A 72,089-nucleotide genomic window follows, 5' to 3' on the forward strand; every position below is an offset into this window, starting at 1 on the left:
GTTGGTAGCTCTAGAGGACCTGGTTTGGCTACCCTTTGTGTAATTTATGTGTCACTTTTGTGAGTAGCCTAGTGTCCTTGGGGGAGAAATATCAAGCATCGTAAAGAGCGGAGAAGTTGACCATAGCAAGAAATCAGCTTCTAACTACCATTTTATAGACTATACTTGATAAATGTTGGAGAGAAGCAGATTAGTTTCTATGGACCACTTCTCCACTCTACACTGCTCGCTACATCTTTCCCTTTTGTGTTAGTTACTGACACTCTCTTTCTCGTCACTGTATATTGTAGAGTACATATGCACACATGCAATTGTCTCTGCTTGAATATTTATGGTTTTGTGTATTTCTTTATTTCCATTGCTACGTATGTTTTTCTATTCCAGTGTGTATTATTGTTACTTATGCTCACTAGTAATTTGTATTCTTTGAAAATTGTCATGAGGCTGAATTCAGTTAGCGGCAAAATCCCATTTACGCATGTAAATGTGACCTTTTCATAGGCAATGCAGATTTCAAGCTATTCAATTAGCCGCGTAAGTTAACCTGAGTTAATTCACCACTGGATTTAATGTAACTTTTGTTTTGCGACCCCCTGAATAGGTGAAAAGTTAGGGAAAATCCCTATTTTAAGGTATAAGTGGGGACTTGGGACCTCATTTAGACCCACTCGCTAGATGCGTTCGCTCGCTCGATGCGTATGCAAATTCGGGAGGGCAGGCAATTGTACGGCAAGGCATTAGCATGCCCACTATGTCTTGGCGTGCGATCACTTTGCGCACGTCATCTCCAGGAAGTGTATGCAACCATCGGTACATTGAGTACCATCAGAAGCGAACTCAGCGCTTGTGGTTGACCATACCCTACCGCAAGCACTGCGAGCACTTCAGTGTGAAATACAAGCAAGTGACGTGTACTATGATGCTACCTCTTAATTATGCACACCTCTGAAATGGCGTTAAGATGCACAGGCATGCCTGTGTTTGCACCTCCACTCCCCCATTTCTAGTGGCCTGCCCCTGTCACCACCCACAAACGGCCTCTCCTGTCACTCATTTTACAGGGCAGTTTATGCGTGGCGAGCGTACGCTTGGCGATCGCTCACACTGGTTCACGCAAGCGCATTCTGATGCATACGAATGCGCAGAATGCAAACATCGGCTGCCTGCTTATGAACGCTTCCTAGCGAGCGGGTCTGAATCAGGCCTTGGTTCAGAACCACTGGGACACCCTCACTAATCATTAATTAGGCTCTTAGAAGTTTTTAATTGGATTAATTTGGCCAATAATGACATATCATTTTGGGGGTGAAATTCTGCAATATAATGGGTTACAAGATGTAGGATATGTATAAGGGGGTGCTGTATGAATGGGACGTGTTTTTAAGATTGCAGGTGAGAGTTGCAGGTGTTTTTTAACAAATTTTAAAAAGTGGCTTGAAATGACACAGATACAGTACAGTATCTACTTACAGGCATTTTTTATGCCCCCCAAGTTTATCTAGAGGATTTAGGGCTTGATTCAGCAAGGATTGCTATTGCGATTATGCATGCAATCGGCCTATTGTTGTTTTCTGCTCTTGCATATGCATCGTACTGCCTACACAGACCTATCGCAGAGTGATTGCCAGGAAGCACCATTTGGTGGTGGAGACGGAGGGGTGGTCAGCGAAACGCAGGCATGTCAGTGCGTTTCAATAGCATTGCAGGGGCATGCATAAATTAGCCACTGTGATTCCATACGCAGCTTGGAATTCCACTGCGTGCGATGAGGTTAGCCATTTCTGTGTAAGGTCAGAGTATGTGCATGTGTGCATGAGGCTGTGATTAAACTCGATGTTACCGATGGCTTCACAGTCTTGCTAAGTATTACAGATGTGTGTAAGGTAAAGTGGGCATCCTTATGTTAGGCTGCGTATGGCATTGAGAATGCAATTATATTTGCAGTCAGACTGCGAGCTTACTCGCTATTGCAATAGCAATCCTTACTGAATCAGGCCCTTATTTTGCAGAAAAACTCTTGCTTTCTATCATTTTTTCACTGTTTTTGAAAAATACATATAAGCCATTTGACACATTTTAAGAACCCCAAATACTTTGCATTTGGCCAACAACAAACTCCTATGCTGTTATCCAATATTAGTTTGCATTTTTTGGGGGTACAGTCTATTTCCCCAATTTTACCCACACTTAATGCGGGTATTACAGCAAGAATTACAGTGCAAATGCTGGAATAAGCCTTTTCCACTTGAATTGTGCATTAAGCAGGATCACACATACAAGCGTTTAGTGATATTATCAGATGATTTTATGAATAACATGCGGTAGCACATTTTTTATCGGGGCTAATTGAATTTGCCCATTAGTCACACTAGCTACAGTAACTTGGATAGATCCTGTCTATTGGTGGTGCCTCCATCTGAGCCTTTATCTTTTTTCAAAAACCAGGTGTTAGCTCAGGGAAACTTCTATTGTCATGTGATGGACCTTGATCCCACCACTTCTCAAAAAACAAAAATAGATAATGAATGACCACAGAGAATTGAATAGACAAAGAGAATCCAAACAATTTCTCAATAAACTTATTTATTACTAAATGCTGCTGTTGTAACTAGTCTAAGGACATTCCTTAAATTATTCCTTAGCAAATAAATAATTCACAATTATTAGAATAACTTAAATGAACATTACCTTAAATGCAATGTTTCAAGAGTTTAGAACACCCAACTACCTTTTCCTTTACTTAAATTATTTCCCCTAATTTGATGTAAAGCTCTATATCCTTACTCAAAGTGCCCCAGATTTATAACTCCCTTCACCCAACCTCTGATTACAGATGAAACCTTTACAATAAAACCATATAAATGCCCCTAAACCCAAAATACGAAAACCTCTACCCCCTTTCATTCCTGCATTCAACCAACACATTCACACTTTAAAGTAAACAGGCTAATAGTATTATTATTATCAAATAAAACAGTCCACTGCAGTCTCTTTATATAAAGGCAATAACTACACTATGTAGACAAAAGTGAATGGACAACGACGCGCAAGCGAAATCCATATCATGCATACCATTGCACACAAGTTTAAAATGGCCACTAATGTGGCAGTTTTGACAAGAACACTTCATAGGGAGGCCCATGCACTTGCAGTTCTATGAAAACAACGATTGTTTTTATCACAACAACAATGCCACCTATCATGTTTCCAGGGCGACGCTGCACTGGTATACAGAAAATTTGATAACCCGGATGGACTAGCCAGCTTAGAGTCCAGATATTAACCCCACTGAGAACCTCTGGGAAGAATGGGAGCAACTACTGCATTCTAGGCTGACTCAACCTTCTTCACTGTCATAGTTGGTCACTGTACTTAAGGCGAAAAGGCAAAACATACCGCCTGCTGTTGTCCAGGAACTTGTGGACAGTTTGCAAAGAAGGTTGTCTGCAGTAATCACTGCACGTGGTGGACTTACAAAGTACTGATGACAATAAAATCTCATTGATCTATTTGCTGTCAGTGTCAAATCACTTTTGTATACATAGTGCATGTTGATGCATTTTAGATGTGTTGGACACGTGTCTAATTATTCTAGTTAATGATACCTAGAACTCCTTTTGAATTGTCTTTAACTTACATTCTCAACAATAAAGTTCTACAGCTCACATGTTTTGCAGAAACCTTTGGATGCAAATACTGACTAGGATGCTCTTAGCAGTAAGTACTCAATATTTTTTCTTTATCTCTGCAACATGTGTTACTCAGGTGATGCCTCAGAGAACAGTTTTTTTCTTTTTCTTTTCTCTCCCTTTAGGAACCACTCTTTGGGCCTGATTCAGAGCCGGACGCTATTTGCGGTCGTTCGGCCAGAAAATAGGGGTGGCTATTCAAATGAACCATTCGCTCTTTGCGGTCTGTTCATGCCTCTATGTCTGAACGAGCTAACAAAACTTGCGGTCGTTTTTTGAAAAAATACGCCCCATGGCCGCTCGCATCCTATGTCATGTCTGCTATTTATTAGATTAATCGAGTACATCGACCAACGTATGAACTGCTCGCTATTCTTGTGGTTGGTTTTTGCTACCACAATCTTGCGAGCAGTTCTGGCTATAAAATAACCCAGTGACGTGGTCAATGACGCTGCTGTATTAATTATGCACACCCTTAAAACGCCAGTTTTACCTTTAAACACGCCTGCGTTCGGATCTCCACTCCCCGTTTGCAAGCACCTTCCCCTGTTACCACCCACATACACCTCATTCTGTCACTCAAAATAGCAGGCATTCGCTATTTAGCGAACAAACGATTTTCAGCCGCACTGACTGGTTCGCGCATGCATATTACGATCCGTACGCATGCGCAGTTGGGCAAACATCGCTCGGAGCAAACGAGCGTCCGCTTACGAGCGGGTCTGAATCAGGCTCTTTGTCTCTTATTTAGAGAATACAATTAAGCAACTTCTGAACAAAGTAATTTGTACCTCACTAATTTTTCTCTTCCGTACTCCAGTGTAGCAAGCACTATGGGTCTGTACTTTGTTAATGTTAATGTTTGCAAAGTAGGATACATACAGTACAATGAACATAAATCAGATGATTAGATCTGCAGTTAATACAGAAAACCATGAACGTAATACAGGGGCAGCCATTTTGAGTCGTGAATTCCAAGGATAATTCATGGTGCCCAGGTAGGTATCAGATGAGGCAGCCATATTGGGCGAACTAAACAGGATATTGTAGGCAGAATAGGCAATGCCTGGACAGGATGGCACATAATAGGGGAGCTACAGAATACTAAAGCTTGATAAATGATCCTTACAAAATCATCAGATCCATGCATTGTTTATCCTACCAATAAGCGTATCAGGTGAGGCAGCCAATTTGGGTGCACTTCATAGGTTACAATGTGTGGGAAAAGCAATACAGATGTTTCCTTTTTCATCATTGCTGCTGATGCAGCAAAGATGCGCACGCATCACGTCATGTAATTTGCAGCGCACAAACATGGCACAGTGCGCCACACTGCAGGAGCATTTACACCATATAATCCTATGGATCACGGGTGTAATTTGCAGAGCATGTGCCCGCTAGCTGGCACTTTTTTATGGCATGCATTCTGCAATTTGCCACAGTAGCGGCAAGTATACAAGAGGACACATCTGTACATGGAAGTAAGACATAAGTGTAAAATGTAAAATGTCTAACAAGATGCCTACTAAATGTAAGTACCAAGCGAGACGGCCATCTGGAGTGCACTACAAATGCTAAAGTGGGCAGGATAAGCAATTTATAGAAGTGTACAGTACAGTATTTACCTGTGGGGGATCACAGAATAGAAAGAGAGTAAAATCAAGACACAGGAAAGCACCCAGAAGTGGACAGGGAAGAGATGGTAGAAAAGGAGGAAAATGAATATGATAGAGTAATATAGAGAGACATGGAAACCAGTCTGAGTATTGCAGATAGAAGTACATGGTAACAACAGAGTAATAACAAAGTTGACATACTGCAAAATGAGTGAGGACAGATTGAAAAAAATAGTAATACACAATATTATACTGGGTACTGGGTAGAACTACCAGGTAAAGTTGCAGGAGAATAGAGTAGTAGCATGCATGCAGTGCAGTGCTTGAGTGATTATTTAATTTGAGTTTAGAGAGAAGCCAAGCCAAGTCCAATTCAAACTCCAGTTACAATTCCTTGTGGCTTTAGGTGACATACTTAAGATCCATTCTTAAATACAGTATGTCAGGCAAGTTTAAAACTATGGACTTAAGTAGAAGACAACTGAGTCAGATAGTACAGGGGGTGGGAGTTTGGACAATTTTATCAGCAAGATAATTAACAGATGGTATGTTGTAGGAAGATAGGATCACATTTGCAAATTAGCCTTCAAAATAGACTTGCATCAGGGGTGAAAAGTTGAACCAGGGAGAAACTAAACATGTACAGAGGTCTCCTCATACACCTATCCTTTTTGCGCCATGTGATGCAAGATGCCTAGCATGATGTAGATGATCCACCATGAGTAGTAATTCTCAGACTTTCAGACTTTTTCCAGAATTGAGTATCTTATTTGTATCGTAGTCACATACAAAGTCTCTTACAGTGTCATAGGCACTTAGGAATAGTATTTTAGTTGTAATGGTTTTCATATTAAGTCACAGATTAAGCACAATGATGTATGGGATGATGCATTTCACGGCTCACTGGCATCAGTGTTTCATCTTTTGCCTTTTTACCCATGTTATTATCACTTGAGTCACACACAGCAGATACATGCAGTACTGTGCCAGTATCCAGGGTAACCATGCATTGTTGCCTTAGTGATGCAATTAAAATGCATATTTTGTGAAAAAAGTGTGTTGCGAGACGCATGGTGTGGCTTAGCAGCTAAGTCCATGGCATGTCAAATGGGGCTATTTGGTTTTATTTAAGGATAGGTGTATAAGGACACATCTGAAATATGGATTTACTTGTGGAGATTTCAATAAAGCAAACTTTATTGAAAAGTCGGGAATTACCAAAGTATAGGCAGCACATTAAGTGCCCAACGAGGGATTTAAATACTCTGGATCATTGTTATACTATCTTAAAGGATGCTTATCATTCCATTCCTCGTGCTTCCCTTGGTCTTTTGGATCATTGTGTGGTTCAATTGTTACCTACTTACAGGCAGAAATTTAGATCGTCATAGCCTATAGTAAAGACAATGAGGAAATGTACTGATAAAGCGAAGTGGAATCTTCAGGCTTGCTTTAATTGCACTGATTGGAGTGTACTTGAGGCTGCAGCTGCTGATTTGGATAATATTATGCGGGATGGTGGTCTAGCGCACCTTGTGTAAATAACGTGGACTTCAATGGAAAAAGTGTGCTGCTGCCCTGGGGGATGTCTGACCTCATCCAATGAATAGCAATATAGAAAAAGAGCCAGAGGCTGCGCACAACCCTTATACTAAATTGACGTATGCTTAATGATGCTAATCACAAGGTCCTAAATATCAAAATGGTCTAATCAATCATTGATTACATAAATCAACGGTAATTCAGATCATGTATATAAAATGAAAAAATAAATGTCCTGTTGAGGATATCATGCACATAAATGAATGAAAAACGATGGTAGTATTCAATGAACATAAATAAGTATAGGAACAAAAAAAGTCACATATGCCGTTTAACCACCTATATCTTCCCACTGGCAGTCTGTATTCCAATAAGAAGGTAAAAATGATGGGGGAGTAGAGACTTATGAGATCTAGCGGTGTCCCGCTAGTCTCAAAACACAGTGCGCGTTGCCCGGGGGAATTCTTCTTATGGTCCGGGGACATTCAGCTGGAGCCGACAGCGGGGATCTCTCTGTGCTGCGGTGCACTGTGCCACACACTCACGGACACTGTCCCTGCAACCGGGGTCAGGACCGCGAGCGCGCCCAAAGTGCACCAGCAAGCAGGGGGAACGCGGCAGCGGTCTTGGCTCAGACGAGACGGGGGCCATGGACGTTGATCCGCAACAGAGGATACTTACCTGGAGGGGCTCCGCTTCCTGTCCCTTCTTCTAGTCCTGTTGGTAGCAGGCTTGTGACGGTCTCCTTTCTTAGTGGTGGCTTGATGATCGGGTGTCTCAGCAGTGGGTGAATAAAGATGGTCCGGCACTATGATGAATAAAGTCTCAGGATGCTGATTTGGATGACTTAACTGATATTGTAACATCATATATCAGGTTTTGTGAGGATCTGTGTGTACCAATGAAAACTTTCTGTATTTTTAATAATGATAAACCATGGTTTACTGCAAGGCTTAGGCAGCTTCATCATGCCAAGGAGGAGGGCTACAGAGGTGGGGAAAGAATCCTGTATAATCAGGCCAGGAACGCTCTGACTAGAGAGATCAGGGCAGCAAAAAAGTGTTTTGCCAACAAGCTGAAAGTTAAATTTTCAGCTAATGATCCTGTGTCAGTGTGAAGAGGCCTGCAATGTATTATCAACTACAGGAAGACATCTCCCCACTCTGGTATGAGCCAGAAATTGGCAGACAAATTGAATAATTTTTATTGTAGGTCTGAAAAGCCGGATTTAATGTCTCTTACTACCTCTGATCATGGTCAATTATTGGGAACTCCTGGTACTTCCCCTCCATGCGGTACAGGTATTTTACCTGTCCTGAAGGTGGAGGAGATTGAGGTGACCAAACAGTTCAGGAGGCTGAGGTCCAGGAAAGTACCTGGCCCAGATGGTGTGTCACAAACTAGCCTGAAGTTCTCTGCCAAACAGCTGGCCCCCATTTTTACAGTGATTTTTACTTTGGAATTGTGTGAAGTTCCATCTAGTTTTAAGTGTGCTACAATTATCCCAGTGCCTAAGAAATCCTCTATCAAGGGTTTTAATGACTACAGACCAGTCGCTTTGACCTCAGTGGTCATGAAAACATTCAAACGATTAGTATTGACCCATCTGAAGGATACTGCAGGCCCAATTCTGGACCCTATGCAGTTTGCTTATCGAGCAAATAGGTTGGTGGAGGATGCAGTCAACTTGGGGCTGCATTACATCCTGCAACATCTCTACTCATGGGGCACATATGCAAGGGTCCTGTTTGTTGACTCAGTGTTCAACACAATTGTTTCAGGAAAACTTTATCCTAAACTAGTTAGTTTGTGGGTTCCAGTTAATACTTGTTATTGGATTATTCATTTTTTGGAGAATAGGAAGCAGCAGGTGAGGTGGGGGAGGTTTACATCTAGTGGTCGGACAATTAGTATGGGGGACCCTCAAGGATGTGTCCTTTCAACTCTGCTTTTTTTCTCTGTACACAAATGACTGCACCTCTAGTGAGCCATCTGTGAAACTCCTGAAATTTGCGGACGTTACTACAATTATAGGCCTCATTAAGGATGGTGATTAGTCCGCTTATAGAAGGGAGGTTGAATGGCTTGCCCTTTGGTGTGGTCAGAATAATTTGGAGTTAAATCCACAGAAAACAGTGGAAATGATAGTGGATTTTAGGAGGCAACCACCTGTGATGTCTCCTGTTGTTATCAGTGATGCGGTGGTGTCTGTGGTAGATTCCTTTAGGTTTTTGGGTTTTTGATTTCACAAGACCTGAGATGGGGGTCTAATGTAAACGCCATTGTGAAGAAGGCCCAGCAGAGATTGTATTTTTTGCGTCAGCTCAGGAAGTTTAATCTGACACAGGAATTGTTAATTATTTTTTATTCAACAATAAGTCAGTCTGTTCTTTGTACATCAATTATTGTTTAGTTTAGTTCTATTATGGAACAGGAGAAGAACAGACTACAAAAAGTAGTTAGGGCTGTGGAAAAAAATATTGGTATTGACCTTCCTTCTCTTCAAGAATTCATCTGTTCCAATAACTACCCTCTGGTAGCCGTTATAGGTTACAATGGGTAAAAACTTCCACACATTTGAACAGCTTTTTTCCACAGGCTGTTACTGTGTTAAATACTGTAGATGAGGACTGTAGGGGGTGGTATGTGACTGGTATTGTGGTATGGTTGATAGGTATTGTTGTGCTTTTATGTGAATTTTATAGGAGAGTGTTAATCTGGAACTAATTCCTTGTATATTTATGTATGTATATATACTTGGCCAATAAAGCTGAATCTAAGAATCTAAGATAAATAGAGATAGTAATAAAACTTTTGTTAAACTTCTCATGTTTTAGATGACCTGCTTAAGATGTAGGCTTAAAAGTGGCAGGCAATGCTGAGTGCTGATCTTTAAATTTACAGACTTACTGTACATAGAAGACATAGGGAAAATGTAATTATTGTAAAGTGGCGATTTTCTGGAGACTTTTCTGGCCTGATTGAAGTTGCCACATGTAATAGGCCACTAGGAGAGGTAAAATTGACAGAAAACCTACAACAGTCACTCTCTACTAAATTTTAGTCGCCATCCCAAAAATCTCCAGAAAAACTCACAAAACAAAAGTGATGCTCTTGGCTCATGGAATACAGGCCCTGATTCAGAGCCGGATGCTCTGAAAGAGTGCTCGCTCTGAATCAGGGCGTTTTTTTTTTTTTTTTGGAGCTATTGTGAGTGGCCTGGATGATGGTCGTGATGGTCAAGACCATCGGCTTGCGATGAGACCCTTGTGGTAGGGTCTCGTGGCCGCAAGTCCCAGAGAGCTTCTGGCTCTAATAGAGCCGGAAGCTCTGCCACTGACATCACTGGTGATGTCAGTGGGGCCACCCACAAATGGCAGGCATTCACATGGGAACGCCTCCGTTTGTGAAGCCACCCCCCGCCACGTCTACAAAACAGGGCGAGCTGTCGATCAACATCGACAGCCGTGTTAACTATTTACACAGCCTAAAAAAAGTCCAGATAATTGTGAGGAACTAGATTTGTTTGGAATCATGGCAGTGTTTAGCAATGAAATGGAGATTATTTTCTCAGGATGGCTGGCACAGTCTCTTGAAAGGGGCAAGTACCTGGTGGCTCAAATACAACAGAACCGGGGCCTATACAGGCACTATGCTAGGCATATTTTCAGTGCTCAGATGGATCATACCAATGTCATTATTTTCTTTGATCAGGAGAAAGATGATTTAGCACCTATGGCAAGGAGCAAATGCTGGGCTACAGAAATTAATGTGTGCTTTATGACTGCAGGTTCTGTTCATTCTGTGTGCTCATAACTGTTAGGGATTATGCAAGCAACATTTTTTAGGCATTTAATCCAAGTGTTAAATGCCCACAGAAAATTTTACATAAGCATATATCCTTCCCCAGTAAGGAATCAGTGTATTGGAATCTTAAAGTAGCCTTCAATAAGATCACAGGCATGCCAAAAGTTTTGGGCATCATAGACTGATTTTATATTGTGCTGAGAGCACCAAACTTGAGGCCAGGGGTATATGTGAACCATTACCATTACCACTCCCTCAATGTGCAGGTAGCCAGTAATGCAAGCCTAATGCCATCATGCCTATATGCTGCATCAGTGAGCTCTGTATGAGAGGTTCGTGAATGGAGAAATTCCAGAGGGCTGGATACTAGGTACTGTATGTTGATAACACTTTGCTTAGAAAAAGGTCTTTTGTGTGATGATGTTTAGAATGAGTCTAAGGCCATACATATGTATACTAATGGTTTTTTTTTCAGGTGATGCAAGATATGGGTGCCACTCTCACTGTTACTGACAACTGTATTGGATCCACAAACTTGGTACACCATAAATATAATGAGATGCACATTTCCCCTAGGTGTGTGATAGAACACACCTTTGGACTTCTGAAGAGCAGGTTCATTTGTTTGGACAAATCTGGTGAGATGCTCCTCTGCTCACCTGAAAAGGCTGGGGATATTGTTGTGACTTACTGTATGTGGCATAATATAACCCTCATGCAGGATAGACTGGAACAATGGGCTATACCAGCTTACAGTATTGAGCCTGTGGTTAGTTTTCCATATATGGTGAATACAGAGGGGTAAGGGCAGATCAGACAAAACCTAATTCAGAGATACTGTATTTCTCATGTAAGTGTTACTCCCACAGTATTCTTTTTTTCAGCTGAAACTAAAATAATTTTGAATATTAGTCTAACATATCCTTTTGTGGAGCAACCTTTCATCCACTTGGTAAATTGACATAAATTTATCTACTGACTGTGGGCCTGATACAGCACAGATTGCAACTGCTATCGCAGCTGCAAATTCGCACGCAATGAATCTGCGAAAATATGCTAATGTCTGTCACCGCTCAGACATCATAGAAATGCCCACTACTGCCTTCTCACATTCGTAATACCTCGCAGACCTTCATATACATCGATAACATCGGAGAACATTGGCCCCTCACACACAATTACAGCAGGTCTGACCTGTCTCAGAGTTTGCAAGTCGTGTTGCACGCAGTGAGTACTTAAGATGCGAAGGCAATCACAGTGGCTAATTTACGCACGCCCATGCAACAGCGTTCAAACGGACTGGCACAGCTGCATTTCTGCAACTACTTCCCTGTCACCACCCCCAAATGCTCATGGCCTGTCTCTCACTCTGCGATGGATTCCACAGTGTGTCCATAATCTCAGTGTGATGGCTGTGCATGCACAGTGAAGTGCATGCGCATGCGCAGTACGAACAATAGGCCAATCTGCTTACGCGGTTGCAATTGCGATCCATGCTGAATCAGGTCCTGTGTTTGCAACCATTAGGTATCTGTAATTTTCTATACTATATTGAATGTTATTTTCTTAGTTATACGGTATGTTGAGTCAATGTTAAATTTTCTAGAATAAGCTCAAATACGTTTACTGTATATTTTACAACTTTTAAGACAAGAAAATAACTTTTTTGTGGAAACAAAAAACTTTACTTTGCAGTATATTCTAAAAAATAATGACATGATTACAGAGGCATAGGAGCATGACCATGTTATGGCGCCCCACCCCCCACATATCCCTGATGTGTAACTAGGGAGAGAGCTTGGTCAGAATATTGGGGACCATTGAAGGAAAAAATAAAACAAGCAGTGCCACTGTCAGATTTGAACATATGCTTGCACAGTAGTTTACACACAATATATATAATGTTATGTATGGAGTACAGGTTACACAGAGAGACAGCACAGCAGTGTGAGGGTGCTTAGACATGGATTGTCTAAATCTGTGTCAGTACTGATCACTGTACTGTGATTACTCACTTATCCTAGTGCTGCATGTTATCTGGTTTCACCCACAGCCAGTGGCGTAACTTGGGCAGGGTGGGCGGGGTTCGTGCCCTGGGCGCCGTTGGACCGGCGGCGCAGGGGGGCGCCGCCGGCCACGGTACCGGCCCACCCGCCCTAGTTAGCCAGTGTAGCGCCGACCGCAATGAGTGCGGTCAGCGCTACACATTTACACAGGATCGGCGCTAGGCTTCCAGCGCCGGTCCTGTGCTGCACGCCTGAGCCCGTTCCCTCCCCACAGCTCAGGCTGTGCATAACACACGCATCGCCGCTAGCACTGGCGGCGATGCGTGTGTTAAACAGCAGCCAATGAGAGTCAGATAGACTCTCATTGACTGCTGCAGCACCCACTGCAAGAGCCGGACTTCCGTCCGGCTCCTGCAGTGGGTAATGGGACTGACGTCATGACGTCATGACGTCTGTCCCATAATGCTGAGTGCACCCGCCCGGGCGGGAGCGGCGTCGCGATCAGGAGCAGGAGCAGAGATTCAGGTAAGTATATTTTTATATATTTTTTTGTAACCTATCTGCACAACGGGGGAGGGGGGTGGCTACTACCGGGGGGACCTCTACTGGGGGAGGGGTGACTACAACTGGGGGGACCTCTACTGGGGGAGGGGTGGCTACTACTGGGGGGACCTCTACTGGGGGAGGGGTGGCTACTACTGGGGGGACCTCTACTGGGGGAGGGGTGGCTACTACTCGGGGCACCATTGGGAGCACCTACTCTACTGGGGACTACTACTTGGGGGGGAACTACCACTGGGGGCATTATGAAAGGGACCTACTAGAGGCACTGCACTCGGGGGACCACTACTGGGGGCAGTAATAGGAAGGGACCCTACAGGGGGCACTGGATAGGGGGGATCACTACAGGGTGCCTGCATAAGGGGACCACTACTGGGAAAACTGCATGGGGGGGGACTACTGCTGGGGGCACTATATAAAGGGCACTGCATGGGGGGGACTACTACTGGGGGCACCATATAAAGGGCACTGCATAAGGGGATACTGCTACTGGGCGCACTGCATTGTGGGGACTGCTACTGGGGGCACTGCATAAGGGGAACACTACGTGGGGCACTGCATTTGGGGGGGCCACTACTGGGGGTACTGTATAAGGGGCACTACTATGGGCCTGCATAAGAGGGACCACAACTGCATACTGGGGGTACTGTATAAGGGGTACTACTGGGGTTAAGGTGCATATGTATAGGAATGTTCAGCGTGAAAATAAAGGGGTTTGTCATGTTGACACGCCCCATTTTTAAGTGACCACGCCCATTTTTCCCGCGCATATCGGTGTGTTAGGGGGGGGCTCCGATTTCAAATTTGCCCTGGGAACCAAATAATCTAGTTACGCCACTACCCACAACACTTACCACCGCACCAAATATACCACCTACCCACTGAAGTACCACTTGTCCATCCATCAATGCAGTATACAGTACCTCATACCCACTAATACTCACAGAAGACATCCCTCAAACACTACACTACCCCTCACTCATCACTGATCCGTCTTCACTCGTACATCACTCAAATACCTTTCTATCAGCATCAATCCATGGCATCATACCTTACCCACAGATATACCCAGTACAAAATCTGATTTAAAAAAAAGCACCAAAAGAATATGTATAACATGCTTACAATTGTCCTACCCCTATTTGGCATGCGTCGGTATTCATTCTTCCTCCTGCCGGCTGTATTACTCCAAAGCTTTTATTCAGCCTGAGACTGTTTTCTACTACAGGCCTAAAGCTGGGTACACACTGATAGTTATATTGCCCATTCCATTGAATGGGTGACATCTATAGTGCATCACCGGGTGTATACAGCAGAAATGTCTGCGAATGACATCATTCACAGACATATCTGATCTGCTGTGCAGCATAGCAGATGGCCGACTTATCTGCTGGTGTATACAGGTGATCTGCTGATCGCCCGTACACATGCTGTGGGGACCTGGCAGTGAGTGACAGCTCAACTGGGTGGGCAATTTAAATGTCCGCCCAGTTGAGCTGTCAAGATGGGCAGATGGGAGAGACAATTGGTACCCAGCTATGGGCACAGGATGGGCCTTTCTAGAGGGGGAGTTTCATAATGCAAAAAAAAAAAAAACAATATATGAAGTATATATATATTATATATATATATATATATATATATATATATATATATAAAATACACACAAAACAATAGTAACGTTAGTATAAAAACCATCTAAATATATAAACCTTGAACCTCTTATAGAGAAGGTATACGGGGTCTGTAAACAAACTACTGAAAGTCATTGAAAAGTAATAAATGACTATTGTATATTATCTGTTCTAACTACAGACCCAATTTACCTTCTGTATAATATTTTTATGGTTTGTATATTTAGATGGTATTGTTAGTATAGATGAGCTGCTACTGACAGTGTACTCTGTAATGTAAGAGGGATATATTAAATCATAAAATATATTCTGTTTAGATTATTCTTGTCATTATACAATTTGCTCATCTTTGTCTTTTTTCCCTTCCTTCCATGTGTGTATGTTCGGAGTTGTACTCCCCACTCCCCCAATATTTATATGTGCCCCTCCCCAGCTTACCAATACATTTCCCTGTACACACCAGTTTAATAAACATCCCTGTTTACCATTTTACCACAAACATCCCTCTCCTCCATTGTCACCATCTTATCATGCAAATATCCCTGTGCCCACCTGCTTTTCTCAACCATGCCCCCAATATTTCTCACACTTGCCCCTGTGTAAATCAACTTGGACCAGGAGATGGAGCAGCAGAGCCAGCCAGTCTGCCCCCATGCAATCAGCTTGCAGTGCACCATGTGACTACAGCAGAAGGACAAACCAGGAAGTCTCAGCTGAAACAGTGAGACAGTGCTGTGTGGAGCAGGAGTCAGGAGAAAAAAAAAATCTGTTTCTCCCTGCCCAGTGCCCCCTGCAGGCTGCAGCGACTGGAGCATGAGCACTTGTTCCACCCTCGCTATGCCCCTGCATGATTATGGATTAAATGCATTGTTTTTTCCTTTTTCCCCAAGGTCCTGATTCAGTAAGGAGTGGAACTGTGATTGCAATAATGATTATGCAGGCAGTCTCACTGCAATAGTATGCTAATCCATTGCGATCACTATGCTGTCACAGCATTACATAAGGATGCCCACTTTAACTTACACACATCTGAAATGTTTAGCAAGAATGTGAAACCATTGAGTACCATCGCAGCCTCAAGCACATTTGCACAAGCTCTGACCTTACTCAGGAATTGCAAATTTCATTGTACACTGTGAGTCCTCAGGCTGGGTATGGCATCGCAGTGGCTAATTTATGCATGCCCCTGCAATGGCACTCAATGCCCTGACACGCCTGCATTTCACAGACCACCACCCCCCATCACCATCCACAAACGGCACTTCTTGTCAATCACTCTACAATGGGTCTGCGTAGTCACTGCGATAGCAGTCCCAATTGCAGTGGTCAGTTTGCGCACTGCAATGCATACGCATGCGCAGAACGCAACAATCGGCCAATCGCAGTTGCAATCGGTAGTGAATAAGACCCCAAGTGAACTTTCCTGTTCATTTTCTCTGGACACTCCTTTCTGCACACTCCTACACTGCACATGGGTGGTCTGCTGCTGTAGAATGCTGTTGGTGTTCATGAATGGCTTGTGGAAACAGAACTAGTGGCTGTAGGTGAATTTTCTTCTAAAGCATTTTGCTGCTGATTGAGGGCATAAAAGATTTAATTATTCATACAGTATGTCCGATTAAATTCCATCATCCTTAAATCCATTCTAAGCAACACATTACCAATGTGGTGTAAAGTGCTATATGATGCAGTCATATTATAATTGGGATGTATTCAGCAAGCCGACGGTCTAAATACAGACCGTCGGCTTCCCGACTCTCTAATCCCAGCGTGGTACTAATGACAGGCATTGAAAACTTGACACCGGTCTTTATCCATACGCCTGAAGACCGACGCCCGGCATACCGAACAAAGGTAAGCCGGGAGCGGACTGCTGAGGGGGGGTTAGGTTTTAGGGCTCCTGGGGGGACTTAGGATCAGGCACCACCCGGGAGGTTTAGGCTAGGGGAAGGGAAGGTTAATGTTAGGCACCCCGCCCCCCCGGGAGACTTAAGATTAGGCTGCGGTTAAGGGGGGGTTAAATTTAAGCACTTAGGGGTGATTTAGGGTCAGGCACTTGGGGGGGAGGTTAGAGTTAGGCACCCCTAAGGGAGGGTTAGGGGGTAGAATTAGGTTAGAACATACTTACCTTTTGACGATTGGGATTTTCACCCTTGCCGGGCTGCCGCTGTCAGGATTTGAACCCCTCAAAAGTTCTGGTGCAACCAATTACCTTCAGAAGTCACATAATTAGTGAAATGAAGTCCACCTGTGTGAAATCTAAGTGTCACATGATCTGTCAGTATAAACACACCTTTTCTGAAAGGCCCCAGGGGCTGCAACACCACTAAGCAAGAGGTATCACACCATGAAAACCAAGGAGCTTGCCAAACAAGTCAGGGACAAAGTTGTTGAGAAGTACAATTCTGGGTTGGGTTATAAAAAAATATCCAAATCTTTGATGATCCCCCAAAGCACAATCAAATCCATCATCATCAAATGGAAAGAACATGGTACCACAACAAACCTGCCAAGAGAGGGCCACCCACCAAAACACACAGACCTGGCAAGGAGGGTATTAATCAGAGAGGCAGCACAGAGACCAAAGGTAAGGTAGGATTTAAGAAGGAGGGATTGCAGCAAATACCTCTGATCTTTGCCATAGTTCCTCCATTTCCTACGGCAAAGCAGCCCCCATACACACTCACACATATAGATAGATAAGGTCCCCTTACATGGTGCGATATGCATCTTGCAACACGACGGCCATTCCGACATCCAACATATTGGCCGGTCCCCACACGTGGAGTGATCGCGTGGCCAACCGCCCAATATGCCGGCTCCCCCACCCGCATAGTGCTGCATGGGATCGTATATCTATCCCCCAGATCAAGTGAACATGCAGTAAGATCTGGGGGTGCGATGTACAACCCCATGGGAGTGCGGAATGGATGACATCATACCCACACATGGTAAGATATAGCAGCAATATCAATAAAATCCGTCAGATCGGTTACTATATCGCACCATATATGGGGGTCTATAGATAGAGATGAGATAGATAGATACAGTACATATATAAATACAGTGTACATATACACACTGGAAACATGGCCGGCGGTTCAAATCCAAACTGCGGCAGCCCGGCAAGGATGAAAATCCTGATCGTCAATTAAGGTAAGTATCGCTAAACTCTCCCCCCAATAACCCCAACCCTCCCTTAGGGGTGCCTAACCCTATCCTCCCCCCCAAGTACCTAACCCTAACCCCCCTCTAAGTGCCTAAACCTAACCCCCCCTTCCCCTAGCCTAACCCTCCCGGGGGGGCTGCCTAACCCTAAGTCCCCCCGGGAGCCCTTAACCTAACCCTCCCCCCGCGGCCGGCGCCCGGTTACCTTCGATCGGGATGCCGGGCGTCGGGCTCCCGGCGTAGGTAAATGACAGGCGCCGGGATTTCGACACCTGTCATTAGACCCTTGCCAGGATTAGACAGTCGGGATGCTGACAATTGGCATTCAGACCATCGGCATCCCGACTGCATACCATACACACTATATATATTTATATATATATATATAAATCACAGGGGCTCTGCACTCACCGTAATAACTATTAATAATAATAATAAACATAATAAACAGTGGGGTTTTGGTTCATGAATTGATCAATGCATTTAAGCTTGCAGCCCATCGTCACGGGACCACACTTTACTGCAAGTCCCTACTCTATTTTCTCATGCACCCCTTTCACTAGTTATCTAACTTGTGTCAGCTGTTTTCCTAACTTGTGTCAGCTGGGACAGAGTTTCAGACGGCTTGGCATTAATCAACCACAAGGGTAGGCGGGGCTTTAGACTGGTAGGTGGGGCTTCGGGCAGGCAGCCAAAGGGATCAGGGGTTGAATGGGGTGATGTTTGTGGTAGCAGACAGAATGGATGCACTGAATGTTGTGGTGTCAATGCTGTGCACTGAAGTGGGTCCTGTGGGCTTATTTCATGGGAGGCCTGGAGCTGTAGCTCCACCCGCCCCATTGTTAATCCGGCCCTGGTTATGGGCAACATCTCAACTTCTAAAAACCCTCACTTTAGTAAATGTACCCCTCAGATTGAGACTGGACACCACTGTCAGCATGGCTCCAGGGACAAGGACTGCTATGTATTCAATGTAAGCACTTTTTGTACCCTTGGCAACACCCAATTATGAATACAAGCAATAGACTACATACTTTGGTGCTTTACTTCATATACCTGCAATGGGTAGCATTTTCTTAATTATGATTAATTATAAAGAATATTAACTCACTCATCTGCAAAAACTAAAAATGACAAGTTCATAATCTGGTATTTCACATTCAGCACTTTAAGTTCAAATAATAACTTGTCTATGCCTGTCACTATGTGACCAGACAATGACCCTTGTTTATCTAGTATGTTTATACTAAATAATCTGTTCAACAGCATCTCTGAAGGCTTTAAGCTTGGAAAATATAAAAAAATACACAGATGGTACATATGGGTCAAGAGCCACATACTACTGCCATTACTGTTTTAGTAAACTATTATTAAGACCACTGAGAGTAAGCTACAAAAATTAATGTTGTGCTAGATTGTCAAATGAGTCTCAAAGTGGTGCTGATTATCCAGAAAAAACAACATTTGATAATAGGCACCATATTTATAAATTTGGGAAGTAGGCTGCTTACAGTAAACACATTTTTGTAACTTGCGGTATGCCTTATATATCTGCTACTAATGTTAATTGGTGGACATTATGTTGATGCTAATTTTTGTTTGTTTTTACTGTACATACTTTTGTTTCTTCTAAAAATATTCACTAACTATATTTCCAAGTGACTCCTGGGATTGTGCTCTTGGGGGTGCAGATTTACGCCTTCTTGATGCAGCTACTGTAAACTGAATCAAACAAATTAAGAAGCAGACAAAAATTGCCTATCAAGGGTCTTGTTAAACCTCATCAGCAAAATACTATTAGCATAAAGGACTTCTGCAAGCTATTTGGAATACCAACATCATTTTGCTGAAATGTTTTTTGTAGCCAAAAAAATCAATTATTTGTTATTTTAAAAAAATATAAATAAGAAACTTTCTCTGTTTAACACAAAATGTGCTGCTGTTTTCTTTTTTATAGTTTTAACCATATGAAAAAAGATTTGCATACAAATATGGTGTGTGTACTTACCAGACAGAGATGATGCTGTGGTCTATCAATGTTGTTAATTTTGAGTCCTTCCACAACTTCAGAGGCCATAAGTTGTTTGAGCTGCTACTTATAGGAGATATAATACAGCTGTATTGGTGGGTCACATCCCATCCATGCTGCTGCTGTCCTCTTCTCCATCATTTTTATTTTAACCTTCATGGTTTTGCCAAAGTGCTGTGACGGGTTTTGGTTTTGGACTTTTTCCAAAAATTTACAAAAAAAGTCACATAATTTGAGCCTTTTTTTGTTCCTAGAGTATTGTTAACTTCAATAACATTATTTCCACTCATTTTCAGTCAATTTTAACCACTTCACAGCTCACAATATTGTTTTCATCAATTTAAGACCAAAAGGTTGCATCAAGCTAGCTGGTTGACTAAGCTAAGCGACAGCAGTGGATGGCACAAACACTTGGCATTTCAACTTCCAACATGGCACATCAGGAAACAATGTTTTTATTAATCAAGAGAGATGGAGTATGTATATTGTTGAAGGCAGGGAAAGGATCGGTTGAGCTCCCATCCTAACTTGCTGCAACATGCTCTTTCCTCCCTGTTTATGCAATCTGTGTCACACCTGTTTGTCTGCCCCTCCCCTTTAGAATGTAAGCTCTTACGAGCAGGGCCTCTACCCTCTTGTGTTTCTCCTTACTTTACTTTCACCTACTTCTTACCCCCCGCCAGGGCACCTAACACTTGGTTGCTTACGCTCTGTTGCATATCTAGGTGTTATGGTCACTAATGTAGTAATGTATATTATCCATGTCATTGTCCTATTTTGTACTGTAAGTCAGTTTTTAAATTATTTGTTTATGCACTTTGTAAGGTGCTGCGGAATACTTGTGGCGCCATATAAATAAAGGATAATAATAATAATAATTAGTAGTAGTAAATTTAATTTAAGTTATGGATTTTGAGGGAGGAGGGGCAGCATTTACAAAGAAAATGTATTGATTCACATCAGTCCTTGCCCCAGTGTAGCTCTTGGGTAGTTCCAAATTTTTAAAAAATTATCAAAGGGGCATGCAGGAGATGCTGTCTTTGGCCATAAAAATTTCTGGACATTTTTGGCATTCATCAACTGCATGTACTGTGGAAAATTTCAGTGGCTGTGGTAGTTCAACTTCCAGCATGGCACTTCAAGGAAACAGAATAGCAATACAGTGACAGACAGGATAGTAGTTTAGAAAGAACCTAAGAATGTATTCATTATTCAAGAACTAGATCAGAAGCCCAAGGGAGATGGTTTATGTATGTAGTTGAAGGCAGGGAAAGGAAGGGTTGATCCTTAGTAAATTTAATTTAAGTTTTGGATTCTGAAGCAAATTTATGAGGGAGGAGGGGAGGCATTTACAAAGAAAATTGACTCATTCCCATCAGTCCTGTCCCAGATGAGCTCTTGAATAGTTCCGATTTAAAAAAAAAAATCAAAGGGCATGCAGGAGATGCTGTGTGTGGCCATAAAAATTTTTGGACATTTTTGGCATTCATCAACTGCATGTAGAAGATTTCAGTGGCTGTGATAGTTCAATTACAAACATGGCACATCTATCAAAGAGAATGGCACTGCAGTGGCAGACAGATGGTAGTTTAATAAACTACAGTATAGCAATAATGTTTGTCTTCTACATAATGAGATAGTCAAAATGCCCAATCAGCACATAATGCAAAGAAACGAGGTGCAAGATGGAATTGTACTTTGGCCATGCCGCCAATTAGAGTAATGCCGGTGTTGCACCTGCCCATTTCGATTGAACGGGTGGAGGCACACAAAACGGAAGCTCTGAGCAGAAAGGGGGCAGAGAAATTATTAAAGGCTATTACTAAACATCTCCCACCATCGTGCTTCTGGGATTATGTATGTGAAGGTTGAGGGGAGGAGGGGTGAACATCTCCAGATACCATCACAATCTATCCTCTCCATTTGGTGCTTGAGTTGCATCTCACCAAACATGGCTGTTATGATCAAGAAAAGCCAAGACCATCTCTATTGCACATTGGAATGAAAGTTTAATAAAAAATGCAACCTGATTTGTATCTACAAATCAAGGTTGAAATAGGCATAAAAATATTTTGCAAGTATATCTATTTGTGATTTTAGTTGAAGTAAATACAGTATGAAACTAAAAAAAAGGAAGCGTCACATTAGTGGCACAAACACATTGCAGTTTAAAAATATATAGGACATCTATGAAACATTGCCACACAGCAGTGATAGACAGGATGGCAGTTTAATAAACTATAAAAATGTCAGTCAGCAATGCCCCAAACAGTGCATAATGCAAAGAAAAGAGGTGCAAGATGAAATTGTCCTTGGTCCCTTCTACCCAATCTTCTGTTGTATATATTAACCATTTAACTGATGTGGTTGTGTGATACCCCTAAAGTGTATACTGTCCAATTCACCAATTAATCTATGTAGATTGGCATAAAATAAATATATTAAATGTAATGGATGTTGAATAAAAAAAATAGTATATATATATATATATATATATATATATATATATATGTACACTGGGGAAAGGCATGTATGTTTCAATAACGATTTATGTAATTACACCACGTTAAACAGCTGGAGATGCAAGTTGATATATTTACACAGTGTTTAAAGGAAGGGGAGCTGCCAGTTCATTTATTCATATATTTACACAGTTATACGTAGAAATGTCCAGCTCTTTTGTCTATGAGGCACTCCCCTTATGGAAGGAGAATGGAGCCCGTTGCCCACCCTGAACACAGAGAGTAAGTGGGCACGTGGACAGGAGTGGGACAATCCAGCCACTATAGAGGAGAATTCTCCCCCCCCCTAGACTTACATAGGTGCCCAATGTCAAGAGCGGAGTGTGCGGCTGGCGGGAAGGAGCCCGGCATGCAACCGCTGTTACATAAGAGCCGCCTGAGGTAAGCAGGCAGTGGGGATGGAGCTGTGCTTGCCAGAGGGAGAGAGAGAGCTGCCCCTGATGTGAGGAGAGCGGGACTTACCAGATGGTGCTGTAAGGAGAAGCCTCTGTCCTGCAGGAGTAAAAGTGAGGGGAAGCTCTTATCTAGGAGCATGTCAGCTGGAGGGCCTGTCAGAGAGGCTGTGAAAGACATTGCTGGTCCTTGGAGGTGTCAGGTGGGTGGCAGCTTTGATCCACCTATCCGGATACAGTGGTGTGTCCTGGCCGGGAGTGATGTCGGCGGAAGGGGGCTGCAATGGACTTGGTGGACCCTACCTCTCCATCTACAATGGTTGAAGAAGGCGACCCGGAGGTGGGCAGAGAGGCGGAGCAAGGCGGACTTCTCCTCTGGAGGCTGGTGGCAAGGCAGGTCTAGGTCAGTACCTAGCAGGCAGGGAGTGACAGCTAGGATACTGAATGTAAGAGACGGAGAGCAGATCTGTCAGCTGTACAATATCTTGCACCACACAGTGGGCCTCATTCAGAAGCGGTCAAGTGGGGGTAGGGGGGGTAAGGTGCGCTCTTCCTGCTAGTAATGGTGATGACTTGTGTGTGTTTGTGAGTGGTGTTAATTAGAATGTTTCTTCTGGTGGTGGTGATGTTTTGGGAGTGAGCAGGGTGTGATTGGGTATGGAGTGTAGTTTGGAGTAATGTGAAAAGGGGAATGGAATACGATCAAAATGAGGCCAGCGAGACACAGTAATTTTGGGCAAAATCTTTTATTGAGTAGTCACAATGCTGCTCTGTTAAGATCCCGGGCAGGTGGGTGGGGTTCAGTGATGAGTGGTGATGAGACTGGGGAGGTAGATGGACCCTTTTAGGGGGCTCCTTCCCGTGCGGTTCAGTGACCTTGCACGTCACCCCTGCTGGACCTATGGTCAACAGTCTAGGAAGTCTCGGGGGGTGGGGGGATTTGCAGAGTGGGTTGGAACACCTGTGCGGCATCCCGCGTGTTGGTGTGAGTCTTGGCAGTACTTACATACCGGTAGGTTTTTTGTTATGGTGATGTAGGTCGACGTTGTGGCCGTTGCAGATAGGTTGGAAGCTGCAGGTTTGTTGGTGAGCTGGATCAGCGTGTTGCTGGTGTGCTGCAAGTGCACGGCTGTTCTGATTGGTCTGCGGAGGTCAGCGACCGTAGTATGCAGCTGAAATTGGCTCTTGGTCGTGCCGCTGGTGGTGCGGAGCCAGAGGTGTGGATGGGTGAGCTGCTGGGAGGCTGGGTTGCAGCGTGTGTGCTGGGACCACCCCTGGGGGGTGGTCTGCCCAGGATACTGATTCAAAAAAAGCCAGGGAGGAGGGGGGATGTGGAAAGTGTGACCGGGATGGAGCTGGTCACTGGCAATGTTGGCTGGGCGGGCTTGCAGCCGGATGTGCGGGATGCTCTTATCACTGACGGTCCCTCGTGGAAATGGGGATCGACGGTGGAGACACCCCTGGCCAGGAGTGAGTTGCTGAGCACGCCTGGGAGCAGGGGGGGAGAGGGGCTGGTCCGGGGTGGAGCCGGTCACTGGAGATGTGAGCGGTGCGAACCAGCAGGCGGGTGGGCTGAGAGCTTTCTGCGCTGGTGGTCCCTGGCGGGGATGGGGATCTTTAGTGGAGGTCAGCCTGGATTGGTGTCGGGTTTGATGTGAGGGTCTCCAATGTGTTTCGGCACAGGTGCCTTCTGCAAGGAGGTGGGTTAACACCCACAGCTCAAACGACCGACATGGGTGATGGTCGTGATGGTCAAGACCATAGCGACCATTGGGGCTTACGACCAGACCTTAGGGTAGAGTCTGGGAATTTGTAAGCCCCAGGGAGCTTCCTGCTTTGTTCGAGCAGGAAGTTCCCCACTGACATCAGCAATGATGTCAGTGGGGCCGCCACCCAAATGGATCCATAGTGCGCATGCGCTGTGGGGCAACATCGAGTCGGTTGTGAGCACTCAGCACTCACGACCGACTCTGAATGAGCTCCAGTGTTCTGCAGCAGCTGGCAGACAGATCAAATAAAACAATGAAGCTAGGGGTTTCACAGCATAATTGAGGAACTGAAAAAAAAAAAGATTAAAATCTATCTACATAGAAATATAAATAGCTGCAGGATACAACTTCTGGGTACAACTACAGGTCCGGGCTTGCACCGTCTAAGTACAAGGTTAATAAGTAGCATAGGATGCCAGTATAAACTTAGATGGAGGCAGTGAGTTCCTCACTGTGTCAAAATAAGAGAGGAGAATCAACCTTACTTATAATGTGCACCAACGAAAAAGGGTTACTGGCCAGAGTTTAAGTGACAAGTGTGATACAAAGACATGCGTATTAGTTTAGTTTAATACAAAGACAATAAAGTTGCTGTATTCATTTGCATATACATGTACTAAGAAAAAGTGCTAACCAGCTTCCTTTTCAGCACAAAGAAAGAAGCGTTCCAGTTTAATAAACATCTTGCAGGAACAGAGTGTAGTCTCTATAATCCCATGTAGATAAATTGTTCATGTGTTGACTTTTTGTGCAAAATTGCTCTTTTGTGAAATTGTAATGGATGAATAAATTCTCACTATTATTCAACTGTGAGTTGGTAACCTAAGTGTCTGAATCTTACTGCATTTAATCCGTAGCAGTTGAAGGGGTAAGAAAGCGGATTAACTGGGTAAGAGCACATCACCCTATGAAACACTGGGACTGATAACTAGTGGTGTGTTACAGTTGCATGAGATGCGAACACAGCCAACTGTGCTTCAGCTGAAAAGGGACGTCTGCACCGCCCCACTGTGTGTTTGATGATGAATTACATTCTACACATGTACTAAAAGGATCTACGCTGACTCCCCGGACTCTCCTGCAATTTCTGACCTGTTTTGCCAGAAAAAAATCATCAGTTAAGTGATTAAACAGGACATGCACACTTTAACAAACCTATCACTTCAGCAACAGGAACTGCCACTTGTGGCTGAAGTGATTGGTTTTTTTGGGCCCCCATAAAACAAGCTACCAATGAGCATAAGGCAGCTAACAGTATAGTTCATCCTCTCTACAGTAGGAATAGGTAATTCTCCTCATCTGATTCCTCACCATCACACCCTCATAGGGTGTGTACATCATCCTCAAACAATATTGATTCATCCCTGCTGGAATCCACCATTTAAGGTACCTCTGTATTTTTTATACATAATTGGAGGTAAAGTCTGCAGTTGATTTTAATGAACATCATCTTTTCCACATTTTGAGGAAGTAGCCTCCTACGCCAATTGCTGAAAACACTGGAGGGTGGGCAGCTTTGGTAATGTGGATGGCTTTTTGCTGTTCATCCATCCTCTGAAGCATATAAAGGGTGGAATTCCATCTGATTACCGCAGGGTAAATTCAACTGTTCTTTCAGCTGCTGCAATCTCCTGCATGCTGTGGCTGAATGGCGAAAATGTCCCGACCCTGTCATTTTTTAAATAAAACACCGGTACCATCAAGTTGATTGTGTGAGCAAAACATGGGACATGTTGGAATTCACCCAACGTTAATGTTCTCACAATATTGGTGGTGTTGTCAGAAGTCACAAATCCTGAGGAGAGTTAAAGTTGGGTAAGTCATTTTGCTCTGACATACCTCTGTTTTAGGGGGAATGATGGGGGGGTGAGAGTCGCACTGGATTAGTACTGAGTACTACTCTTGGGTTCCACTGGACCAAGACGAGTAGATATTGTGTTTGCTAATGTTTGGACCAACTTCAATAAATGCATAGCCACACTGTGGATCAGGGTTAGTGTGTTGGTGGTGCTCCACAGAGTCAGAGAAAAACTCACAATGGCAAAAGAACAAAGAAGACTCTTTGCTGGGGGCACTAATTGTTTGCAGGGCCGGCTCCAGGGGTCTGAGCACCCTGTGCTGGCCTGGTTCGCTGCGCCCTGCTATCGCACGCAGCGAAGAAATTGGGGGCATGGCCTCATTACCATAGGCCACGCCCCCTATGTGGCATTATTTGGAGGCATACCTGCATGGCATGCCTCCAAATAATGTCAGGCTGGGGGTAAAGCCCAACCCTCCATCACTGGCTGGGCTTCCCCCAGCCCTCTCCCGTCTGTGAATGGTTGCCGCGCGAATGTGCGCTGCATCCATTCACACTCCGGGGGTCCGGCACCGCTGCACATCTGTGGCCGTGGGGGTCCCCCAACCTCCCAATTTCACCACCCGCGGGCCACTTCGGCCCATGGGTGGAACAGCGGGACAGTACTGTCCCGCTGAAATTGGGATGTTGGGGAGGGGTGCACCCTCTATGGGTGGCACCCCTGTTCGACTGCACTGGTCAAACACCCCTAGAGCCGGCCCTGCTTGTTTGTGATTAATGAATGCTTTAAAAATTTACTTTTAATCTTTTTCTATTAAGATATGACCTGAACGAACAGACACACAGTATACATAACAGATAATTTTATCACTCTCCAATTATGGAATAATGTTTAATAGAAAAAACATCTATATGAGATCAATGCCCTTGCAAAATATCACAGTTATTCAGAATCATTCTATAAAATGCAAGTTTTATAATCATATGAGAGTCACAATTGTAAGCCTAATTGGCCTGATGTTCTTCAAACACACTATAAAGCAAAAAGGCAGCAGCAAGATATAGAAACTAATTAATCAGCTTAATCTGTAAGTAATCACAGCTACATTTCAATAAAGCATCCAGATCAAGGCATAATAGCTGAAACAAAAAGGTATATACATATACCATAAGATTGTGGGTAATGGCATGCTCAATTAAGTACTGGATGCCAATGAGGAAAGGCTAGCAATAATGGATGGAGAGGCATCTCCTATCTAGGTCTGGATATAACAATTATTATGCCAAATCAATATATATAATGTATATAGCAAAAAGTGACTACTGAGTTCGTTTTACATACACATACAAGAGAGGTGTGTGTTATTGCTGATATAACTAGCATGAATACTGGAGAGAGACAGCTTGTATTACCTCACAACAGCTGTCTTCTCAAAAAAACACATACTCCTGTTGGTGATAATTGATACAAAGTGTAAATGGAGTTTGCAACATTGTAAGGCTCAAACTGCCATGTTAAACTTAGCTTGCATCATGTAGCTGTTGTTCCTCGGCAGACGAAAAGGAATCAGGGCTGCTGTCCAGTGCTAGGATCTGTGTGTGTGAACAGGAGGTGCAGATTTAGATGGCTATGGCAATAGCAGCTGGGAATCTCCCTTCACGCTGCTCTCAGGAAGGTGCCCGGCTATTCCGTCTGCTGGCCTCGTTACAGGATCAAATCACGTATTTTTCGCCAGTGGCAAGGCTTGATCACATTAAATAAGAGGTTGTCAGTGGTCTGCCGCTTAGTAAAGCTGGTATTACACAAAGAAGCCTCTGAATGAGCTGACATTGTTAGTTACATACTGCTACTGTTGCTGCTAAAGACAAATCACCCATCCAGTGGGCTTGTAATCTTTAGTTTGCTCACTACCGCTTGACCATATATCTGTAGTTAGGTTGCCAGTGGGTACATTGGCATTTTGTAGGCTAATAATTATTTTTTTTGTTTAATGTCCTGATACAGCCGAGGAATGGTTTTTGGGTAATATGGAACTGAGATAAAATTTGGTACCAGGAACACAGGCTCCTCAATTAACTGTGTGAAACCCATTGCATTATTGGCGGATATTGGATGCAGATCTAAAACTAGCATAGCCGTGATGGCATCAGTGACCCACTGTGCGACTGGTGAAAGCTGTCATATTTGCTTGCCTTGCAAAGGATTGTTTCACAGTCAGTTGTTTTTTTAAATAATAGTCTTATTGCTGGCCTTCTGGGATGACGATCCATCCCCAGCAGCAGCAGGCCTAACCTTAACAAATTAGATGCAGGACTACCTTCGATCGTTACTGTGGATATTGATGATGAAGGTGTTGGCGGTAGAGATTACAGGTGCTGGGATCTAGTTGAACTTGAGAGAAGGGAGCTAGCTGATACTGGACTGCTTGTTATTTTTGTAGCACCAGTATCTGATGTCGTAAAAAAAATTTCATGAGTTTGCAGCAAATGATGTAACAGGGAGGAAGTTCCTGGATGGTTAACATCCCTTACAATAGTTTTATAAATACTACAGATAGTTTGACAATTGTTGTCAGGATTTATGTAAAAATAATTCCACACATAAGAGGTGCATTTGTTGGTCCTATGCCCAAGCATGGCAATGGCCTTCCTCTTAAAATGGTCAAGAGCTGCTTCCACTGGTGCCTGACTTACACAAACAACAACATCATCATTAGCGCCAGCATCAGCTAAACAATTATCCCCCTCACCCTCTTGCAGTTCCTTGATGGCATCCTCAATTTATATATCATTAGCTATATTTGTGCTGCTCATCCCCACATTTGCTGAGGGAGCAGAAATGTTGAAAGGCAGCTTCTCAGTAAGTACAACAGTATTAGAAAGGTCAAGCTCACACATAGCACTAGTGGACACACTTAGACTCTCCTCAGGGATTTGTGACATTTCTATTTTATTTATTTTTTTTTAGAAAAGTTTTTATTACATTTTTTCCGAGTACAGGTTATAAAGTACATCCTTAAACACATACAAATCTACACAAATTGGTATAAAACCAAACATACAGACAGTATAAACATTAAAGGAATATACCTCTGCTTAGAAGGGCATATAATGCCCGGTAATTTTAAGAAGGGTTGAGAAAGAACAGCACAAGTAGAGAAGGGAGAGGAACCACAATAGGCAGGATATTGGGGAATGTTAGTAAGGGAAGACTGGTAAGGGGAAGGCAAAGAGGGGGAAGGAGGCAAACAGAGCATCCACTGAGAAGCCAATCAAATTCAAGAATGTGTCTCATGGTAAGCTAGCCAAAGGGACCAAATTTCAGTAAATTTATTAGGGCTTTCATGTATTTGGCTAGTGATATATTCCAAACTGTGCACACACCAAATGGTATTAATCAAAGCAGTGTGGGAGGGAGGGTCTGTTTTCTTCCAAGAGGCCGCAATCGTACAGTTAGCTGCATTAGTAATGTGTCTTATGAGTGCTTGGGTATATTTGTCACAATTATGGATAGGTCTCAGGAGTAAATAATAAGACATGCAAGAGGGGAGTGTAATATTGGTGACCGAAAGAATTAGGCGATGAACTTTTGCCCAAGACATTTCTATTTTTGACTGCACAGTTTGTTCTACTGCCTTAGTGGTTTTCAATTTTTTTACACCTCTTGTACACTCTGAGTCAAAAGGTTTGCATCATCATGAGAGGCCGAGGAAGATGCCTCACTGAAACCTGAAGAACCACCACTCATAAATAAAGGCCTTAGGCCCTCATTCAGAGGCGGTCGCAAGAAGCGAATGCTCGCTCTGAATGAGGGCGGCCACTTTACTTTTCTAGTGCGGCCTCCTGTTCGCTAGTTAAGATGTGGGTTACCACCCACAGCTTTAGCGACCGATCAGGTTGATGGGCGCGATGGTCAAGACCATTGTGACCATCGGGGCTTGCGACGAGACCCTAAGGTTGGGTCTCGGCAACCACAAGCCCCAGGGAGCTTCCTGCTCTGATCGAGCAGGAAGCTCCCCACTGACATCACTGCTGATGTCAGTGCGACCACCCACAAAATGGCAGGCATTCCTTAAGGAATGCCTTCATTTATGAAACCACCCCCCCGCCATGCATACAAAACGGGGCGAGCTGTTGATCAACATCGACAGCCGCCCCTTTTGTAGAGAGCTCCGGAGTGAGAGAATTTTTCTCTCACTCCGGGGCTTGCGCACGCGCAGTGCGGCCGCTGAGCGTGCACAGGGCCTAAACATCAACCCGGTTGTGAGCGCTCTGCGCTTGCGACCCGGTCTGAGTTTAGGTCCTTAGTCTTTCCTTGCCACTTCATGTGGTGAATAACATGTTGGCAATTTAATGTATTAGATGTGTTTTTTCTTTAGCACTGTATATTATTTTTTTGATTTGAGATGCCCTGACTTAGGACCTCATTCAGAGCCGCTCGTAAGTGGCAGTACGCTCGTAGCGTTCCGATGTTGTGAAACCACGATTGCGATCTTTTTTTTAGTCGTTCTTCGAATAGCGAACAGGAAGTGACATGTCAAATGTGATTGACAGAACAGGCCGTTTTTGGGTGTTGAAGGGGGTGGAGATGGGAAAACGCAGGCGTGTCGAGGCGTTTTTTGGGCATACATAAATTATCTCATGCGAACGGCCAATGTGAACGGAACAAGTGATACGTCACTGTCTGATCCACTTTCCGTTCAAACTGCTCGCACAGCTTGTGGTCTGGTATACTCTACCACAATGACGATGGTCTCATCCTCCTTCCCGTGCCTCTTCGATGTTTAATCGATTTATCATTTCTTGCCAGAAAAACAATCAACTTATAATTGAAAACCAGCTTGTAATGTGTTTCGCAAATAGTTTTTTTTAGTAGCACAAAACCGTACGCAGGTGAAATACTCAGCTGCTAATTTCGGGATTAGACAATCAATTAGCGTACCAATTTTTGTGTTTTGTTTTTTTTTGCATTTTATTTTTGGTTTTGTGTTATTGCAACAATATTGTCATCATGTTTGTGTCTTTGCAACATTTTTAATGGGCCAGGAAAAATCGCATCCATTTTGTTTTTGCAAAGTGTTCCTTAAAACTCCTAAATGTCATTTTTTTTTTTTTGGCCGGGATTACCTATAAACCATTTTAAGAATAATGTCACAATACAATGGAGCAGATTTTCAAATGTTTTTAATTTTTAGACACATTTTTTTTTTCTAATGTGCATTTGCCAGATTTCAGCTCTGGCTAACGTAACAAAATTGAAAATAAAAATTAAAAACACAATAGTGGCATTTGCCAAAAAGAAAATAACACACATTAAAAACAATTCACAAGAAAGGAGAGGGAAGTTTTGGCCCTTAAGGAATATGGGGCAAGCACAGAAGGATTGTGGGAAAATTAGCCAGTGCTGTCATCGCTTTTTGGCCCGTTTGGCCGGGGTAGGGTGGGAGCCTGACCGGGTCCGGGATGTCCTTTGACTGGCCTGTCCAGAGGCAGATGTTGTGGCCTCTGGACTAGGCAGAGGGCTAGGCACATTTGGAGGGATGGCTGTTGTTGTGCCAGAGGTGGAGGATCCTGATGTTCCAGCTGGAAGGGAGGCCGGCTCCACCATGTGCTGGCGAACGAGCTGCTCCAGGGCATTGGCAATTCTGATGTTGGCCCCGGTACTTTCGCAGATCCGACCACCTGCGCTCTAGCTGCCCGATATTTCGGCGTGAGCAGAAGGAGCGCAGGCGGTGGTGAACCTCCGCATAGGCGGATCGCTTCTGGCGGTTGCTGATGGGGGGAGGCTGGCTGGTGATCCACCGGTCCATCACCTCCGTTAGCAGCAAAAGCTCCCGCCTGGTAAACGGCTCTCATGATGGCAATGATTTTTTTTACACCAAACTGTTTTAATAAAGGCCAGAGAAAAAATTTGATTGGCTAATGTACTTGGTAAATTAACAGGAACCATTCTATTGGTTATTGTATGAGTCATGTGTCCTCCAGCCTAAAAAATTTAATGTAAGTTATGATAGGCTTGATACAGTGACATTCGTAAGCTAATTTAAATAAAGAAATGAAGAAGCTAAAATATGCCTAACACAAACACATGAAAACAATAGGATCATTGGTTACAACATGTATTTTTTATAAAGTAAAACATTGGTGAAACCATACGTATTCTGCGGGAAAAATGACACACACGGACAAGAATAAAGTTTATTGAAAATGGAAAAAAAAAAGGATTGCAAACATGTGAAGAGCAATTAAGCTAATTAATATATTGATTGGCATGAAACGATTAAAGTATGTATGTAGAATGAACGAGCAGGTAATCGAAATCTGACAGGCCCACGTTTGGACTTGTGCGAGCGTTCCCTGCAACCAAATTTGGAGATGGACAGTTGCAATTTTGCTCCTTCGTTAGCTAGAGGAGGGGTTTGGGAGACTTTGGGGCGGAAGATTAGCTACGAGCGAACTTACGAGCGAGCGCTTGAATTTACATTTTCTCGCTCGTTCATCGAACGAGCGATCATCCACTTGCATCCGCCTCTGAATCAAGCCCCTAGACCCTTTATTTCCTTGAGGATCAGCTTTAGTAGATGACAATGCAGGACTAGAGTTGTCAACATGACTGATGGCAGCAGCTTGCGTGACAGTATTTGGTTGCTCTTCTCTAAACTGAATAGATAACTTTTCAATTCGCAAATCACTGATTGGCTAATATATGCAAGTGAGCAAATCGCACTAGGCTAAAGCACATCAAACAGTACAAATAAAAGAATTGAATTATTTTTTATGTTGCAGCTCTATTAAAACTGTGTGAAACCACAGGGCTTATATATGCACGTCAACAAGGCACACTAGGGTAAAGCACACCAAAAAGTATAAACAATAGAATTAAATTTTTTTATGTTGTAGCTCTATTTAAACTGTGTGGCGCCACAGGGCTTATATACGCATGTGAGACAAAGTGCACTAGGGTAAAAATTGTTTATATATTACTAGTGGCACATAAGAGGGCAAAACTATGCTACAAAGGAAAACTAATTAGTTGCTTGTCTTATTTTACTTGTAGTCCTCACTGGTTTCTGAATTGGGTTGTGTCATCTTTATTAAACTCAGGAGAGAAATAGCTACGTAGTCATAGATGTGCACACATATTTCCTCCAAACACACCCTAATGCCATCTCCATGATTGTCAGCATAATTAATGCTGCCACCAGAATTTGTATGAGATAACAGTGTTATTGTATTGCTCAATGACTCCCAAGATGTAGCAGCACAGTGGTGTCCTCTCTTTCACTTTGTGCCTAATTATCTCCTACACCAGGGCTGATGATGGAGAAGTGTAATGGGCTACACATGTACAATATATATAATTCACAATCCTAGGGGCACTTCTATTTGCAATGTAAGAATTGAGACACTACTGAGTGGCATAATATTGTCATAACTGAGATGATGGAGTTGAGGAGATTGATAAGGGATATGATGATATCAAAGGATATTAAGTAATACATGATATGGGAGGATTGGGGTACTGTACATGAAGATGAGGTGGGATTGATTACATGAAATGAATGCTAGGCATGCCTCTGTGTGGTGTTATGGAATTGGTACGGTTCAAATCCCGGCAGCGGCAGCCCGATGGAGGAGGAAATCCCGATCATCCCCAGGAAAGTATAAACTAACCAAATATTACCCCCTAACCCTCCCTTAGGGGTGCCTAACCCTAAGCTCCCCCTTTGCCTAACCATAATCCCCCTCTAAGTGCCTAAACCTAACCCCCCCTTCCCCGCTGCCTAAACCTAAGTCCCCGGGGGGAGTGCCTAACCCTAACCTCCCTCTGGGGGTGCCTAACCCTAACCCTTCCTCCCCATAGCCTCACCCTAACCTCCCATGGGGGTTCCTAACCCTAAGTCCCTCCCAGGAGCCCTAAGCCTATCCCTCCCCCCGCGCGGCTGTCCGCCCGACAACGGGCATACCTTCGATTGGGATGCCAGGCGCCGGTCTCCCGGCATCGGTAATATGACAGGCATCTAAATTTCTTTTAACCCTCACCGGGATTAAGTAGTCTAGAAGCCGGCAGTCTGCATTCCGTCCGCCGGCTTCATAAACGTATACCATGCCATATATACCTCCATATGTAGAGTATTACTTTCAAGATTGCTAATGAAAATTTCTATGCATGCCAGTGTACATAGTTGTTGATGTATGTGATGTATCAAGCAGTGAAAAGAGTGGAAAAGTGGACCAATGGAGGAGTTGCCCATAGCAACCAATCAGCATCTGCCTATCATTTTATAGATTGTACTTGATAAATGCTTCCTCAAAGCTGATTGGTTGCTATGGTCCACTTCTCCATTCCTCTCACTGCTCCATACATCAGCTCTATAGTGTAGTATTCTAATACAGAGAAATGTAATTCAAAAAAACACAAAGTATGTTCAAAGCAAATGTAATCTAAAAGCTTAACTGGATTTTGTTGGATTCCCTCAGAGTGCTGCAATCCTGTATCTGGATACACGTTCTTTGTTATATTCTGGTAATGAATTAAATTAAAAATAAGTCCAAAGGAGTCTAGAACGAAAAACTCCAGTGATAAGTCCATGGTGCTAGCTAGAATAGAGAAGGAGCCTATGGAAAATAGTTCTAAAAGATATTATATATGGTAGGACTAGTGAAACAACAGAATCTCTCTTACAAAAAAAAGAGTGTGGTTAGAGAATAGAATGGGCCTTTCATGCACCAACTTGTGGCTATTGGCACCAAAAATAAAAATTAAGGTTTGCTCATCAGAAAAAAAAATCAATAGTCATATCTCATATGCTAAACAGGGGATGTAGTCGATGTGCCGAACCAACAGTTTGGGATCCCAGCACCAGTATCCCGACCGTCGGCATCCCGAAGGTAAGTATTGGGGTGTTAGGGGGAGGTTGGAGTTAGGGTGTGGGGTTAGGGTTAGGCACTAAGGGGAGGGTTAGGGTTATGCACCGGGGAGGGAGTGTTAGGATTAGGGTGCAGGGAGGGGGAGGTTAGGTTTAGGCACTAGGGGGAGGATAGATTTAGGCACCGGGGAGTGGGTGTTAGGTTTAGAGTGCAGGGAGGGGGAGGTTAGGGTTAGGCACCAGGAAGAGGAGGTTAGGGTTAGGCACCAGGACGGAGGGCTAGGGTTAGGGTAGGGGTTAGGAAAACACTTACCGTTAGTTCCTATGGGTGTCAGGATTCTGGCTGTTGGGCGTGGCACTGTCGGTATCTTGCCAGCGGCATCCCGACAGCCGGGATTTCATACCCAACCTTCTAAACAGTTGTATCCTTGAAAACACTCATAATGGTATTCAGAGACAAACTCCTTCACTGACATATCAATCCTGTTCAACGTGGTCTAACATGCTCTATTTTAGAGTGAAGCAATATGTAATATTTAGTAACTAACATGGCCATAACTAGAGGTGTGCGACCAGTGCCGCTGCACAGAGGGCAGGACTCTGTGGGTGGTAACATCATTGCACTATAGCCCTTGCTTCTGGATAGCAGGGTGCCTGGAATGGCACCCTTCAGCCAGGATTGCTGCAGCAGTGCCACCCACAGCGTCCTTTTGATTCTACAGACAGACACCCTGTGTAAAGCTGCCTGGAGCGTCTTGAAGATGCTTTGTGCACTGCTGTATGGGTGCTGGTGGCACTGCCCCATATACACAATGTCATAATGTCATATGCAAAGGAGATGGGGCTGGCACTGGGCGCTGTTAAGCCCTGTTATGGCCCTGATAACTACATACTGTATAGGGCAACTCTGCTCAAAAACAGAGAAAACATCAATTCTACCACGTACAAAACAACAGAACATTTAAATTAGAGCAGAGCAGTAATCATTCGCACCTTCAGACAGCTCCAAGCCTTTTTCCCGTCACTTTCCCTGAATTAGGGACACACTGCTTTTAACCATATTTGACTTATTACACAGACCCCAAATTACTTCTTGTGTGAACAATATGCTCCTAGAGATTGTAAGCACTTAAGTTTCAAATATCAAGACTTACCCTATACAATATTTTAAAGCTCAATGAGGAACCAATACAGAGAGCTCCATATTTAATTTTATAATCCAATTAATTATTTTAGAAAATAATTGTAACAAATACACAGAATACACAATAAATGTTTTTTGTTTATGGTATTTGGAAACTTTTTTTGGAAGAGAAAGAGTAAAAACAAAGTTAAGAGAGAAAAGGAAACAGCTAGAAAGAAAAAGCAGGATACACTTCACTGCTACCTATGACTAAGCTTTGAAAAATAATGAGCTTTAAACGTTAGGAAGAATTATTTGTAGTTGCTATTACTGACAAAAGCTGATTGTTATGCAAGCTTTAATGATATCTGCCGTGTCACCTACTGCTCCTGTTTACAGTGGTTTGGTGGGTAATTCCCAAAAGTCGAGAATGAAAATACATAATTTAACCATATTAGAATCTCAGCAGATCAACACATGGGCATCTCAAAAGATTATAAAAAAAATTTATATAAAGGAATTTATTTTGTTATATTTGTAAAGATTTTAAAAAATACTATTTTCAGGGAGAGAAAAACAGAACTAGAGTGACATCTAATGGCCCTGTAAATCAAATGATATCTGTTATTTTTTAGAAATGTTTGTTTTTTTAAATAAATTGAAGCCACTCACAGAGACAGCTGATTTTAAGATCAGCTGTCTCAGTGCCGAAGCAATGATGAATTGCTCCAGCACTCGTGGTGGTCCGTTTGGACCTTGATAATTAACATAATGAATAGACCCTATAAAATCTACATGTAAAAGCACATACTACCACTATAAAAGATGATCTCGACACAATTTAACTATAATTGCTCTTCTTGAGACATAATTGTTAAAATGTATTGCCTCAAGCACAGTGTAGAGGACAAAGTCTTTGAAACCAGGTATCCCTTTGAATGTTAATAGAGGACTTGAATGAATTGTTTTTATCCTGTTTACATTGTACCAAGGCATTCACTTAGCATACAATTAGATAGGTTACGTGTAGTCATCCACAGAATAGTATGTAGTTAGCGTGTATATTCGGATAAATTAACCCAGAATACCTTTTCAGTTATTATATATGCCCACCAGTAGCTTGATTATGTAGGCTTAAAAAATAGTCTAGACAATATTGTTGTAACAGATACAGGTCAGCGCAACCTATACTTTAGGTCACAACAACAGTATTCCCTGATGGCACTGGCCACTTTCAGCAGGAAACCAAAAGTAAGCTTGAAAACAAATATATATGCAGATATATAAACCACCATTTACATTTATGCATTTATATAACTAAGAAATCATTAGAAATAATAACAATAATTGTAATTTTAATATAACTATCATTGGTTTGACAGCTTACACACTAGATAAAAATATGGTCAAATGGGCGTAATATTAAGCTAAGGTAACACGATGATCAATTTGCGTGTATTTACAAACTAGTACTGAGAGTAATTGGTAACTGTAGCCTGTCTTCTTTAACCTTGCCATCTTTACCATTATTCTTTTAGCTTGCATCATACAACCTATAAAATATTGCCGTACCTGTTTTCCTTAATAGTAATGATAATAGACTATTTCACTCTACCAATCCTGACTGTATTGCTCTAAGGCTACGTTTTTTCAATATGCATTGATTTATCTTAACAAATTCACCCATGTACCATATGATTCCTACTCTATCTATACCCACTTGCCAATCTCTTGTGATTGTATGTAAATGCAATTATCCTTTATATTATATCAAATATTTTTAAATAAAGGTAAGGCAATTACTTCAGTGGGCAATCTCTTTAACTGCTTCTCTTCAGCAAAATCATTTTGTCCATATAAAGTGAGTTTCTTACCAGATTTAGCCACATAAAGCAACTAAACCCATCTAAAGACCTGCTTAGCACACCCAAACAACAGTTTGGGTGTTCAAAGAAGGGACATTTCGCTACTACCCACAGAAGGGTACGAGCGGAAATCATACATTCACGTCCATCAGCAGAAACAATTGAATAGCTACTTTGGGCACACAAAAACAAATGAATCCCCCTATAGGCGGAATTCAATTCTTTTCATCCCCATTCGCGCCCGACGGAGCTATTCTATTCTTGCTCCTGTCGGGCGCGATCAGCTGCCAAGCGCTACATTTCAGCTCGCAGCCCCTGGGGGATCAGAGCTGAAATGTGCGAAAAGTGACATGTTTGGGCACCCAAATATCACTTTTCGCGATCGCGCCCAGCACTTTGGTCGGGGTTAGCCGTTTTACGCGGCTAAACCCAACCACTTTGGGTGCGATCAGCGTGAAACGCTGGCACAATTGAATAGCGGCCCGTGATCTCCTGTCACTTTAGACGGGAGATGTGGGCCGTGAAATCAATTGAATTCCGCCCTTTATGTTATTCGGTTATTTTTCTTTCCATTTGGTATAAAATAATTTGACCTTGATTTTAAAGAATAAATAACAATAATCTGTAAAAACCCAATAATTGAGATATTTGTAAATGAACACCATCCAGTTACCTTATCCAAGGTTATCCATGTAGTTTTTCACCACATGGTATACAATTCTAACCCTTTTAAAGGCTTCAAAGTAGACACTTGTCTTGATTAGATTAGAAAATTAATGTTTATTTTAATACTTTCAATTTGAAACTGTTCATTCACTGGCTGACACCCTACTTAGGATTAGTGTTTTGGCGCAGGTAAGTATCAATGTTCGTGGCACGATAAATAAGGCTATTTGGGGGACACATCCGTATAGTGACAAACACATCCATTTATGTATATTATATGTATAGAAATATATATATATGGGTGTGTGTATGTTGTGTGACAACAATGTTTGCATTCAGCTTAATATACCAATGAGTGTGTCACACATGATTTCTTAAATATAAATTGCATTAGAATTGCATTAGAGAGTGGCTTTGTCAATAAGTAATATAGTAAAAAAAATGTAGTAAAGAAACAGTAAAAAAACAAGTTATATAGCAAACACATCATTGATTAGCGCCAGAGGCTCTTTACTACTGTTTTTTTACTGAAGGAATATTTACTTTACAGATGAATAAAAAAGATACTATGTTGAGATGATTGATATATGAGGAAAATGCTGTCCTAAATTGGGGATGCAATCGGGAAACCGGCTGACGTGATCCCGACAGCCGGCTTCCCGACTGCTTTATCCCGGCATGGGTTACATGACAGGCATCTATATCTAGACCCCTGTAATTTTCCCGATGCCGGGAGACAGGTGCCCGGCATCCCAATCGAGGGGACGCCGGGCGCCACGAGCGGACAGCCATGGGGGGGAGGGTTAGGTTTAGCTTAGCACACCTTGGGTGGACTTAGGGTTAGGCACCCCCCTGGGAGAGTTAGGGCTAGGCTAGGGAGAGGGAGGGTTAGGGTTAGGCACCCCCAGGGGGGACTTAGGGTTAGGCACCCCCCCGGGTACTTAGGTTTAGGCAGCGAGGAAGGGGGAGTTAGGGTTAGGCACTTACAGGAGGGATTATGGTTAGGCACTTGGGGGGGAGGTTAGGGTTAGGCACCCCTAAGGAGGGTTAGGGTTAGGGGGTTAGGTTAGGTTAGTTATTACTTACCTCAGGACGATCAGGATTTCCAGCGCTGTCGGGCTGCCGCTGCCGGGATCTCTGCATCTGTTGGCCTGCCGCTGCCGGGAATCGAACATACCGATTCCCTAAATTGTGATCTGAATATTCATTTGTTTGCTTTTTTTCCTCCTCAGAAGATTATATCTTATTAACTGTTAATCATCTGCTATTAATTCAAATGTGGTTGGATTGTGCTTGTCTTACAGAAGTTGGGATATTTTTCCCTTGTATAAAATACATATACAAACTTAAAATTACACCTTGGCTACAGCAGCATCAGAACCAATTAGGGGTGTCTTCCTTTACATTTTGAATTGTGGTATTGGTACCTGGATTATTAAATCTATTTGCATAAATCTTGACCACTCTCTGATGTGCTGTTTGATATGAAACAAACTTATTATTATTGTATGTTTATAATTTAAGTTTTTCGTTGCCTATGATTCTTTTATGACAACACATTAAAAGTTTAAGTTTTCCTATCCAAGGTAGATTTTTGTGCCCCCAAAAATGACAGTACTTTCTTTCCCTTTTTCTATATGCTGTTCTTACTCTAATGGGTGCACCTCCATAAGGATAATATATCCCTGATACCACTATCTGCATTTGCATTTTTATTATTTTGGAGTGATTTTACCTTTATCTTAATTTATTTGGCACCAGTGCTCAGAGTCTCCCCTTTTCCCTTCCCTAATATTACATACATTATGTTGATGCTAGAATTCACCTTGTATGGTAAATATCCATGCAGCTGCATGTGGAAAACTATCCTGCCCACTGTACATACATTCGCTGCCACAGCCTGGGGCAAAAGATACAGCTGCCACAGACATCTAATCTCCACCTGCACAATGTGAATATGCACAGAAGCCTGCCAACACATCCATGACACTCCCATGGCACTGTCACTAAACAGAAGAGTCCCATATAATCATATGGCTACCACCAAATTACTTCAAACAAATGCTCATTACATGGATAGTGTTATCCATCGACGGATAGATCAATCCATACATACTAGCGGATACCTGATCCGGTGCATGCTAAGGAGCCATTTTGGGGGGGGGGTTGTACAGTATGAAATCCTCAAAATCCATGCACATTGCGAGTGAGCCACTCAATAAGCTACAGGACAGTATTAAGGATGGCTTGTAAGCAGACATGTCACATGGTATATATCTGTATATATTACACAATGATGTTACGTACTATACAGTATATTATGTAAATAACTTATTTGTAAATTCTCTAGTTATAATCTAGATCAAAATACTGTAATAACTGTTGCTATGTGCCAAATTGATAGTCATAATATTTTTTTTAAATTTAAATGTCTGTCAAAGGTTTATGACTTGTTAAACCCATCACATAGAGAATACCAGAAGTGTTGCATTAAATAAAAAATAAGTGGCTCACCTTACGAGAGTGTAATAGGTGGGAAATTATATCACTGGAGAAATCTATTTCACAGTATAAATATAAAGAAGTATTTTTGTGGCTCATTTTCCTCATTAATGCCAGATACTGTAGGGGCATTTGTTACAGTAACCATGTAGGTGGATTTTGATTAAAGTGAAGGAATGGTTCTGTGGGTATTTTGCTAATATAGTGTACCATCAGGTACTATCAGGTGTTTATTATAGGCTCTAGTTGATTTCAATTGCAAGGTTATGGCATGTTTTTTTTACATATGATGTTTTTTCCCTTGACTCATAATGAAATTGTAATCTGTAAACTGACCAAGTTGTGATATTAGTGAGTGGTACAGGCACTGAAGTTGCCTCATCATCACTTTTAGTTTATTCTGGTATGTTATGATTTGTATCCAACAATCCTTCAGCTACCTTTTCTTGTCAACTACTAAATAGTAAAACCTTTGCCATCAGTCAGCACAGGACCAGTAGCGATCTAAAATATTCTGCTTTGACTACCTATGGGATTCTGTAGTTTTGCACCCTTTGTAAATATTACAAGGATTGATCTCTGAGGAAGTGTTAGTGAAGTTTCCCATCTGGAAGAGGTCATCTTGCCTTGGTAGATGTGTATCCACAAGTTGATCAAAATGTGAGCTAAGAACCCAATTATTGTCAAATTTAGTTTATAAAATCTATATTCTTGGAGATTTCAACAGCTATTTTATTGTAGTGTTGGAGTATATTTACTAAAGTGCGGGTTTTTAGAATTGGAGATGTTGCCCATAGCAACCAATCAGATTCTAGCTATTATCTTCTATAAGGTGCTAGATAAATGTTAAGTAAAATCTGATTGGTTGCTATGGGCAATATCTAAACTTCTAAAAACCTGCACTTTAGTAAATAGACCCCTTAGGGGTCTATTTACTAAGCTGTCTTAGGAGAAAAAGTGAATGGTGATAAGGTACCAGCCAATCAGCTCCTAACTGCCATTTCTCAAACACAGCCTGTGACATGGCAGTTAGGAGCTGACTGGCTGGTACCTCATCACTGTTCACTTTATCTCCTACACAGCTTAGTAAATAGACCCTTAGGGTGGAATTCAATTGTTTCCTGCCCCCATCGCGCCCGACGGAGCTATTCTATTCTTGCTCCTGTCGGGCACGATAAGCTGCCAGCGCTACATTTCAGTTCGCAGCCCCTGGGAGATGAGAGCTGAAATGTGTGAAAAGTGACATGTTTGGGCGCCCAAACATCACTTTTCGCGATCGCGCCCAGCACTTTGGTCTGGTTTAGCTGCTTTACGCGGTTAAACCCGACCACTTTGGGCGCGATCAGCATGAAAATCTAGAACAATTGCACTGCGGCCTGTGATCTCCTGTCACTTTAGACAGGAGATGCAGGCCGCAAAAACAATTGAATTCACCAAAGTAGTATTTAGGGAAGGAAGGGAGCTATTCAAATTCTTGGATACACTAAATTCTTGGATACACTAAAATGGAAATCCATTCATGTGCACTGTTAGTAGCTTATTTGACTTGCAGTATTACTGTATTTAAAACCTAGAAACCAAAAATGCTAAATATATATTTACACCATCAATTTTTGTGCTGCACCTACACTATTTTATAAAGTATTGCACTTAACAGGGACTTAGAATGAGTCGTTACAAAATGGATTTAAAGTAGTATATACCATATATATATATATATATATATATATATACATATATATATATCAGTGTATGAGTGTACTTCAATAAATCATATACAATCTGTGTGTCCATGGAAACAATTTACTGAGCACCACTTTTCAAAGCCATGGCATCTTCGGCAGTTTTGGCCCCTAAATTTAAAGGGGCAGCATTATTAAATACCAAACTTGGAGTGTTTTGTATTTAATATTTAATATTATAGCCCATTTAAATCCATCAGCTGAAACTGAAAAAAGACAGGATGGCTTTGAAAAGCAACACTTGCTAAATTTATCCTACATGTCTTAAAATCACAATGCAACATTTGGAAAATATGTAAAAATATAGACTACAATATTTAAAAACTTTTCCAAATTTCAAAACATGTAACATAGTCCAACCCCTATGCTATCCACTTATTTTATTTATATAATAATAAATGGCTGTGTACTAATCAGCCAGCAGGTTGGAGAATCGTGGCCTTCCAGTGTCACTATAACGCGGCAATAGTCTGGTCAGTTTGGATTTATGCACATTTAAATGCAGCTCCCTCTATTAATCAGAAGCATCGTGGTGCCTAGAAATGCTGACACTCTTCATAGCTGCCCTGTTCGTGGTAGTAACAAGTCAGATCTCTAAGGTTGGCAGCTACAGTATGTCATTACATTGCTCCTATCCGTTACAAATCAAAAGAAAAGAAAAATAAATAAATAATTGCATTCAGATAATTGCCTTCTTACAATATATATATAAAAAAAAACATTATTTAATTCTACAGCTACTAGTTTAAAATGTTCTTCAAATCCTGTGCAATTCTTTTGTCAATATCTTTATTTTCTTTCTTCTGTGCCACAGAGCTTATTTTATATTAGGAGACCAGCCTTTACTATTTTTTTAATGTGTCTGTCTCTGCATTGTCACTTACTGTATGTGAAATTACTTTACAATAGCTACAGTACTTAAAGTGCCAGAGCTCCTGGCTTACATGACAGCCCAACAGTAATGCACACTAATGGATGAAACAGGTGTATGTTACAAGAAAATCAGCAGAGACAACATGTACACAATCTCCTAACTGTCAGGTGTCTGCAACATAGACCTTAACAAACAGTTCTGGTATGTCTTCTATTCAACTCTCTTTGGAGTATGAATGATTGATAGCATTTACGTGATGCATATCATAAAAATATTAGTTACATGGTTTTGTCTAGCTTTATATATTCTCCAAATAAGTATATTTTGTTCTTAGATTTAGATGTTTATTGGAATGGAAATATTTAACAGATGATCTGGTGGATCTTTAAATAATTCTAGCTGATAATCAATTTTCACAGTGAGCACAGTACAGTACTGTATTGATATTACATGCCAATTGCTTTATTATACTTTGCAATTTTATCATTCCATTGCTATTAATTCCTTAATTAATTTAGATTTATAATGAATTGAGCACAATGGTTTATTACATTTGTTTGAATCAATTTGCACATTTTACTTTCTTTGTATGTGTTAATATACTTGGTATAGAGTGATATAATTATTCAGTCGGCTATTTAAGTTGTATTTGAGATCTATTTGCATCTCTTCGCTATACACTGGTGTTTATTTACACAGTATATTATATTTGTTTTGGAATTATGTTTTATTTTTAGTTATTATAGTGATGTTGTTTATTCGTGCATAATATATTAGATTGTGCTTTAGACTCTATGCATTCTACTGTTTGCATTCCAGGCTTTCATTCAAATCTCATCCTTTTTTCCCTTTATAGTTTGGACAGGCATTCATAAAATATTACTGGGTAGTGAGTCATTATTTCATTAGTACTGTACATGGACACTGAATGCTGAACAGCTTCAATTCTTGTGTAGGCGTTCATTATGATTTGCTCCCACCAGACCTTCTAATAATTGACATAATCAAACATTTATATGCATAATACTTTCTGATAATAAGCAATACGTTTTTTTAATGTATAAATAGAAAACATTTCCCTACATACACATATTTCCAAAGGAAGCAAAACAAAGTGTTGGAGGGTGGATGGGATATCTCTACAAATATGCTGCACCACTATTATTGTAAGTTTTAAACATAGTAATGCCGGCCAAAGTATATTGCATCAGTTACTAATGTGGGCCATCAGTGTCGGTTCTGAAGCTGGGGCTGCAACGCTGGCCAACATTAAAAGAGGGGGAGCCACACCCACACCCCAAACGCTGCCTGGCCATTCCATTATTGTCAGCCAGAAGTCAGCGAGAAGCCACTAAGGACTAGACAGGTACAGCACACATAGGAGCTGGAACGGATCACCCACCTCCCAGACTCCATTGCCAGCCTGCATTCATTGGCTAGCTAACTATCCACCCCCAGTGACACAAACTCTGCATTACTAGGGGGGCAGATATTTTGCAGCGTCCGATCTGCCACAGTGGGTCATACATCTATGGCCCTATTCCCGATTCTGCCAATGCTGATTTGATTCGCTGTTCAGCGATCAAAAATGCAAATTGGCAAACAGAGATCAGTCAGGGAATCAGGGAAATTTAACATATTGAAAACCCAGAAAAGTAACCTGTTTAAAATTAATTTCATAGTATCACACTCAAACAGTATTTTATCCTACTTAAAATTGTAATTCTACATGTCCTCATTTTGCAGCTCATGCTCAGGTGTCAAAGTTACTTATCTGCCAATATTTCTCTAATTTGACCTTTGTACAATATAGAGAACCCACAAAAAGACAATGGTGATGCGCTAATAAACAAATAAATAATATACTATGTAGTTCCCGAAATGGCAGAAAAACTTCTCGACACCACCTATATAATATTAATAATCTTTATAAAAATGGAATATGTCAGTACATATAATCACATTTACACTTATAAATAATCACATTTATCCAATTAGAAAGACTCAAATGCACTACTGAGAATTGAAATATATAATATATACTGCCTCTAATAAAAATTAATCACTGGATCTTTGATGCCTGGAGAAGTCTCTTGTCAATATAAGGACATGTGGCAAATCCAATAATAAATATATAAAGCTTTTCTGTATGATATAAGTGCGCACATTGTTATACAAGTCTCTCACCACATCGATACCTAGTTGCAGAGTCCCATGAACAATCTGTTGAGTTTGGTAGGACACACCTCCTATGAAGCACGCTCATTGTGGGCACTCCTGGTATGTTGTTGGGGTCTGGTCGGTGTTTCATGTTTGCAGCTGATAACCAAGGGAGTTTCCAATGCACAATCCCAAGCAAAGTGAGCTGTGACTCAGACCAGAAGTGAAGATCCCGACGGGGTAAGTAAATTAGCTAACCCTAACCCTCTCCCTCCCCCTAACCCTAACCCTCCTTTAGGGGTGCCTAACCCTAACCTCCCACTAGTGCCTAACCCTAACCCCCCCTGTAAGTGCCTAGACCTAACCCTCCCCTCCCTGCAGCCTAAACCAATCCCTCTTGGGAGGGGGTGTGCCTAACCATCCCCTGGAGGTGCCTAACCCTAATTCCCCCTTCCCCTATACTAACCCTAACCCTACCGGGGGGTGCATAACCCTAAGTCCCCCCCGGGAGCCCCTAACCTAAACCACTACCGCAGCTGTCCGCGCCTGCAGCCCGGCTTGCCTTCGTTCGGTATGCCGGTCGTCGGGCTCCCTGCATAGGGATAATGATAGGCATCGGGATTTTGATGCCTATCATTAGACCGCTGCCGGGATTTGACAGCCGGGAAGCTGGCGGGTGGAATTTCGACCGCTGGCTTCCTGACTACATACTGGCATAACAGTGTGCGCACTTATATCATATAGAAAGAACTTTATATATTTATTATTGGATTATCTTCATATCATTAATTTGATGAGACTGCTCCAAGTATCAAAGATCCATTGATTCATTTTTATTAGAGGCAGTATATTTTATATTTTTCAATTCTCAGGAGTGCATTTGAGTCTTTCTAAATTGGATAAATGTTATTTATGTACTGACATATTCCATTTATATAAATATTATTAATATTATATAGGTGGTGTCTTGAGAATTTTTTCTGGCATTTCAGAACTACATAGTATATTATTTATTTGTTTATTAGCGCATCACTATTGTCTTGTTGTGGTATCTCTATATTAGTAGTGGACAGACACAAACCCATTGGGTGAATTTGCTGCTATTATTTATAATATTCTTTTCATTGATTAGTGCCCAGTCTTTTTGTTTCTCTGTTTATGCTTTGTACATTATAGACTGCTTCTGTACACTAGTTAACATTCTGATAACAAATTCTAACAACAATGCAATAACATTATTTATTTTATTATTATTTATTACCAGTTATTTATATAGCGCACATATATTCCGCAGCGCTTTACAGAGAATAGTTGGCCTTTGCACATCAGTCCCTGCCCCAGTGGAGCTTACAATCTATGTTCCCTATCACATGCTCACACACATACACACTAGGGTTAATTTTTTTTTTTTTTTTTTAGGTTTTGGAGCCAATTAACCTACCAGTATATTTTTGGAGTGTGGGAGGAAACCGGAGTACCCGGAGGAAACCCACGCAAGCACAGGGAGAATATACAAACTCCACACAGTTAGGGCCGTGGTGGGAATCGAACCCACGACCTCTGTGCTGTGAGGCAGTAATGCTAACCATTACACCGTCTGTGCTGCCCTACATTACATTATAGTATGTTTGTTGAGCATGTCTTAATGGGGTTTGTAATGTCTTTAGGCAGCAAATTGTCCTGAAAATGACATTTAAATATAACACTTTAGTAAAATATAAATAATTTGATTGTTTTATTGAAAAACAGTTTGTACAGATTGAATATCAATATATGTATATATTGTGTACAAGCAATTCACATAACAATAAACTCAATGCAATGAATATTCCATAGGCAAACAGAGATATAGGTATGGTAAAAAAATATAAATACGGCTTGGTTGAAATAATCAATAAAAATAGTTTAATAGCATCAATAAAAAAACATTAATGGTCTAAAAAATCAAGAAAATGATATAAAAGTCTTATTGGGACGCATATTATTGTCCACTGATGGTAAGTCACTAAAAAAAAAAAAAAAAAGAGTATTCCTTCAAAAGTCACGGAAATAGAGTCCGGTCCAGAATAGAGTCAGATGAATTCCCACTGGGATGAACGGTAAAGGAAACAGCTAAACGCGTTTTGATGTGGAATAACCCACACCTTCCTCAGTAGCAGTGTTCCCTTAGACTGAAATTATGGCTTTTTATACCCCTAATGGGATGTAAATGGTATCAGTTTAGTCTAGCTGCGGCTCTTCCAGTTCTTACTTCCACCTGGGAACACTGCTACTGAGGAAGGTGTGGGTTATTCCACATCGAAACGCATTTAGCTGTTTCCTTTACTCTATTCCGGACCGGCGACTTTGCTTATCCAGCCAAATCCATACCTTGGAACCACGCTGAATATCACCTGGTGGAATTACAATAAGGACGTGATGCTCCATTGGAGGCTGGTAAATACAATTACAGCTGGACATTAATCCAGAGAACTGATATATGTCTATTTCAACATTTTACTTTATTTCCGTGACTTTTGAAGGAATACTTTTTTTTTTTTTTTTAGTGACTTACCATCAGTGGACAATAATATGCGTCCCAATAAGACTTATATATCATTTTCTTGATTTTTTAGACCATTAATGTTTTTTTATTGATGCTATTAAACTATTTTTATTGATTATTTCAACCAAGCCGTATTTATATTTTTTACCATACCTATATCTCTGTTTGCCTATGGAATATTCATTGCATTGAGTATATTGTTATGTGAATTACTTGTACACAATATATACATATATTGATATTCACTCTAATAATTCTTAGCGCGGTTCTACCATTTTGTGTTTTCTCTTTTATAGGGGCTGACTACCCCCTTTTGAACCTGCAGCTTAGACAGCGCCATCTGATATCCCATTGCTTCCTAGTTTGTACAGATTACTGTATGTTCAAGTAACCTTGTCAATAAAGTTATTTATCATAGTTTTGATCTTATTATGATTCTTTACTAGGGAAACAAAATGTGTGTGTTATATTATTGTCCGATATTCACGACTGTCTACTAAACAAGTAAGCATTTTCTGACAGACATTATAACTCTGTAAATGTTGTTGGGTACGAGAAACCAGCGCTGGGGATCCCGGCGGTCAACATCCTGAAGCCAGGATCCCGACAGGATTAGGATTCCTTTTGGTAAAATATCCTAACCCTTCTCCTAACCCTCCTTTCTTGGTGCCTAAACCTAACTTCCCCCAGTGCTTAAACCTAAACTCCCCCTCCCTGCACCCTAAACATCACTGCCCCCCTTTGTGCCTAACCCTAAACCTCCCCCTAGTGCCTAAGCTTAACCCACCCCCTAACCCTGTTACTTACCTTTGGGATTCTGACAGGTGTCAGGATTGCGAAATTGGTATTCTTAGCACCAACATCCCTTTGCTGGGATATTGACCGTATCCCCTGGTCTATCACTGTTCCTAATAATACAGAGATGACATAACACTCAATTAACAGTTAAATATAATTTTATTTCTGTTCTAAACTTCTATATAATTTAATCGGAGACTACAATTTTCAAGTTTGATAATTTCTTGTGAAGTTTCTGTAACCTTAGAAGAAACAGATACATTTCCCTCATCCAATTCATCATCATCATTTATAACTTTAATAGTCAGAATGTGACAACTGTTCTCATTGCAATGGGAGGTACTGAAGTTGTCAGACACAAGAAAAAATATGGTTAGAGTAAGTCAGACATCAATCAGGAGATACTCTCTCTGTACTTCAGCTCCCCTGGCTTAGTACTAAGAAATGGATTAAGAAGTAACAGGTGAGAGTGTCTGATTATGCTTCAGTACTTTTTACTGTCAAACTGGTGCCACAAAAAAAAACACTTTATCTATTACACAGCCTCTCACAGAACAATGTTTTAATTAATTGCTCCAATTTTAAAACAGTCTTAAGGGATGAGTCAGGGGCGTATCTAAAATGGGTGCATGGGGGCCCACACTGCACACTTAGCACCCATTTACTGTATTCAACTCTTACCTCTCCGGAGTCACCCAGGGGTGAGAATACCCTCAGCAGATTTAAATGAACCATTAGGAGAACTTGAATAATGTTGATTAAACCTGATAGAAAACTACAAGAGTGCCTGTGATGCATTGAAGCAAAAGGCTCTTCTAGATAAACAGAGGAATAATGCTCAGTAATGAAAAAGTCAGGGGCAGCAGTGACTGGTTCATGTTTTTTGTCTCTGCCATCTGGTCAGTTCCAACCATACTACACCTTGGTAGCTGCATAGAAATGCCGGGTAATTCTCACACTCTTATCACCAGCAAATACAATTGTCATTTTGCTTCCTAATGTATCATATGTTCCCATAATATGTGTAAGCTCAAGATCCACTCAATGTGCAGCACTGTGTAATTCGTCAGATCTTAAGCAATAAATAGTCATATAATAAAATATAAAATAGCTAATTGTAATGATCCTGATGTGGAATAGTGTATGAACGGTTGGGTATGGGATCCCGGTGTTTAAAATCCCGGCGCTTGCATTCCGACAGTCTTAGGATACCGACACCTGCCGTTAAGTACCCTACCCCTGACTGTACCCCTCAACCTAACCCTCCTTCCCTGCAGCCCAAGTCTAACCCTACCTCCCAGCAGACTAAATGTAAGCTTTCCCCCCGCAGCCTAACCCTAACCCTCCCCCCCGCAGCCTAACCGTAACCCTCCCATTAATGCATAATCCTAACCCCTAACACTAACCCTCCCCACTACCCCAATACTTACTGTCAGGCTGGCAGCGGTCAGGATGCTGGCGCTGGGATTCTGACTGGTGTCGAGATTCCAGTGACGGTATTTTGAGTGCCAGCATCCCGACCACCGAGATCTCAACTACATCCCATGTATGAATACTGCATTTTCTCTTTGTTTCCCAAATTAGTTAAAAGGAAATTGAGTTTCCAGGAATTGTTTCCTATATAAGTTGCAGTGGATCTTTGGGGTTTATAAAATATGCAGAACAATTAGGGTGGCCTAGAGAAACATACTACGCCATTGCTTCCCATTCCTTCTATTTCTTGTTTTCCTTCCAGTTTTAATTCACCTATTTCTGCAGATTCTTTTCCTGCTGCTGTTAGAAGTGGTTTTACTACAATACTGAAAGTATAGGTGTTTTACTGTAAATAATGCTGAGCCAATATTTATAATATATAAATTAAAATAAATATTTATGAAGTCGCATTTATCTATTTGCATTACATAATTGACATTTCTATTTGGTCTACTGCATGAAAGAAGATTTCCATTTACATATTTTATAGTGAAAAAATAGATGATTGTAGTTAATTCAACTTCATTTCATTGAATTTAATTTGCATTTGTTTTTGTATATAATTGCATTTTATATGGAAATGTGACCTTTTTTGATAACTATCAAGACACAGTTCGCTTTTGTATATATATGGCACTTGTGTATAAATATGGTAATAAAACTTTTGCATTTATTGCTAACACTGTCAAACCACATTATGCATTTTGTATGCAATTAAGGGCGGTATTCAATAAGTTTCGCACCTGCAATAAAGTTCTACCTGCTGGACTTTTCGCCTACTCTTTTGGCCTTGGAAACTTATCTTGTGCGTCTCCGCTATTTACCATATTCAATTCTAAAAGACGCAAAAACGGCGACACACGAAGTCAGAACAGGCGGAAAGTGGTGTCAGAATTGCCGGAAATCAGCCTGGACCCCCAAAAAGATGCAGCAACATTGGGGATCAATGTAGTAGTGGCCGATTAGTCCTAATTAAACTGTTTGGGGTACATAAGTTCGTACAATTGCCTCTAATTAGTGTCTTTGCACAAGTGGTGAAGAATGGCATAAATCAGTTTTTTGGGGGGAGAAAATAAGTAGTCCTGGTAAATTTGGGGTAAATGAGTGCTAGCATATTTTAATGTCTCTAAAGTGAAGTATATATGACCATATTTAGTCATCTTTGCAACAACACTCCTTTCTAGGTTACACAAAATAGACCTCTGAAATCATATAGAAATATTACCCCCTGTTTTTTCAAATGATAAGAATAATAAACTATCTTTGGGAGAGGTGAATTATATTATTTTGTCTTATTCCAGATTAAGCCATAATGACAAACATTTTTCTACATATTGCATCACACACAATTTTGTGAGGAGCATCATGTAATAATAACATACTTGAAATTAACTAATTTAATTTTAAGGATACAATGTATCCTTGTAAATTAGGGGAATTAGGATAGACCCCTTTATACCAGCAGCTTCCTATACAGCAAGTGTGCCCAGGTTCCCATGACTACCTATTGATTTAATTTTAAGTTCTACAACAATGAGTTGCAGACTTTAAGCACAAATAGAACCTAACATATGCAGCATGCAACAAAAAAAGATTTAAGCTAGAACTGATAGCAAATCAAGTGTAAAGTAAATGTCACATTTCTGTCATGGATGTTCCAGATGAACGAAAATAGTGAACATAAAATGATTGGCTTCAGCAACTGCACATAGTTAATTCTTTTAAAAAAGTACATTGTTCAAGAAAGAAAAAAAATCTTTCATCTTAAACATATTTCTTCAGCGGGCTAAGACATCCTGAAGCTATTCAGCTGTCATTAACTAATGGCAGCTATGCAGTGAGTTTTAATTCTACATCAGAAGTAGAAGAGATAAACTAATAAATATAATAGGGTGTGTACCCTAGAGAATAACAAATAATGGAGATTAATTTATCTATGATTTTTTTTTTCTTACCCTGGTTTCAATATTTTCTTTTCTAAGACTGACATTGATAATAAACTTCATTTTAGAAATTGGATAAAAATGTCTATATTTCATTATAGAACAACTTGTCTTGTTCTGTGCACTAGATGCCTTTCTGCAGCATTCCTTATTCTGAAAAAAGCTAAAATATAATACAGATAAATGTTTCAAAAAATTTTTTTTTTTTTTTTGCATGATTATGAGCACTGATCAGGTCATGATCTAGAATGAATGACTTAAATCCATTTAACTACATCACACTTAACATGAATAAATGCATATGTTATGTTATGCGTCTAACTGCTGGCTCATAGGGGTCTATTCATTATGTTAATTTTCAAGGTCTGAACAGACCCCGATAATTAACATTCTAAGGGGCCTATTTATCATCACTTAATTTTTACAAAAAAAAATAATTTTCACCTACAATTGTAAAAATTAAGTTATGGGGCCATTCATCAAGAAGGTAAAACAGGAGATATTATGGATAACTCATGCTTACCAAAAAGGATCCCTCTTCACAACCCAGGACTCCTTCCCATAGGGATGGAGTGGGTAGCGGGAGAACTCGCTATCTGAAGATGGCCAATGCTCCCACAATCAAGCTCCGAAAATATTGTGTTTTTGGAGCTTTATGAATTCTGTCCACATACTAGATGGGTATGGGTAACACTTAATTTTTACAATTGTAGGTGAACATTTTCATTTTCACCTGCTTTTGTAAAAATTAAGTGATGATAAATAGGCCATATAGTGTTATTTCTTTTTTCCTCCCAGCCTGACTTCATATCACATATTTTTATTAAGCCCTGCACCATATCCACAAGCTCTGGTTAACAATTGGACAAAACTTCTTTTTCCACCCACTTCACTTCACAAACCCCACTTCACATGCTCATTAATTACTGTCACATAGAAATGCTCTATTTTCTATCAGAATTATGTTGCCATACCCATAATAACACTGTATTTAAATTTCTGTAAAGAACAAAACATCATATCTTTCAGAACACACATAAAACATGTTCTCTAAAAGTATATTATGTTCTAAATAAGCTTTTATTGTAGGAAGGAGTGCGCTCCTGCTCTAGTACCCTGCAAGGTAAGCTGACTTGGCGGTCACTAGGACCTGTCAGAGCTCAGCCAAACAGGCCCAACCTCTGACATATGCTACTGCTACTCCACACATCTTTCCTTCCTGGCATTCCATGAGAATGGACGGACCCAGGAGACCCATCAGCTACAGATCCATACAGAGCCCATACTGGACACTGCAAATATACTGTATCACCACAGCTACAGTGAGGGACAATAGTGCTACCATCCACTGGTATATTTACTGTTATCACACCCAGCACACTATAATGCCCACCAACACCCTAAGTTCCAGGCTGCTCTTGTATATATATCTACATACTGTTGTTACCACTGTGATATCCCTGTGTGCTATGCTACTTGCTGCTCTCCCTGATTTAATACATTTAAGAACTGGATCATGTGTGGACTAATCACCACCATCACCAACAACTGCTTTACATATTCAACACCACATGTACATTTTCCAAGTATATTGTACACTGGCATAGCAATCTGTTCAGAAGACTACTGTACCCAGCACATATGCTCGCACTTCACACTCCACTGGCAGGTAACAGGCTCAGTGCCCAGATATCCAGCATCATGTTAATTTCATATGCTACTAATAAGTTATGGGTATACCCTTGGCTTCTAGCAATAACAGTTATAACATAACCTTAGCAGTGTCTTAGCCTCCTCAAAGACTGAAAGAGAGTTACAAAATACATACAGTATACAGTGCATCCGGAAAGTATTCACAATGCTTCACTTTTTCCACATTTTGTTATGTTACAGCCTTATTCCAAAATGGAATAAATTCATTTTTGTCCTCAAAATGTTACACACAATACCCCATAATGACAACGTGTAAAAAAATTTTTTTGAGATTTTTGCAAATGTAATAAAAAAAAAAACACTAAGAAATCATATGTACTGTACATAAGTATTCATGGCCTTTGCCATGAAGCTCAAAATTGAGCTCAGGTGCATCCTGTTTCCACTGATCATCCTTGAGATGTTCCTGCAGCTTAATTAGAGTCCACCTGTGGTAAATTCAGTTGATTGGACTTGATTTTGAAAGGCATACACCTGTCTATATAAGGTCCCACACTTGACAGTGCATGTCAGAGCACAAACCAAGCATGAAGTCCAAGGAATTGTCTGTAGACCTCCGAGACAGGATTGTCTCGAGGCACAAATCTGTGGAAGGGTACAGAAAAATATCTGCTGCATTGAAGGTCCCAATGAGCACAGTGGCCTCCATCATTGTAAATGGAAGCAGTTCAAAACCACCAGGACTCTTCCTAGAGTTGGTCGGCCATCTAAATTGAGCGATCGGGGGAGAAGGGCCCTAGTCAGGGAGGTGACCAAGAACCCGATGGTCATTCAGTCAGAGCTACAGCATTCCTCTGTGGAGAGAGGAGAACCTTCCAGAAAGACAAACATCTCTGCCTTAATCCACCAATCAGGCCTGTATGGTTGAGTGGCCAGACGAAAGCCACTCCTTAGTAACAAGCACATGGCGGCCCACATGAAGTTTGCCAAAATACACCTGAAGGACTCTCAGATCATGAGAGACAAAGATTGAACTCTTTGGCATGAATTCCAGGTGTTATGTTTGGAGGAAACCAGGAACCGCTCATCACCAGGCCAATACCATCCCTACAGTGAAGCATGGTAGCGGCAGCATCATGCTGTGGGGATGTTTTTCAGCGGCAAGAACTGGGAGACTAGTCAGGATAGAGGGAAAGATGAATGCAGCAATGTACAGGGACACCCTGGATGAAAACCTTGACCTCAGACTGGGGTGACGGTTCATCTTTCAGCAGGACAATGACCCTAAGCACACAGCCAAGATATCAAAGGAGTGGCTTTAGGACAACTCTGTGAATGTCCTTGATTGGCCCAGCCAGAGCCCAGACTTGAATCCAATTGAACAACTCTGGAGAGATCTGAAAATGGCTATGCACCAATGCTTCCCATCCAACATGATTAAGCTTGAGAGGTGCTTCAAAGAGGAATGGGCGAAACTGCCTAAAGATAGGTGTGCCAAGCTTGTGGCATCATATTCAAAAAGACTTGAGGCTGTAATTGCTGCCAAAGGTACATCAACAAAGTATTGAGCAAAGGTTGTCTATACTTATGTACGTGTGATTTTTTTAGGTTTTTTTTATTAAATTAGCAAAAATCTCAAAAAAACTTTTTTACTTGTTGGCATTATAGGGTATTGTGTGTAGAATTTTGAGGACAAAAACGAATTTAATCCATTTTGGAATAAGGCTGTAACAAAACAAAATGTGGAAAATGTGAAGGCTTGTGAATACTTTTTCGATGCACTGTATGTGTTGCAATTTCAAATCAAGAAAATTAACTTACAGAATTAACAGGCAGCTAATCTGTGCTGGTAGCAAAGTGGAAGTCATTAAACCTTATTTTAATCAGATTGATCCCCAAAGTCTAAACCCATCCCTTTTATCCTACCCTTGGGATGTTACAACCAAGACTCTACTGACTGGCTGACCAGGTAATTAAATCTGGCACAATTCCTGAACTGTCCATGTCACTTTTAACTTAAAATCAAATAATTGTACATAACTTTTTTAGGTTAAGTACTACCTAAAATCTGATATGCTCACATTAATCTCTGTTGTTTTAGCTGCAATATGAGTGTAAATATTAAGTTTTAGTAATGTGTGAGAGGATAGATACCTAATTTCATTGAAACTATACCTCTATACCTCTAAATCTCACCTAACGCACCAGCATATCCACTTCAGCTATTTTTATGGGATTTTGCATTCTCAATTATCATAGAAATATACATTTCACATCATAAATCAGATGAAAGATGTTGAGGCTTTTGATCTCTGCTGTACGTACAGTATGTGCAATCACACTTGGTTGACCAGGTTGAATACACTTGTGGTTAATTACCTCACAATGTTTGGTGTCAGCTTCCCCAGTCTAAGAAATCAATATACGGTTTACAGACAATAGGTCTGTTTATGAATCCTAGTTCAGTTACTAGCATCTTCATGCTGACAAAGTTACCATAATTGAGTGCAACTTTAAAGTAGGTTTCCTGGTTCCAGGATATCCTCAGAGATATATACGTTCTAATGACCTGGCATAGGATCCTTTCAGGGTGTCCTGGGTGATAGAAGCTTCTTATTTAGCAGTGTGGAGGAAATTATAACACAGCCTTAATGAACAGAAGAAAGGGCAAGTAGATTACCTCACTTACTCAGAGCTACAGGAAACAATTCAACTATATACAGGCATCCTGTGAGTCAAGAGGAATAGACATTCTATCAATATGTGTGTGGCAAATGTACCTAACATCGAAATAAAACATAACTTGCAATATCTTAATATCTACAATATATTCTCTACAAGCACCATAATGTACTCTGGGCCTGATTCAGAGCCGGACGCTCTGAACGAGCGCCCGCTCTGAATCAGGGCATTTTTTTTTTTTTTTTTGGTTTGTCCTCATGGACGCTTGCATAGCTGTGGGTTACCATCGCGACCATCGGGCTTGCGACGAGACCCTGCGGTAGGGTCTCGCTGCTGCAAGCCCTGGAGTGATTTTGGCTCTATCGGAGCCAAAATCACTCCCACTGACATCACTAGTGATGTCAGTGGGGCCAGACCTAGATGGTAGGCATTCCCATGGGAATGCCTCCATCTAGGCAATCACGCCCCGGCACGTCCACCAAAGGGGACATGCTGTCACTCACCATCGACAGCACACCCCCTTTGGTGTGAGAACCCGAGCGACGGCTTCCCTGTCGCTCGTCGGGTCTCGCGCATGCACACGATGGAGCAGCCTCCATCGTGCGCATGCGCATTTGGGTACCATCAACCCGCTTGCGAGCATCCTGCGCTCGCGAGCGGGTCTGAATGAGACCCTCTGTGTCATAAATGGTAAGCTATCTCAGTCAATGGGTTATATTGTATATACATCAAAGTTCAATTTTGCATTCAATTTCATGTTCGATTTAGCTCACCTGAAATTAAATCTAATCAAATGTAGAAATCCCTGTCAAAATCCCACATTTAATAAAATTGGATTTTTGAAGCCTTTTCTAAATTGAATTCTATTTAGTTCGATTTTGCATGGTGATTTCTTGTTTGATTTTGCATGCCAATGTCCAAATTGAACACAAAATCGAACTTCAAATCGAACTTCAAATCTCCAAAATAATAGACCTGCTTCATTCTGGAATTTTTAGCATGATCAGATGTGAATTACAAAGATGCATGTACAGATCAATGAGATCCATGAATGCTTCTGTGTGTGAAAACTTTGAAAAGTGTTAAAATACAAAATAACTTTGGGTCCCCCCTTAAAAGCACAACCAACACCATGCTTTCCTGGTTGTGAAGATACGGGGGACAAAAGATGTATGGGTCCCCATATTTTGTACAACCAGCACCGGACTCTTTCTAGCGGAGGTGTAATACCACAGCCGGGGGACCTTTTCACCAGGTCCCCCAGCAAAAGAATTATACCTGACCACTAGTCAGCCCAGGCCAGGGATCCCTGGGGAGGAGGGGACCGCCCAATAAAGAAGTTCCCCCTCTCCATGGCACCCCAGGCCTGGGCTGATAGACCGGGGCTATCCCCGGCACCCCTGGCTGGTGGGTTCTTGGGTTGTTTGTGTGTAAAAATAGATTAAATAACATTGTATTTTACAGGAGAACTAGAGGTCCCAGCAAGCATCCCCTGCAATCTGATAGTTGGAGAACCATGAGTACCAGCATGCAGGGTATTAAAGGCCTGCTGGGACCTCAAGTTCACCTGCAAAATAAATATTAAAATAAACATTAGACACAAACACCATGAAAGTAGAACTTTATTTCACTCCCACTCACACATACTCACCTACAATCCCTGTACATGTCCTCTTCTCCGTGTAGGCATCCACATCTTCCTAAAATATAAAAATGCAAAGTCCTGACCCACAGACATAAGTACTGTCCTCTAAGGATGGTACTTCCCGAACACATCAGACGCAGAATTTCACTTAGAAATGCATGGACTGAGGGCCTGATTCCAAGCAGAATGCTCTGACCAGAGCACTTGCTCTGAATCAGGGCCCACCTCAATGAAAATGGAGCGTCCTCCTGGACGCTCGCATGGCTGTGGGTGACCACCCACAGCTTATGTGAGCATCCATGATGATGGTCGCAATGGTCAAGACCATCACGACCATCGGGCTTGCGACGGAGACCCTGCGGCAGGGTCACACTGCCGCATGCCCTGGAGTGATTTTGGCTCTATCAGAGCCAAAATCACTCCCACTGACATCACTAGTGATGTCAGTGGGCCGGCTTCAGATGGTAGGCGTTCCCATGGGAACACCTCCGTCTGGCAGCCACGCCCCCGGCACACCCACCAAAGGGGGCATGCTGTCAATCAACATTGACAGCACGCCCCCTTTGGTGCGAGACCCAGAGTGACGGAGAGCCCGTCGCTATCCGGGTCTCGCGCATGCGCACGACCGAGCTCCCTCCATCGTGCGCATGCGCAGTGGGGCAACATCGACCCGCTTGCGAGCGTCCAGCACTCGCGAGCGGGTCTGAATGACCCCCTGAGTGTTCATTGGCTGAGAGAGTCGAGCCTCCACCTCTCTCAGCCAATGAATGGTTCTCACCATTGATTTCAATGGTGAGAACCACTAGGTAACCTATAGTAGTTTTTTTTCCAGCTACAATGGGAGTATGAGTCCCACTCAAGTTGACTATTCCATTTGTCATGAGAGCGAATGTCTGGAACCTGAGTGGGTTTCACATTCAAGTTCAATCCATTTGAGATAACTGTGACCTTGTTTGTAGTCAAGGAGAAAGAGGACAATGACCTAACGCACTATGGTTGAGAAGTTGCTAGAGACAATCTAGAGAGAGAGAGGCCTTTTATCTCAGTGAGCATAATGAGGAGCTGAAAATAGAGTGATGGTGGTCATGTTCCCACCTTGCACCTAGTAGAGACAGGTTTCCAAAGTCAAGCAACAGTGAACCAGGTACCCGTGGCCTATGTTGCTGACTTGAATGTAGAGAGAGCATGTGACTGATATTGAGAAACAGAGTGATTATCCTGAAGCCAGGCAGAGTGGCAGTTTTGATTATAAATCTATGAACTGTTGTTAACACTATTTATTTATTTATTGCAACTAAGTAAAGTACTTGAGGAGTAAATAAAGGAATACAGTTGTGATGCAAAACTATCCTTCAGAATGTGCTAATACTAATAAAGCAATAGTGTTGGGGTTTTTTTTAGCATAAGCGAAAAGCATCCTATTATTTCATCAGTGCTGTGTTCTGTGACATGATTCCCTAGGGACATGTTCCTGTTCAGGATATGAAATCCTTTTCCAAACTTTCTATGAAATCCAAGTATTCATTCATGACTGCTGTCCAGAATAAACTCTTGGATTAGTTTATTTTATTGCATGTAGCCTGTAATAGCAAGGAATCCCTACATGGACCCTTTTCATCCCATCAACAGTTGTAACATACTGTATGCTTATTCTTCAATATCAACCATTGTGTTGGGGAAGTTCATGGTAGGCAAAAGCTGACTAGGCTTGAGAATAGGTAAGAATCCTGTTTTTTTTGCTGATTGGCTGCCATGACAGCCCTGTTGCTAGGCAGATTAGTTTAGGTTTATTAGTAAGCAGGTATGCTTTGCAGCCATTAGTATTCTTAAGGGTGTGACAATATATAAGGGGTTGTTTGCCAGAGTTCAGCCACTTTTTTATAGTCTGGAACCCCACCATCCCACCCAAAACTTTTGCTGTTGTTTGTTTTGTCACATTAACTTTTTTTCCCATTTTAGGGAAGGCACAGCATGGCGGGAGTATGCTGCATCTCAGTGGCTTTATGTGGCACATGAAAGTGTTGTGAGGGCACTGGCCCTCTATTTGAATGGTGAGTTTGTCCTACTCAGTGTGTGAGGACCCGGGTGCTTCTCATGCAGAAGTGCTCAGTCTGGCCCATGAGGGAAGCGAGTCCTTTGCAACGTAACTGCATCTAGATGGGGGACATATTAGTCATCCCCGAGTTTCTCAGATCTTGAAAGCTAGAACTGAGCTTGCAGGGTTTCCTGGTCACCTCAGTTAGGTTAATTAAGTAATTATAAATAAAAACGGTGACCTTTTAGCCTTTTGATAAAGCTGTGGCTGTGCACAGCAAAATTTTAAGGGACTGGCTGATCTACTCTCCACCACTCAGAACCCAATGGGAGCCGATACTTGTTTACTGGTGTTCCTACGATACTTATTAGCAGCAGATTGGACATGTGCTACAGGAAATTGTACTAATCTTAAAGTATACATTGGTGTCTCTGTATTATCCATGTCACCAGCCGATTGGGCCTGTGCTACTTGGAATTGTGCTACAGGAGACGACCTATATACCAACAAAACCGGACCAGTGCTTATGGGATTATTGTATTTGCAAAAGCTTTGTCAGCATTACTAAAGGGATACCATTATCTTGGACACAGGACCTGGTAACTATTACTCCATGTTGGTTTCAGTTTTTTAAACACCAAGAGACTGCTCTTTGTATGGACCAATACATAAATTAAGGCTTCAATTAATTATAACACCTGGGACTGAGCATATATATTATGTGGATTGAGTGATCTTTTCACTATTAGTGTGCTATTTCATTATTTTTAATCCTTTTTTACACTTTTATACATAATATGTATTTTAGTACTGTGATCTTATGCATATGAATTTATGAGATTAAAACTTGTATTTATATGTAATTTATGTTATTATTACCATCATTATAGAGCACTGGGCCGGATTCAGACCCGGTCGCAAGCGCTGAGCGCTCGCAACTGGGACGATGGTGGCCCAGATTGCATGCGCACGATGGAGCCGGCTCCGTCGTGTACATTTGCGAAACCCGGACAGTGAGGGGCAATCCATCACTCCGGGTCTTGCACCAAAGGGGGTGAGCTGTTGATGTTGAGTGACAGCTCGCCCCCTTTGGTGGGCGGGCCAGGGGGTGGCTGCCCAAACGGAGGCGTTCCCATGAGAACGCCTCCCATTTGGGGGTGGCCCCACTGACATCACGAGTGATGTCAGTGGAGAGATTCCGGCTCTGTTAGAGCCGAAATCTCTCTGGGGCTGCGGACACGAGACCCTACCACAAGGGTCTCGCCGCAAGCCCGATGGTCATGATGGTCTTTACCATCGCGACTATCATCATGGCCGCTCGCTATAGCTGTGGGTGGTCATCCACAGCTATGCCGGTTAGCTCTTAGAGGGTGATCCGCTTCTAATAAGGGCCATCATAATTAATTATTTTAATGAACCCAAGAACGGACTTTTGATTATCCACTTCCGGCTAAGTGGAACGCACTTCCGGTTCACTTCCGGTTCTTGGAACGCAATCCTAATTGCGGAATGGCAGTACACACACCCATTGATTAAATGATTATTTAGGGTATTTGCTATGATCTTCCTTTATCCTCCTGATGAAGTCCTATGAATTATGAATGGACGAAACGCGTTGAGGTTTTAGCTGTGATTTACTGTCCGGGGCACCTGTGATGTGATCATCTACAGATAAGCTTGCTTTATCTTTCATATTGTATGGGCATTTTACTTTACTTTGTTTATGTGTCATTAAATTGTTTGTGTAAATATACTACACTATGGTCCTTTTTCTCTACCTTAATTGCATGTTTTGCTGAGATTGGCTTATATAAGACTGGGTCTCCTTGCTTGGATGAGGAAGGAAAAATGCTGAACGACCAGTGATTCTCTTATGCTGATTTAATTGTGGATTATTCCACTGTTAAAGGTACACCTCCACCACATAGGTGATTGAAATTGGTGAAGGGTCTCAAAAAAGGTCTATACGGTATTGCACTAGGAGGCGCTCCTTCTCCACTTCTTGTTTTATAGGTTACAACTGCTTGAACTACAGTTTTTGGGAGACGGAGCAGCCACCCTGAAGATCTGGGGAGTGCTGCATCACTTGTTTCTATATAAGACTCTAAAGTGACATTATCAAGGACTAGCGCCATATACCACTATTTTCTGCTGAATATATATATATATATATATATATATATATATCACTGTGGAAAGCAGAACTCAGTTGAAAAGCATACACAGAGAAGTTACAGCCAGCACGATCTAGAGCAGATCTCCCAGGCGAATTGTGCACACAGATCCACGGAGCAGCTGGCAGAGGCAAGTCTCAAGGCAAAAGTGCACAAGATGTAAATATCTACAGATACAGATGTAAAATGCCCACACTGATTGTTGAAAGTTTTCATTTGGGGATTTTTGACATACGGTATAGGACTCTCTCTGATCTCATGTGGACTGCTGAGCACAAAATCATCTTACTGGATCACAGCACTATGCCAAAGGGATAAGGATCTGATGATTTGCTATTGGAGTCATTACATGTGAACTATCAAGTGGTGTAGTCCACCATTTAAGGTACACCTCCAGCACATAGAGGGTGATAAGTCCTGTTGAAGGATCTTTATTTGTACATAAAAAATACTGCACTAGGAGGTGATTTTTTCCACCTTTTTTCAGATTACTATTGGAGCTGTTTGAACTACAGCCATTTGGGAAGAAGAGCAGCCACCCTTTATACCGGGGATTGCATTTAAAGTGGACTGAAATATTGAACGGACTGTTGTTTAAACAACTGAGCTAGGACAACACTAGCGCCGTATACCACCATTCTGTATATATATATTTATATATATATATATAGATATAGATATATACATATATATAATATATATAAAATAGAGATGAGAGCGGTTTGGACTCCTCGGGAATCTGAGTAGATCCGAGCAGTGACTCGGATCTCTCCACCTGCCGTCAACCTTGTGGTGTCGGATTCTCGTGGGTTTTGGATTCTATATAAGGTGCTGCAGACTAGACTCGGCACCATTTCCTTGTTAAGTACGCTGCTTTATGCTGTGCTGTTTAGTTAATGTGTATAACTACAGTATATATGGGGGTGCACACTGCTTTGCTGTATTCTGCTATATAGGCTGTGCTGCTTAGTTAATGTGTATATAGTTGGGTACACACTGATGTGCAGTACTCTGCTGTATAGACTGTGTCAAGACTCCAGACTCACAAGTTACAAGTGGCTGTGCTTCTTAGTAAATGTGCAGTGTATAGGGGGTGCACACTGCTGTATGCTGTGCTGTACTCTGCTGTATAGGCTGTATCCACATTCGCAATTCACAAGTGGCTGTGCTGCTTAGTCAATGTGTATAGGGGTGCATGTGGCTGTATGATGTGCTGTACTCTGCTGTATAGGCTGTGTCCACACTCACAAGTCACAAGTGGCTGAGCTGCTTAATCAATGTGTATAGGAGGTGCACGCTGCTGTATGACTTGCTGTACTCTGCTTTATTGGCTGTGGTTTGTCCAGATTACATCATGAAGACATTCACATGCAAATATAAGCCCTGTGACTCCACGTAGTTTGAATAGAGCTGTGCCGGTGACATAAAAAAATCAAAAAAGTAATTAAATAATTGTATTGTTTGTACTATTTGGTGTGCTCTAATTTGCTCATGTGCATATATAAGCCCTGTTGCTCCAGTCCACACAGGAATAGAGCTGCACCATAAAAAAAATAATTGTATATTGTTTGTACTGTTTTTTGCACTTTGTTCTGCTCACATGTATATATAAGCCTTGTGACTCTACATGGTTTGAATAGCGCTAAGATCAATAAATGTAATTAAAATAAATGTATTGTTTGTACTGTTTCGTGCACTTTGTTTTGGTCACATGCATATACTGTATAAGCTCTGTGGCTCCAGTCCATGCAGAAATAAAGCTATGCCATAAAAAAAAAAAATAATTGTGTTGTTTGTACTGTTTTGTGTGCTTTGTTTTGCTCATGTGCATACTGTATACAAGCCCTGTGGCTCCAATCCAAGTAGGAAATCAGCTGTGACATAAAAAAATAATTGTATTGTCTGTACTGTTTTGTGCACTTCATTTTGCTCACAAACATATATAAGTCTTGTGGCTCCAATCCACAAAGGAATAGTGCTGCAACATCAAAAAACTAAAAAGAATTGTATTGTTTGTACTGTTTTAACCTAGTGTGCTTTGTTCACATGGATACATATATATATATATATATATATATATATACAGTCAGGTCCATAAATATTGGGACATTGACAGAATTTTCAGATATTGGCCTCTATTCACCACCACAATGGCTTTGAAATGAAACAAACAAGATGTGATTTAACTGCAGACTTTCAGATTTAATTTGAGGGTAATTACATCCAAATCAGGTGAACGGTGTAGGAATTACAACGGTTTCTATATGTGCCTCCCACTTTTTAAGGGGCCAAAAGTAATGGGACAAACTAAACAATCCTAAATCTAAATTTCACTTTTTAATACTTTGTTGCAAATCCTTTGCAGGCAATTACAGCCTGAAGTCTGGAACGCATAGACATCACCAGACGCTGGGTTTCATCCCTGGTGATGCTCTGCCAGGCCTCTACTGCAAATGTCTTCAGTTCCTGCTTGTTCTTGGGGCATTTTCCCTTCAGTTTTGTCTTCATCAAGTGAAATGCATGCTCAATCGGATTCAGGTCAGGGGATTGACTTGGCCATTGCATAACATTCCACTTTTTAGCCTTAAAAAACTCTTTGGTTGCTTTTGCAGTATGCTTCAGGTCATTGTCCATCTGCACTGTGAAGCACCGTCCAATGAGTTCTGAAGCATTTGACTGAATATGAGCATATAATATTGCCCGAAACACTTCAGAATTCATTGTGCTGCTTTTGTCAGCAGTCACATCATCAATAAATACAAGGGAACCAGTTCCTTTGGCAGCCATACATGCCCACGCCATGACACTACCACCACCATGCTTCACTGATGAGGTGGTATGTTTTGGATCATGAGCAGTTCCTTTCCTTCTCTTCTCTTCCCATCACTCTGGTACAAGTTGATTTTTGTCTCATCTGTTCATAGGATGTTGTTCCAGAACTGTAATGACTTTTTTAGATGTTGTTTGGCAAACTCTAATCTGGTCTTCCTGTTTTTGTGGCTCACCAATGGTTTACATCTTGTGGTGAACCCTCTATATTCACTCTTGTGAAGTCTTCTCTTGATTGTTGACTTTGACACATATACACCTACCTCCTGGAGAGTGTTCTTGATTTGGCCAACTGTTGTGAAGGGGTTTTTCTTCACCATGGAAATAATTCTTTTGTCATCCACCACAGTTGTTCTCCGTGGTCTTCCGGGTCTTTTGGTGTTGCTGAGCTCTCCGGTGCATTCTTTCTTTTTAAGAATGTTCCAAACAGTTGATTTGGCCACACCTAATGTTTTTGCTATCTCTCTGATGGGTTTGTTTTGATTTTTCAGCCTAATGATGGCTTGCTTCACTGATAGTGACAGCTCTTTGGATCTCATATTGAGAGTTGACAGCAACTGATTCCAAATGCAAATGTCACACCTAGAATCAACTCCAGACCTTTTACCTGCTTAATTGATAATGAAATAACAAGGGAATAGCCCACACCTGTCCATGAAATAGCTTTTGAGTTGATAGTCCCATTACTTTTGGCCCCTTAAAAAGTGGGAGGCACATATTGAAACTGTTGTAATTCCTTCACCGTTCACCCAATTTGGTAGTAATTACCCTCAAATTAAATATGAAAGTCTGTAGTTAAAGAACATCTTGTTTGTTTAATTTCAAAACCATTGTGGTGGTGAATAGAGGCCAAAATCTGAAAATTCTGTCAATGTCCCAATATTTATGGACCTGACTGTATATATATATATATATACATATGACAATACTAGTCCTCTTTCACCTCCTTCCAGCATATCTGCACCACCTGCACATGTGAGGAGCAGTACAAGTAAAGATGGTGATGAGGGCATAATAGAAATCGAGGATGCTTGTGTTGAAGTAGAACTGGATGATGGAGCTACTACTAATGTGTGTACTACAAATATCTGACAGTGAGGATGAGGATGTTGATTATGTTGTTTGTGTAAGTCAGTCACCAGTTCTTGCCCATAACAAAAAGAAAGTGATTGTGATGCCTGGGCAAAAGATCAAAAAAGCCACCTCTTGGTGTGGGATTATTTTTAACCAAATCCTAACAATGTTTATGAAGGCAACTACTCAATTTGTGAGGTCAAGTTAGTAGTGGTAGGGATGTTAACCATCTAAGCACCACCTCCATGTTACGTCATTTGCTGCAAGTTTATGAAATTTATTTTACAAGATTTTAATTTAATTAACACCCTCATCATCAACCTCCTTAATAGTGATCAGAGATAGTCCTTCCAAAAGATTGGTTTGTTGGGGCCCAAATAAACAGAGCACTACAGTCCCTGTTGCTGAAGTGCTTGGTTATTTAAACTGCACATATCCTAATTTTTAATATCCATCATAAAAGTAAGTGGGAGGGCCCAAGTACAATTCCATCTTGCACCACTTTTCTTTTCAGATTTGGCTTTATTTTTGGGGTGCATTGGGGATGGTCTATTTTACATAGACAAACATCACCTCTAATAAAGGGAAAGTTTACTGCTAAAAAATATGAAAATTGCCAACACTGGAATCCACCATTACAGAAGTCTCTGTACTTTGCTGAATTGGGCAGGCAAAGGTCTTTCTCATAGAATTTGTAGTTTAATTTTATAACCATGAGTCTTTTTTTCACATTTCATTAGTTGCTACTTTACAAAAAATTTCAGTAGCTTCCATAAAATAGAGAGTACTGTACTCTCCAGTGTGCTGGAGTAAGGCACATTCACTCTCCTCTCCCTATGTTATAGCTTCTTCTTGTGTAGGTTTTGGATGGCTTGTTGCTGTTCCTCCATTCGCTGAAGCATATAAAGGGTGCAATTCCATCTGGTCACTACCTCTTGCTTCAGTTGGTGGTATGGGAAATGGAACTGTTCTTGCAGCTGCTGCAACCTTCTACATGCAGTTGCTGAATGAATGCCGAAAAATGTCCAGAAATTTTTCAGGTCACAGACATGCTGTCTGATGCTCTCCTGCATGCACCTGTTATTTTTAAAAATAATTCTGAACCACCAAGTTTATCATGTGGGCAAAACATGGGACTTGTTGAAATTCACCCAGTTGTAATGTTCTCACTATGTAAAATGCATTGAGAAGAGTCGGGGTAAGCCATCTTGCTTAGTTTTTCTAACAGATATACACTGTTATGCTTCTTAGTGAAGCTGGTGATACAGAGCGTAGCCTGCCTATGAATGAGCTGGCATTTGATGTTACATACTGCTTCTGCTTTTGAAGGCAATACACCCACCCATTGGTCTGTCACAGTCATTTGGTAAAATGTAATAGAGATGGAATTTAGTAGCAGGGACACAATTAAAGTAAGTTACCCCCTTCCTCCTTCATAAATTTCTAAGTCAATCAAACAGTTTAATTATCGAACTAATCAATCAATTTTTTTTCTTTCTTTTACAGGAACAAGGGCAGTATGGATGGTGAAATGGTTAACATTACTGTCTCACAGCTCTGAGGTCATGGGTTCGATTCCCACCATGGCCCTAACTGTGTGGAGTTTTATATTCTCTCCATGCTTCCGTGGGTTTCCTCCAGGTGCTCTGGATTCATCCCACAATCCAAAAACATACTGGTATCTTGGATGTTAACAACAAAAAGATTAAACCAAGTGTGCATTAGATGGGACAAGTGATTCTTATCTTCAATCATATTGTAAGCTAATCACTTTGTTTCCTAGATGTGTCATGTTTAAAGTTGAACTGCCACATGTTTGTGCTGCCCACTGCTTTCACTAAGCTTAGCCAGGCAGCTAGCTTGGTGCAACCTTTTGGCCTAAACTGGATGAAGACAATATTGTGAGCTGTGAGGTGGTCAAAATAGACTGGAAATGAGTGGTAACTAATGTTATTGAAGTTAATAATACTCTAGGAACAAAAAAGGCTAAAATTATGTGATTTTAGTTTTTTGTAAATTGTAGGAAAAAATACAAAACCAAGAGCTGTAACGGCATTTTGGAAAAACCAAAACCAAGACTAGTAGATGAATTAGAACCAAAACCAGTTAAAATGGTCCAGACTGTTTTATCAATAGGGTTGCAATGAATGATCACAAGAAAACCTACAATCAACATAATTGCCCCTCCCTTTTAGAATGTAAGCTCTTTTGAGCAGGGCTCTCTACCCTCTTTTGCTTCTCCCTACTGTATTTTCATTTATCTCTTACTCCCCACTAGGGCAACTAACACTTGGCTTATCCATGTCCGTGTCCTGCATTGTATTGTATTGTATGTTGCTGGTTACTTATTTGTTTATGTACTTTGTAAGGCACTGTGGAACAATTGTGGCACCATATAAATATATGATAATAATAATAATAATAATAATAATAATAATAATAATAATAATAATAATTTTATATTTGTGCTATTCAATAAGTCATTAAGTATTTCTTTAACAAGTGATCTAAATGTTTCTTGAAAGAGGATCATGTCCAAGATTTTATCTGCATTGCTTAAATGTCACATTTGTTAATGATGTTTGCATATATTTATCATTTGAACAAAGTTTTCCAGTTTATCTTTCTCCTGTAGCTAAACTTCATGGAAAGTTGTCAATTTAATTGCTATCGTCTGTGGTTTAACAATCATAAAGTAGTAATTTGCTCAAGACTTGCTATACGGTTCTATGACAGCTGCTTAGCATAGATGTTAACATCCCATTAAATCATTCTACCAAATCATCTACCTTCAGATGGCATACCATTCATGACTGATTTATTTGCAGATGTGTATGTAGATTTCTTGCAAACACTGATATATAGAGGTTGGAAAAGTATTTTATATCTATCAACTATTACTATTAATTTAATGAGAAATAAGATACAGTATGTTTCTTATTTTCACAAGAGAAAAAAAATTGTACCCTATTTTTAAATGATTTAATTTTCATGAAAAAACAATGTATAAAGTAATAATACTTAAAAGATAGAATTAAAACAGACAATTACACAAGTAAAACAAGTTAAATAAAAGTTGCTTACAAACCTAGAAAAAAACAGGCCTACATTACAAATGCCAGTATGACATCAGATGCCCTTTTTCACAAATGTATCTCAATACAGCATATAGATAAATATGTGTTTTAGTAGATTAAGATGGTGTGAGTTGTAGAAACCAAAATTTTGTCCATCTAAGGCAGTGTTGGGTGGATTGGGGTTTACATCGTTGAATGAGGACTAGGCATAGGATACACTTTGTATTATACATATACAGGTTGAAATACGGAGTTTTTTTGGCTTGACAGAGATAATTAAACTTTTGATTTTTGATGGTTCAATGTACACAAACTTTGTCTAAGGCACGAATTATTAAAAATGTTGTATAAAATTACCTTCAGGCTGTGTTTATAATGTGTATATGAAACAGAACTGAATTTTATGTATGCACACAAACTTTGTTTAAAGCACAAAATTATTGAAAATATTGTATAAAATTACCTGCGGGCTACGTGTATAAGGTGTATATAACACATAAATGCATTTTGTGTGTATATTTGGGTCCCATTCCCAAGATATTTCATTATGGTATGCAAATATTCCCAAATATGGAATATTCCGTTATGCAAAATACCCTTGGTCCCAAGCATTTTGGATATCGGAGACTCAACCTGTACTGTAGTATACTGTATGCAAACATAAAATGTTGTTTTGTTAGATAACATGTGCGGTTTCCTGGAATAACAAAAGTTTACCTAGCCTCTTACTCGGTGAAAAACAATTTGATTTTCATATATTTCTCAGGTGGCAGAGATCTTGCATCAGGTAATTCTTTTAGTGAGGGGGTTTATGCCCCATCTACATGCATTTTACATGAATGTGTACACTTACTAATTTAATTAGAATGGACACTACAAAAACGGCCCTGATGTCTGCTTTCTTTCATAACTTAATTAGATATACATCTAATAAGTAAACATTTTTAACAAAAAATGGAATAACATACCTACATTTATCATTATGCTCCGGGGTCAGTTCAAATGGGAGGTGGCAATGCAAGGAGACAGCCTCTCTATTGTGTTTGGTCGAACAGAAGAGTGGAATATGGTAGGATATTATCCAGTGGTCAAAGACAGATATAAATTGTTTTGAAAATAAGTTTCTTGCAAAATGATTATACTGATTTTTTTAAACTGTTTATTTATAAAGTTTTGAAGTTTGAACCCACATAACTACAATAAGCAATATAATTAGAAGACATGACCAATGTTCAGAAATATAAGGATTAATACGAGATGAAGCCAGGATCCCAACGTTAACTATCCCAACAGTCACAATAATGACAGCAGAATCCCGATGGTCAAAATACAGATGAAGTCTGATGGTGAGTAATAAGGTTAGGGATGGTTAGGGTTAGGCTGCCCAAGGGGACGTTTAGGGTTAGGCTACCACAGGGGATGCTTAGGGTTAGGTTACAAAGAGGGAATGCTTAGGGTTAGGCTGCCAAAGGGGATGGTTATGATTAGGCTGCAGGAGGGGTGGGTTAGGGTTAAGGAAAGGGTTAGGGTTAGAATTAGGGATGTGCAGGCTCGGATAGGTTCGAGTTTGCACGTGGAGTTCGGATTTTTCCCTCCAAAAAAACGGAACTCAGAACGAGGCAAAACGTCATCTTACATGGACGAACATCATCATTCCTGGTCTTTTGTCCAGGAATGATGATGTTCGTCCATGTAAGATGACGTTTTGCCTCGTTCTGAGTTCCGTTTTTTTGGAGGGAAAAATCCGAACTCCACGTGCAAACTCGAACCTATCCGAGCCTGCACATCCCTAGTTAGAATAGTCACTAAAATCCATCAAGATTTTT

This window comes from Taudactylus pleione, unplaced genomic scaffold (assembly GCF_031769625.1).
Source record: "Taudactylus pleione unplaced genomic scaffold, aTauple2 ptg000244l, whole genome shotgun sequence".
In the NCBI taxonomy this organism is placed as follows: Eukaryota; Metazoa; Chordata; class Amphibia; order Anura; family Myobatrachidae; genus Taudactylus; species Taudactylus pleione.